Source organism: Glossina fuscipes, unplaced genomic scaffold (genome assembly GCF_014805625.2).
Source record: "Glossina fuscipes isolate IAEA_lab_2018 unplaced genomic scaffold, Yale_Gfus_2 61546, whole genome shotgun sequence".
In the NCBI taxonomy this organism is placed as follows: Eukaryota; Metazoa; Arthropoda; class Insecta; order Diptera; family Glossinidae; genus Glossina; species Glossina fuscipes.
The window spans coordinates 57052-129140 of NW_024003757.1; the positions used below are offsets into that span (position 1 = coordinate 57052).

A 72089-nucleotide genomic window follows, 5' to 3' on the forward strand; every position below is an offset into this window, starting at 1 on the left:
TATGATTGCCAAACGGACAATTTTATTACATTCGTTTAACAAGAAACTTAAATAGAGCACTGCTATCAATTACAATGCAGTTGGATGAAATGCAATACATTTTTATGCCGATCGTAAAAATTGTGAAACAGTATATGGTAAATATGCTGCGCTTGTTGCTCTGCGTGTAATCATACTATATAGTGAAATAGCAGACAATAAAATAGGTGTGCTTAGTTTTTTGGTCTATGTAAGTTAAATTAGTTATTATTTATTTTTTTTATAAAATTTGGTTGATCCTTCTGTATCAATTAAAACACAATTTTAATTTATTTAACAATTTTATGTTTTAGGTGTTGAATGATTGAAGTTGGTAAAGAACTGATTTAGTTTTTACAAACTACATTACAGGAAATCTTTGCGTTGTCCACTAATTGATATTCAGGACTTTTGTTGGAAATTGAATAATGTTTATGGCAGGATGCAATTGGGGGATGGTGAGAAGTGCTTACTGTAGTGTGCAATAGGAGAATGGTGAGAAGTGTTTACGATGCATTCGTATGACACTCGTAGTTTATGAAGTGCTACGTTTGCTTACTTTACTTTACAGCCGATAGCCTATGTTGCTAGTGCTCAATGTCTCTTTTTTTAGTCTAAGAATTCAATTCATTAGTCTAAAATTAAAATAATAATAATAATAATAATAATACTTTACTTATTAGAGAGGTTCGTGACTTTATACTTTTTGTTAAAATGATCCTTAACTCTTCCCCCCTTAAGAACTGATTGTCCTCAATCGAAATTAGAAATACGGAATGTCATTGAATTTTAATGGGGTTTTGCGAACTTTTTGTTCCTCTGTCCTCAAAGGTATATCGTCGGATCGTACTTCCTCCATTTCTGGATTATTCATTATTGTTTTATTGTTATTTCTCTTACCTTTACAGGCTAGGATTATGATCATTATTATGACCCCGATAACGAAACCCCAAGTTGAGTATTGGTGGATAGTGGACTCTGTCTGTAAGTATGATATTAATCTGGTATTGTTGATTTGTAGCTCGTCTAGCATATGCAGGGAGACGAGTCGTTTGCGCTCCTTTTCTTGAGACATTAACTGAAGTATGGAAAAGAGTGCCTTGTAGGTGGGCACCTCTTTAGACGCGTAGGTTTTTCCTTTAACACGAATCGTAACATTATGAAACCTTATTAAGAAAGTTCCGTTAAGGAATTGTTGTTCTGTTTCTACCTGGAGGGCACCGGAAAACCCGTTTAATAAAATAACACCGGGAGATATTTCATCTAGAATTAAAAGTGCTGGCTGTTTACAATATTGCAAATGGGTTTTTTAGTTTTTAAAAAGTTTGGAATACAAGAAGAATTCGTTATATTAATAAGGTTTTGCCTTTTACAAACAAATGAATTTTGGTACGATTTACATTTATTTAGTATCGTGAACATCTTGTTTTTGACTTTATGATGGTATCTGATTGAAGATGAGTTGCCCAGTTGTCATTTCTTTTTACGGCTTTTAAAAGAATAGTTTCGTGCACTTGTTCACTGGTTATTGGAATATTGATAATATAGAGGATTGAGATGGAATTAGTCAATATTTTTATTTCGGATAGGTTTAGTGCCTCTTCTGTCTTTCAATATTTTGCAATCTTAATTTTGCGAATTCTTCGGGGTCGATATTGAGTGTACACCCATGAAGAAATTCTATTGGTTTTTTCTTTGTAACGGAATCAAAGTTGTATTCATTTACAGCTCATTCCAGCAATTCTTCGAAGGTCCTTTTTTGTCCATCCGATCTGAGATATCTCATTATTTCGCACAAGGTAGAATGGAATCGTTTGATTTGTCCATTCACCTCGCTCCTTTATGGCAGTGTGCGCTATACCTTGATTTTCAGATCGTCTTTGAGCATAGACATAATGGAAGCAGATTACAGGGGCTTTTCATTATCAATTACGATCATTTTGGGAATAGCAAAATAGAACAAGGTGTCTTGTAAAGGACTCTTGATATGTTCAACAGCACGGGATTGGATCAGTTTCGTTATTGCGAATTTGGTAAGCTTGTTTATGGCGGTCAGTACCAGGTGTCTTTCGGCGGAAAAGATATCGATGTGTAGGGTGTGGCCCGTATGATTTGCAATAGATGTAGGTTGAATCTCTACGTTGTTGGGATGGCGATCTCAATTTTCCTTACATGTTTTGCAGTTGTTAACTATTTTCCTGATTTTGGCTTACATGTTTGAAATATTATTGCAGGATCTGTATGCGATTTTTTGTAGCGTTTCTATGGGCTCTACGATGTTCATGACAAATTATTTCTGTTTGCTGTTCTTCGATTTCTATATCCTTTACTATGGTTTGTGAGAATCGTGTGTGATAACCTTAAAACTTCTGTGGATAGAAACTTTGTATTATTCCCATTATTAGTTCTGTGGTGCACAGACCGTTGATAAGATTGGGATTGAGATACCTTTCTAATACCTTTATCAAAGCTTCTTCGGTGAATTCCTTCTGGGTTATTGTGTGTCTTCAGAAATTTTTAAAAATGGTTTCTAATTCGTAGTTGTCTTGATCGCCGTGCTTAATAATTAACTACTTTTGGAACACGTTTACAGGGACTTCCACTGATGGAGTTCAGTACTGTCCTGAGCTTTCGTCGCCTGTACTAGTTAAAGAGTTTATTTCCTTGTTCATTGGTGGTCTGGGCAGGCAGTCGGCTCCGATGTTTTCCCTGCCGGGTTTGTATTCCAACTGATTGTTATACTCTTCGAGGATTGCTTTCCATCTTTTGAGTTTCTGGTTTGTGTTTCTGGTACTCAGAGCATAAGTGAGAGGTTGATGATGTATGAATGTTGAATTTCTCTGATCCGTATAGGTAATTGCGCAGCGCTTTCAATGACCATATTATGGCTAGCATTTCCTTCTCTTTTGTGGCGTAGGCCTCTTCAGGATTACTCAGTGTACAAGATAAGAATGTTATTGGTTTCCTATCCTGGGATAAAATTGCTCCTATGGCGAAGCTGGATGTGTCTGTCGTAAGCTCGAAGGGTTTATCGAAGTTGGGATGAGTCAGTATGACTTCATTCGAGCTAAGAGAATTCTTTAGGTGATTGAAAGACTCCATATCTTCTTTTCCTAACCTTATTAATTCCTTCTTAGAGGCTTGTTTGGACACGCGTTCATCCTCCCTTTTTAAAAGGCTTCTCAGGGGCTTGGCAAGCTTAGCAAACCTCCTATAGCAGCCTGCCATTCCAAGAAATGCTCTTAGATCTTTGAATATATTAGGTGGCGGGAATTCCACGATTGCTTGTATTTTGTTGAGATTGAGTTTAATTCCATTTGTTCTTACTATGCACCCTAAAAGTCGACTTCACCTTTTAAGAATTCACATTTGTCTAACTGACCTTTCAGATTGACTTTCTCTAAGGTATTAAAGACTTCTTGTAAGTTGTTGAAGTGGTAATTTTCGTCTATTCCAAATATGATCGCGTCATCGATATAGACGTAGCACCGCTTGCCGATGTGTTCTTTCAAAACATCGTCGAGAGTTCTTTGGAATATTGACGGGGAATTTTTTAAACCAAATGGCAGTCGAACGAACTCATATTTGCCGTTGTTGACTGAGAAGACAGTTTTTTGGATGTCAGAATCCTTGAGCCTTGGTGAAAACTATTTTTAAATTGGACTGTGGAAAAAACTTTGTTTCTGCCAAGATTAGCTCCGGGATTGTATATTTATCGAGTATAGTGATTTCATTTAGTTTGCGGTAGTCCACTACCATTCTGTACTTTTTCTGGCCTGAAGAGTGCTTTTTTTTGGTATAATCCACACAGGTGTTGATCGGATGTTGTTCGGATTTCGGGTAAAACATTTGTTGCGAAGGTCAGTTTTTTATTGGGGTTTGCAAAGAAGTGTGGGCAGTTTCGAAATAGTGCTAGTAATCGATTGTTTTGTTTTTCGGACAAATGTGAGGTGCGTAGTAGATAATTCCTTATTTGCAGTAATGGTGGAGCTATATTTCTTCGAATTGTGGCTTGGCTGGTGTTGGCGTATTGCGTCCTGTAATTTACATTTTGAAGCTTTAAGCATAAATGCAATGCTTGTGGCACATCTGTTGGTTCCTTCACGCTCAATAGGCGAGGTAAATAGCCTGTAAGTCCTCTAATAAATGTGTCCAGTGCTTTCTTGCAGTATGCCTAAATCAAATTACTTAATGACTCAGTACCCATGTTCATACAACAGAGTTTATTTAAAATTAAAGAAAGATGCTGGTGAACATCTCTATAAAATTCCTGAACGCTTTTATTCTCTTGGATCAGCGTTATCATCTGATACACAAATACTCCTAAATACCTCTTGTCCGCGTAATCCAAGGTTAAGTACTTTGATATTTTATTCCATTTTAATGGTGTATTGTAGGATTCAAGAGCTATATCCGCTTGTCTTACTATTTTGTTCGCTATTACATTCAATATGCCATAGTATTTAGGGTTGCCTTTCAGATGTTTATAAATCCCTAATATCCTGTCAACACTTTTTCTCCATGAGCTAAATTCTTCTGGTTTTCCCGATAATTCCCTTAGGCTTTTATTATTATTATTATTGCAAATTTAGACAGAGAATAAATTCTAAGACTAAAGTCCTAAAGGTACTAGCATCTAAGGCTTTCGGCTTTATTAAAAACTCTACCGCACTTGAGATTTAAACCCACGACCACTGAGTTGCTAGTCGAGACTCTTGCCTTAGGCTTTTACCTACGTCTGCTATTGGGTTAAGTTCGTTTAAGTTAACTTCCATTGAGGTATCAATTGTTTGGTTAGTATTGTCATCTTCTAAGTCTCGATTAATTATTTCCTGTAGTATCCGTCTTCCTTCGTCCCCCATCACTTCTAATACTAATTCTTTTATCTTTTCTTGTATATCGGACATTTAAATTTACAACGGACGATCTTGTGCCTGTAGTTTGACTTGCACTTAGGATGGATAGTCTGATTTAATTTTCAGTGCTCATTTTGATATTTCAGTAGTTTGGTTTTATAGAAAGCAAAAAACATAATTTTATTTAACATTGTAGTATTAATATTTTAATATTCCAATAACCCGCAAAAGAAACAAAAAAAAATTTTCCAGATTTCGATATCCTGATATTTGTCGAAAAATTCTCAATTTTAATTTTGTAATTTTCGGACTTTGGTATTCCGATAATTTTTAATTTATCGCGAAAAGATTCTTAAATTTAATTCTATTTATTTGTTAAATTGTAGTGAAGTTTGAACTTTGCAAATTCTTTGCAATTTAATACTTATTTATTTTCGATTCAGATTTTTGTAGCAATTTGTTTTTTAATTGATTGCTACTATTTTCTTCTTTTATTTATCTTTAATTTATTTTGTCTTAAATTTTTCCGTTTTGCTTTTTTTTGATTTATATTTCCTTTTTTAAATAAATTTGTTTCTCTTTTCTTGTATTATTAGCTAAATTTCTCTTTTTTCTTATTTGTCTTTAAAAATTTTTTTAGATGGATTTCATAATTTTCACTCATTTTTTTTTTGTTTTCTCTTTTTTCTCTTATTTATTTTTAATTTTTGTTAATAATTTCTTTTTTTTAACATCTTTGTAATTCTTCATAACACCTCTATAAGTTGTTTATATTTTTGTTGTGTTCTTCTTATGTAGTAAAATATAAAGTTTACTTACATTTATACTATGGTTATTACCATAGTTGGTGAGTCCATTACCATCAATCTGTTTTGTTCCTATTCTTCCCAGTTGCTGCACTGCTTCCTTTTGTTCCTTCGGCTTGGCTGCTCCTCGGACTGGTGCTTCCTTTTGGTGATACCTACTTGAGGGCTTTGCCGCTTTCTGTGCTGCTTGAAGTTGACCGGAACTTACGGTGGATTTCTTTGCTATTGTTAACACAGTTTATTATAGCTTTTTTTTCACTTGTTAGAACTTTTACTTAACTTTTAGATTTCGTTTTATATTTTTATTAGTTCTTTCGTTTAGTTTTAATAAATTCCTTTTATTCTCTCTTTTCTTATTTATTTATTTTTTTTTTAATTGATTATTATTTTCACTTTTTTATTTTTCCTTTTGGAATAACAGGATTCCTTTGAATAATCCTTTTTGGGCAACGAAGCTTCTTTTACGACCGCAGTTCGTAGTATCTCGGTCCTTCCTTCCTGGAATATCTGCTCGGGCGCCAGTTAAATAAGTTATTATATTTTTTTTGTTTTATAAAATTTGGTTGATCCTTCTGCATCAATTAAAATACAATTTTAATTTATTTAACAATTTTATTTTTTAGTTGTTGAAATGATTGAAACCTTTTACAAACTACCTTGAAGGAAATCTTTGCGTTGTCCACTTATTGACATTCAGCACTTTTTTGGGAAATTGAATAATGTTTATGTCAGGATGCAATAGGAGAATGGCGAGAAGTGCTTATTGTAGTGTGCAATAGGCGAATGGTGAGAAGTGTTTACAATGCATTCGTATGACACTCGTTGTTTATGAATAGCTACGTTTGCTTACTTTACTTATTGGACGGTTCGTGACTTTATACCTTTTCTTAACTTATACTTTTGTTAAAATAGTGCTTAGCTTGTAGAAGCACGCTACAATATCGTGTTGATTAGTTCTTCTTTCCTTTTTTGTTTGTAAACGTCATTTGGTCAAACAAATCAAATTAATTTTATTTTAAATAATTTCATTTAATCTTCTCAATTTAATTTAATTTTTCGTTCCTTGTTGTTACAATGAAATTTTTTTAGTAAGTACAAATAACTAATACAAACAGCAAAATTTTAATCATATGATTATTTTTTATTTTCACGAAAATATATCAGTGTTTTTTTTGTCGACACAGGGACAAATTTTAAAAGTTTGCGAAATATTTGTGTTCACACACAACCCAACACAACAACATATATGCAAGAGCATGCCTATGCTATCGGTGTAAGTTTAATACACAATCAACTACAGTCCACGTGGGACGATTTACGTATTCCGGCGTTAATTTACCTCCCCACCATGTGCTCTCTCAGAGCTGTCAAAACTAAACGTTGTTCACACAGTATTTTTTTTAGAAACTTAGCAATCTTCAATTGATATAAGCACAGCGTTGAGAACATATTAGGTTTCTAATTACGTATTTTTCAGTTAACTAGCTTTCGTTTTAGCGACGTAACTTAGAAGGCATTTAATTTTGCAGTCTGCATGGCTTATGTCTTTCGACATATATTTCGAAAAAAGGAGGAGCTAGTTTGGTTTACAAACAACCAACGTGATACAATCAAAAATAAAACTAAGCAAACGTAAATAAAGTCAAAACTATATAAAATTATTATTAAGAGAAATAGCATTTTCTAGATTAAAAAAAAAATTGATAAATAAATGAATCCAAATAATAATTGTTAAGAAATTTTTCATTAAAACATTGCGCAAAATAAGTTAAAATAAAAACAAAATAAAATAAAAAATAAAATAAATGAATTAAGCATTATAACTATGCGTTTTCAAAACTCACAAAATTTATACTTACGTACAATCTTAAACATGGAAGAAAATTTTTTATGAAAATCATACACTCTCCTTACAAAATTAAATCTTGGAATAAAAGAAAGGAAGGAAGGAGTCAGTGTTCAAAGACTACTACTACTACGTTTTTGTCAAATTCCATAGAATTTAATTTTATCTACAAAAACTTAACTTTAATAAAAATAAAATTGCTTGTTATAAACTTTTGCCTAAACTACCGGGGAGTAACATATAAAAGTAATAGAATTGATTCTGTGAAGTGATATAAAATGCGAAGAGTACGTGCACAATAGTGCTATTGAGCAGACCTTGGCGGACAGACAACTGTATGAAAAGACTAACGGAGTATTGACAAAAAAGACAGAATTCAGACGATGCTATAAAAGCAGACAGAAGGTACCGCCGATTAACGGACTGATAGGGAATACAATGATGCTAATATAAACCTATATTTATTAGAGTATTTTAAGTAGGACTAATTCTTCACAAAAACTGTAAAATGAAACTAAGCTTTCACTATCCACAATTAGTACTTAGATTCCCTACGTTGTAATTTTAGCCTATTTTTTGGGCATACACATGTGTTTATATAATCGCGTACATACATTTAACAACACGGAAGTATGCACACATGCGATTCTTAACATTCGACACGGTGTATTACATTACAGTCTTGTGTCTATAATTTAGTTATAAGTAATTTAGCATACGTATTTGTTTGTGAATAACTTTATTTTTATGTGGTGACACTAAAAATACATGGTAACATATATTACTTACAAAATCATCATGTAGCAATTGTCGAACTTGTTAATGTTAACTATAAAGCTTAATCAACTGCATCATAGCTATGCGAAGAAAAATTAATTAATCAGTCTTCATGCATGGGGTGTACACAACCAACTTCAGCGTGTTACTCAATTGAAAGAAAGAAATAAAGAAAAGACTCAAACATAACCTAGAAAGCAAAAAAATCAAAAAATTTAGTAAAAAAGCATCATTATTTCATCATCACGTGAAATAATGAATATCAGCAATGGATTTCTATATAGTTACTGGATTATGGATCTAAATTTAAGTTAAAAGGTCCAATCCATATCAAATACAAAAAAAAAAAAAAAAAAAAAATTAATAAAAAAATTATCGAATTCTTCTTCTACATTATGCAGATGAAAAGTATAAAGGAGGCTGGAGGACGCTGAAGAATCGCCTCATGAAGAGCTTCAACATAAAGGCGATCTCACACAGTGCATACTCTAAAATCTTTACAGAAAAATTTTGGAGTAGTTTTTAGACCTTGAAACGATGGAGGAGTTGGTGGAAAGTGCAGCATTTCCTATCAACAAATCGCAAGAAGTGCAGATATTTTTAGAAGGAAATCTTGCTCTTCCAAAAAAAAAAAATAAATAAAAATTTCTAGGTTTTGTAAATTTATTAATCATGGCAGAAGTTAAAAATGAAATTGTTAAACTACAGAAACGAGAATGAAGGAAGAGTATATACATATTATATATATTTGTCAGATAAGTTGTGTATTAGGGATTATTGAATTAGAAAGGCATAGTGAATTTTTTTTTATATCACAAACTAGTACTTTATATTATTTAACTTACTTTATTGTTTTTCACAGATGAATACTTATTTAATTTTTACATTACATTGTAAAAGATAATTCGTATCTTTATTTATTCATTCTACTTTTTCCTTAAATAAATTTATATGGATTCACAATTTACGTGAAAATTGTTACATTAAATTGGGTTTTAGCTACAATAATTTTTTAAAATATCAGGAAGCGCTTCTGCTGTCGATACTTCGCAAAAAAATTTTCTTGCTTAACGCAGCGCAATACAATTTCTTGTTTTCGTATACGGTTGCGCTCTAAGAGAGAACATTTTTTTTAGGGAGTCGAATTTAGTGATCAATATAATCTCCACATTCATTCCAACTTTTTTCTAAGTTTTCGCTGCCTTTTTTGTAAAACAATTTTTCTTTGCTCTTAAAATAGGACTCCGTTTTGGCATTTACTCCTTCATTTGAGACAAATTTCTTCAGCGGGGTCCTCCTTTTATGCATCGGAATCACGGGTGCCATAACTTTGTCGGCGGACTTTTGAGTTGCTGCTCGGTTCGAACGATTTTCAACGGCTGCTGTTCACATAACTTGAAATATTTCTGATTTATCTATGCAATAGTTGATCCATGTTGCTTTCATTGTCGTGTACCAACGCAAGAAATATTATCTATCCCGCTTGAATAGTTCTAAAAAGTACTCTTGATTCTCGTCACGTTGGTGGTTTTGTCCGGTTTGCGCAAACGCGCCATTCACTTCCAGCAGAGCTTTTTTGTTGACAAAGTGGTAAATACTCTACATTCAGGAATTTTCAATTATTTCATGCAGCTTCACTTTTTTCCAAAACGATTCTGTACACTTTTTCAATGTTTTATGAAACAACTGCCGATTTTAGAAACCCGAGGGGAGTTTAGAATTATCGGTGTTTGTACGATTGAATGAAGAGTCTCCGTAACGCTTATCAAGTGAATGTTTGGCTTCAACAGTATTATTTCTCATTGAAAAAACTATGTTTCATCAATACACTAAGCTCCTTTCCACCACAACCTGCAAAATAATTATTAGAATGCTATGAAATTTTGACATATGTCGTTTGACAGAAATTATATGGGTCGTCAGAAATTATATGGGTGCACCATAAATGTGTCAGGCCGTAAGTTTATTGAGCGATATGTTAATGTTCGTTATTAAATCAATAAATTTTGATATATTTTTAAGTTGACTTTTTGAGAAAAAACCAAAATCAAACTGATTATAGTCATTGACTCCGAACAGAGAATGTTCGTACATGAATAACGCCAGTACAAATTAGTGATTCGAAAAAAGAAGACCAAGAAACAAGGCATTTTCAACAGGCATCAAAAGCGAACAGAATTAAAAATCGAAAATTGTGAACCTTCATTAAAAACATTTCACAAAATAGGGAAACACGAAAAAAAAATTGAAAGTAAATGAAGATCATTAAAATGAAGCAACAATATATTTTAGTTATATCAAAATTTAAAATTTAGAAAACTTTCAGAAGCAGAAAGTTTGCTTCATTTAAAAATGTTCGCTGTAAATTATATAAAAAGAAATAGTAAAGTTTTTAAAGTTATCAAAATGTCATCCTTGTCAAAAGAAGTAAATTATAACAAACAAAAACAAAATTCAACCTTTATTGTGCATGTTAATTTTAGTACAGTCAGATCATATAAATTTGTATGCCGAATAAGTGATTTAATAATTTTTACTAAATAAAGTTTTCGAAAAAAAATTAAATAAATAAAAATAAAAGAAATGGAGACACAGTTTCTCTGAAAGGAATAGTAAAATGGTATGTGTGAAAAAGTAGTTAAAAAAGTTGAAAAATTTCGATATGTTGTTGATCATCCCAACATTAATCGATGAATAAAATTGATATTGCATTAGTCGGTGTTCGATTACAACTGGATAGAAACTTTACTTTTGTATCTTGCTATTCTATCCCCCAGGCGTCTGATATTAGTATTTGCTGAAAGCGTTTTCATCTGTTCCATGAACTTCAATGTTAAGCAAGACTATTTTGATCTTATTTTCAGTTCTGGTTGTTATGACGAGGTGTTCGAGCTTGTATTTAAGTTATATTTGTGTGAATTGAATCATATTAGCAATTATTCAAAAAAATTATTTGAATTGAACTCTTCGCGTTCCTTCGTTTATTGTTCTAGTCTGATCTAGTGCAACTGCTTCGTTAAGAATTACAATTCACTTTCAGCTTTCATCAGAAACGCAAAGTTGCAATTTATCTTTCAGAAAACTACTTATGTCTGACTTTGTAGTGCCTTTTCTAATGTGTCTTATGATTTCGAATAAGATGACATTGCAGTTAGTTTGCCTATTTATTCGGTTCTATATTTTATCATTCTATCTATATCCGTCCAGACTGATTAAAAATATTATAAAAACTGACTTGCTAATTGGTTTTCCTTACTCTGGAGTAAAAAATAAGTTCAATGTTTTGAGTAACGGTGTAATGCATATATAAATAAAATAAAAAAACAGTCGAATCTGATATGTTTCTTCAAATTAATTAATTTAAGGCGGCTGGGTTTCCAGGTGGTGCAGATGGTATACCATTTTGCATTTTGAGTATTGTGGTAGTTTTCCATGCTCTTATTTAACTCCGGTCTTGGGAAACGATATTTCCTTGAGATGTGGAAAGAGTCCTTCCTGATTCTCCTTCGTGAGAACGGAGCAAGGAATAATGTCCAAAATTGTAGAAGATCGCTAAATTGATGACTCTTGCTGAATTATTTAAACATTTCTTAGGCGACAGATTTCTACCGTCGCATAGCGCTTATATTACTACCCACTCAACAATATTTTGTTAAAGGTAGGTTTATAATGGATCAACAAACTAATATTGTTCACACAGATTTCATTAAGCCTTTCGCTGAGTTTAATTAGAAACAAATTTTATATAAATTGTATTGTACCAATTTCCTAACTAATTTGGTTCCCTGGTTTAAGTCACATTTAATTGGCCGTACACAACGTATGTTGCTTAATTCTTATATTATGTCATATAAAAAGTCCTTGCGGTTTTCTCCGCGGGGTAGAGTTAATGCCTTTACATTGGGCAACACTCACCTGATTGTCTTAAGCGAACAAATACTTAAAATGTTACAATGCAGCTTACATTTTTCGTGAAGATAGTTTTCTAATTGTTTGGTCGTGTAAAAAGTTATATTGATTTGAAAATGGATAAAATATTTGAAGAAATATGCTATGTAATGATTTTTTACAATAAAAAAACATGAAAAACTTGCCGAAAAATTTATGAAATGTACGTGAGTGAACGAAGGACCCAAGATTTGCTCGATTCCGTTCCGAAAATTTTGCAAGTGCTGGAGCAAGACTGGCACGTAAGCTGGCTGTAATAAGGCAGGCACTAAACCTGAACCCCATGACAGTTTGGAAACATTTGAAAACAGCACGCTACAAAACGGAGCTCGAAACCGCCGAAAAAACCGCAAAGAGTTTTTATATGAGTCGTTACATCACGATCTACGCAAGTCACATCTTGTGTTCCGTAGGGCAGCAATTTGGATCCTCTACTCTTTGGTTATATGTTCACGACTTATAATCTTCTGTTTCCTCAATTTTCGAAAGCGCCAATCTTTGCATATGACGCCAAGTTATTTTACTCTTTTAACGTCTTTGAGGATGCTAGTATCTGTGTTTGACCTATGCAAGTTATATGTATGGTGTAAACATAATAACATGCCGTTTAGCTTGAAAAATAAAAACCAGTAATGTTTTGCAGAGGGTATAACGCATTAAAAAAAGCGTAAATTCCAACTGTCTGTTTGAACAAACGAATAATTAGAAACGGACTTCAACAATTTACTCAGGGCAACTAAACAGTGTCACTTCATTAAGATCAAAAGCTGAGTAGACGACAGTGCATGCCTTTGCTGAGCTAGCTGGTTCGGAAGATGTGGACGGGTTTGTTATTTTGTCTCTCACACACTCCTCTGTCGTTTACAACTGGAAGAATAGCATTCAAACTACCCTAGAGTAATTTTAATACATTCATCGTATAATCATGTTTTTTTGTAACATAAACCTTTATATAGAATTTAGGGTTAGCGTACCTTTGTATAATTTTTCGGTTGTTTATATATATATATGTATGAAGTGCTTTGCAATCAGTCACGGGTAGGGACGGTTATGATTATGATGATGTCCATATTGCTTATGTAACACAATATTTCATTTTAAAAATAAATAAAGTTATGCAATCAAAACTCAAATACCGACAATGACTGCAGCGCACTGAATTAAAAACAAGCGAGGAGAGAATATAAGGGTTGTTTGCTTATTGAATTGATATAAATTTACACCAAATTAAATGCAACATGCATTTCAAGCTTCGTTTTGTTAAAAATACCGATAACTTTCATTTTACTGGATATCGAAAATTTTTTTTCTATAGTTTCCATGACAAAGCAATAAAATATTTTTTTTTTTTTCGATTCCTTTTTTTTACACAAACCAATTACTACATGCTTTCTTCGATAATTATTCGGATTGTCTTAATTTTTCCATTTTGCACAAGTACAATTTTTACATGGTTAATAAAACTGGGCACTGGGAAAATATGTATAAATAATTTGTAACTTAATCATGGGTGATTCTTTAATGCATACTCTCTTTATTATTATTATTTTTTTTTTTCATAAAACTTCAGCAATTTCAGCAGATTATAAATTTTTATTGTTCTTATTTGTGCGAGCATGCATATTTTTGAAAGAATAAGGGTATTATATTGTTTATAAGAAAGCAATATATAAGATTGCACGATGCATTGATTTGTATTAATTACCTTTGACATTAATTGCCTTTGTATTAATTGTCTCAACACGGTTATTAATATGCTTGTATATATGTTTATTTGAAATTTATGGCACTTTTTCTCTTGTTTTTCTTGTTCAAATGCCCTTAGCAAACTATTAACATTTTATATTTTCTTTTTTTTTTCGACGTCCACGTCAATATGTTATACAATTAATATTTAAAAAAAGTTTTGTTTCATCAGGTGTTATGCTTGCTTTTGCTAAGAATTAAACCTTACTTATTTAACTCGATGATTCATCACAAAATTTATTGCCACCTACGTAAAAAAAAAGAAAATGCGCATGTTTTTTTACATTCAATTTCTTTACGTTTTCAATCAATTTTTTCTTTCTCATCCTTTGTTCTTCACGTCGAACTGTGCACGTCTTTCCGTTTCCATATGACGCACGGTTGCATTCTTAAGAAAAATTATTAAGCAGAAGCACACGTTACGGTGAGGATTTCATGGATTTGGGGGTTGCACTCGACCCTAAATTGAACTCTAATTTCCAGGTTCAATCGTCCGTTAATAAAACGCAAGCTCTACTGTGGTGTATTCAGGATTAGCCCAAATCTAATGACACTTACTTTGGCCATAGCCTAACAAATGGGCTAGCTGTGTATCTCACTTGTAAGGCCTACCTTGGAGGATTCAGTCATAGTATCGTCCCGAAACTGCCGGTGTTACGTTGGTGAAGCTGAGTGAGTGTAAAATTTTTTTGAAATTTGCTTTGCATAGCTTGGGATGAACCTTTATATTACCATTAACACCTTACGAGGGTCGTCTTAAGCTTGTACACATTCCAACTTTAAAAAGGAGTGTTATTCGCCATTTTTACTGGACGTGATAAATATTCGTATTCTGGCAGGCCGAAAAAAAAAGCGATACTTTAAATAATAAGTTTAGTTGTTCCTGCTGGTTGTAACTAAAGTTTGCTCTTCTTCTCGTTACAATTTGCTTTTCAGAGGTTGAATGGTTCCACGCTAGGAAAATGCATTGATTCATTTATAAACTGTGTCAAACAGTCCTCTAAGGCCGTAATCGCCTTCCGCGTGTGGATCGCATGGCCAAGCCACCGCTTGTTATGTATGTTGAAATCTCCAGTCACTTTGATGTCACTATGGGGCAATTTATATAGTAACATATAAAGATATTTAGTTAGATAGGGTATCAAAGCCGTTTGATGGCTAGTTAATTTTACCACTAGAGAAGTACATTTGGGATCCTGAATACTGTATTATTATGGAAAAAAATTCCATTGCATGTATACATCACAAGCCCTCTATATGATATGAAATTTGAGCCAAGTTGGACGTGTTGGACTTTGAAAGTACGTAGCTACAGAGGTTTGCTGGACCACCCACTATGTGCAGCCACAACGCGTGACTCACCGCGCAATTGGGGTTTAAATGAATTAGGGGAGAATTATTGGTTTCTTTTCGCTGTTATTATTATTGGTTTTGCTCCTCTAACTAGTGCTTGTGACGTCTTTAGGTCTTAAATAAATTTTTCTTCATCGTCCAGCCCAATACACATGCACAAACAAAATCCAATGAATGCTTTGTAACTAAGCACCTACATGGACGTATTGTGGGCATTGCATACCATGTCCGCCAGTTGACTTGTCACTTGTGTTGTGTGTTTCTATGTCACCCTCTCTTATTCATTATGTCGTTATCTGATCGCCTATATGCATCTAAACTTCATTTTGGCGTTACAAATCGTGCCTAGTCATATCGAAACAGTTACACTTATTTCTCTAAAACCATGTCATCTTCATTTTGTTTATTATTACAAAACAGTATTCAAAAGAAATGTGTCTACAAATAAAGACAATTAATTATCTTCTTTACGGAACTTCCGCGATAATAGATATAATAAGAATCAATAACAAATTTGAGTTTACCATTAGCGTTACCATTTTCTTAACATTTTTATTTTTAATATTTTTGTTGTTGAATGGATAAAAATCTCTGATAGGCCTGCCGTGGGGAATGCATTTCCTAGCTTACTAATAACATTTAATAGATACGCAAATATTCTAATTTCCTTTGCTTTAGTGAACTTTTATACATGGAAATATCATACAAGACCCCATTAAACAATTTTTCCCTTTATTAAAGCTATCCATAGTGCTCCAGCTGCAGACAACTATCAAGGATTAAAGACTCTTCTAAACCAAGGCAATTGCCTGACTGCGAGTTTGAAGCTGGACAGAGTTTTGTCTGATGCCGACTTGTGTGATCGCAAACCTTTGGGTTTTTGACCGAAAGCTTATCTGGGCAGATGCGATTTTACTTCTGACACTATTGAAAGATTTGGGGGGATCAATAAAAGTTTTCAGGGGGATGCTATTCCTATTAATATTTATTTAGAATGTGAAATAGTTGGTAGACTTGCAAAATGTTGGTAGATCTGAAACTAATTAGTAAAATTGTGTAGTAAAAATTTGAGTTTTTTACTAAAAATCAATTGCAATTGGTTACATTTGTGTTAGAGAATATTTTTATTATTGGGAGTGTTCAATGATCTAAAGACACCACATTAGTAACTACGACAACAAAATAAAAATCCACATGTTTTGCTTGAACTTAAAGCATATACTTCTTTCCTTGTTTGTGAACTATTTGGTCTTCATTAGCGTACTTATTAATCATTATCAAAAATGTCAAAATTTGAAGAAATAGTGAATTTCGGCTTCCCAAATAACATTTTAAGCAATATTCCACGTGTTACTGTAAAGAAAGGATCACGCGTTTGCTTTTGTCAATTGGGAACCCAATTTTTTACAGCTGGATTTACTTTTGGTATCACCAAATATGATACCCTAGTCAGTTCTGTTGAAAACGATGTTCTTAACGCAATAAGTCATTATTGAAAATCCAATGATTGAAAATTTATGCCAAGCTTTAAAACACGCATCATTAACACGTTCGCGGACATTTAAAATTTCAGGGGGCTGCGAAATTAGACAGGCAATTATTTTTGAAACTAGTTGTAATATCCAAAATCTGATTATACATATAATTGAAAATTGTAAATACACGGAGAAAAATAAAAAAAATAAGAATGTACTTAATGAATCAATTGGTCATTATCTTGAAATGTATATTAATTACAAAAACTTAAGGTTAAATGAAATTAAATGAACAAAAATTGCCTTTAAAATTTGAATGCTGTAGCATTCACGTCATTTTGCATCACTATGAAAATGAATGCTATAGCATTCACGTCCGCGAACGTGTTAAGGGATTTTGAATGTTCCGAAGAAGAACATCTGTAAAAATTACTAGAAAATGGTGATCTTGATGATAGAAGACCTTCAGCATTTTTACGTAAATTTCCTTAACCTATGTCATATGATCTGCTAAAATCTTTATGCTTTCAAAGCTTACCGTTAACGATTGATCATCTTGTCAATCAGCTCAGACAGCTTAAACAAAGTCGCGGTTATGGCAGACAACAATAACGACTAATTACATTGTCAGTAAGCACAGTGATCTCGCCAAATTCGCATGAAATGCGTTGTAATATCCAGGCCCAAATTACTGAGTTGTCCAAACGAACCTCCAAGACCGCATACAAAGTGGCTCGTGGCTGAAACGAAGGGACTTTTCGTTCACTGTAAACCGCGCAGATTACCTCCTGAAAAACTTTAAGTTGTCAAAGAGAATTTAGTTATGTTATGCAGTTGGGTGTATGTTGTCAAAAAGAAAAACAATAAAGCAAAAGTTTTTTGAATAGATCAATTAAGAAACGCGTTCGACGGTTGCAAAAAGCAACTTATCGACATTTCACTTCTACCATATTTGGTCGAAGGATCGCCGCTATCGCATTGGATTCGGTATGGGAGCAGTTTTACAACCATATGCCACCGAGTACCGAGTATCTTGCATATTTTGTCAAACCAAAACGCCAATTGGTAACGTAGAGATCCCTGAAGAACTTTCTAAACACATAAACATCGATATAATTCATCGATATTCCTTCTTCAAAACATTATAGGCATTGTCTTAAATGTATTGACAGATTCACAAGATGGCCGGAAACCATACGTTTGAAAGACTATTGCAGAGGTAGCAGCTAAGGATTTCTGTCATGGCTGCATTTCTAGTCTTGATGTATCCACCCAAATTATAACTGATCAAGGCGGATAGTTTCAATCAATTCTATTCCAAGAATTCGCCAAAGAGCTTGGTTCTAAATGCGTCCATAGAGCATCTTATCACCTTCAAAGAGAGGGCTGAAATGAAAGACCCATCGAACTTTAAAAAATGCGATTAAATGTCACATTGCAACAAAATGGACAGATGTTTTATCACTATTACTATTGGGACTTCGCAATCTAATAAACGCTGATACTGCTTTGGTGTGTCCCTCGAGCCATGACAACATGTTCCTATCTGCTTTGAACCACTGATTCCATGTTGAAGCCTTATACTCACTCTTACAAACTTATTAAACGGGCGGATAAAACGTTTGTAATTATAGTAAACGGCTCAGAAGAAACAGTATTGGCAAATAGATTAAAACCAGCGAAAATGGTCCAAAATCGTTCGTCTCATCCGCGGAAATACATGTTTTAAGCTAAGTTGAGATCGTAGAGAGGGTATTGTAATTGTATTAATAATATTTCTAACATTGATGCTAACCCTGTCAAGGCATGTTTAGAATGTAAATAAGTTGCTGGGCCTGCAAAATATTCGCATATCTGGAATTAATTAATAGGTTTTTGCAGCAAAAATTCGGATTTCTAACTAAAAATAAATTGCGATCCCTTACGTCCTTATTACGGAATATTTTTATCATAGTGATTGCTTGTGTATCAGCTTTAGACAAACAAGGACTTAACGACACCACAAGATTATAGTAAAAGAAATTGACTAAAAGTTTAAACGTCTCCTTTATTGATTCTAGTATCAAAATATAAAGAACTGATCAAAGTTGGGACGATATTTAGCAAGTATCGAATTTTTCAAATCCTGTTGCGTTAAACTCAACAAACGAGGGTGATGCGGCCATTCAAAACCTCTTTACTTCTGAAGCATTATTGTATAAAAGTATTATATGAAAGAAATTAACTCTTGAGGTCGGAAGCTTGAAAACGCAGCTGAATCAATGCTATTCTAGATTTAGATCTCGTTCCTACGATAGATCTTGATCAAAAAATAAGCCTACTTGGCTTTGCGTATACTACCATATTTTTGCAGGCAAAGCCAGAAAATGCAAACATGCCGTGTGGAAAGAACGCTTAGTTACGACGGTTATGAAACTATTAAGTATCCATAACGTTTTAGTATTTGACGGGGACAATAAGTAAAATTTTTTAAATGATAGTGTTGCAGAAGTTTCTGTTCTGCCATTATCCTCTTTTCCAAATAAAAAGAAATCGTCCCATATCATTTTAAAAGCAGCCAACAGCCCAATCACCAGCTTATTGCATCTTCGCCGCGAGCTTCCGTTCATTTTCTTGTTTTGATTATTGACATCTCCAAACCAATTATTGAGGTTGATTTCTGCAGCAATTGCGGTGTTCTAATTGATGCACAAGTGCTTAGTAGACCCACTAACTCAAATATTTGTTAACGCCATAGCGGCTGAATACAAAATATGTTAGACATAACATTGCTTTTAATAGAAAATAAATTTTTATGACTATTATGGAGCTACTTGAACTTAGCCGCAAAAATGGATTACACCAAGCCGGGAAAACATACGGCAATGCGTTTGCTAAGGACTGAAGATCCAGAGATTTCATACGATCTCGATTCTCGATCGATATGAAACTTTAAAAAAGCATGTCTTCCTAAATCATCAAATTTCGACGGATGAAAAGCACATTTGTAAAAATCTATCATAGCGCCATTCGGTATAATCGAATTCTCAAAAATACCTTTTCAGTTGCGGAATCCAGAGCAGGTGCTCCAGAGATTTGTCAATGGAGTGTTCAGAGGCCTAGGCTTAATTTCTGCATACATTGACATGTTCTGGTTGTAAAAAATTTAGAACATTTAACATTAATATACAATCGGCTTGATGAGTATGGCTTAAACATTAAACCTAATACGTCCACTTTCAGAGTTTGAAGCATGGATTTTCTCGGTCACAATACTTTCAAGCCTTTTAAGAACAAGATAGCTGCCATTAAGGAGGTTCAAAATTCATTAAAAGAGTTTAGAACTTTGTAGGAATGATCAATTTTGACCACGGATATATTCCTAAGTTAGCAGATCTGAATTATCCGATGCACGATATAATTAATAAGTATATATGGGATGAACAGGGCCTCAAATCTTTTGATCTTATTAAGGAGATATTCTACTGAAAATTTTGTTAAATCATTTAAGCAATGAGGTAGATTTATCTTTAGCGGTTAATGCTTCAAATATTGCAGTATATAGCGTACTGAAACATTCCGTGAATGAGATTATTGGGTTCCCATCTACATATGGTACATTTGATCACTTGCTGTGAGCGACCTTTGTTGGTGACAAAGGTTTCAGACATATTTTGGAACATAGAAAATTTTCCGGTTTTGCCGATCATGAATCGGTAACAACGGCTTCAAAATCTAAAAGAGATAGAAATCTCTGATAGGCCTGTCGAAGGGAATGCATTTCCTCGCTTACTAATAACATTTAATAGATACGCAGAGGCACCAATGTTGCGCCATATACATTTTCGCCAGCTTTTCAAGTCCATGGTCTAAAATGTGTGGTTTGAAATCTAAAAGTACTCTTTAATGAGCAAAATGTTGATAACATGGCTATTATTTCAAGGGAATCTCAAAAACGAGTGGCGTTGGCATTTCTAAATAATTACGATCCACGTTTTGAATTTTTCCTGAGGGAACTGACGAACGGGGAACACAGTTTTCGTTACAGTTATTCGGTAGTCACAGAATTAACATCTGCCCGTATCATGCACGGGCTGATGGCGTAGCAGAATGCTTTCTTAGGCGATTGAAAGGAGTACTACTACTAGGCATAATCCAACAAAATGGATTGACGAGCTTCCGATGGAATTTTTGGGGTTGAGATCTGTTAGCAAAGAAAATATACCAGCGAGACCCGTTAGCATAGCGCAATATTGGCTACAACATACCATACGAATAATTCAAAACCTTTGAGCAACATCAGCAAATATTTTCAAACCATTTAGTCGGGCATTATCCATCGTACAGATTCGGAAGCTAAAGTTTATTTTCCCAAGCCATGCAAAGATTGAAGGTTTGTTTTTGCCCTCCATACTAACATAAAGAGTCTTCAACAACTGTATGATAGCCCATTTACAATCATTTCAAAAGAACCTAAACTTGTTAAAGTTAAAATTGGCACTGCAATCAAACCTTTTGAAACAGGCTATGGTTAAAGAGCCAGTCGCACAAAATGCTCACACTAATACTAAACTAAAGAAATACGCCACTTTTAGCTTCTCCAATATTTCTACCGAAGATTTGTAGTGTAGGGTGTTACAGGTTGTTTGTTAGTTTTTTATATTCTGTAAACAATAATCTTATATGTTGTCCGTTATTAATTCATGCATTCATTAATTTGATTACAGTCACTGATTCCATAGAAAGCAGAATGTCCACGTTTTAAATAATACTGCTAAAGTATTCTCCCTCTGTGATCCAAATTTTACTTTTCCGTAAGATCTGGTGCGAAGTTCACCAAACTTATATAAAACAACGGCGGACTTTACCACCGATGCGTCCTTTTTGGGTTTTGCGTAAATATGCCTTTCAATAATATATTTGGTCACAAGTAATATATTTCATCTCGCTTTCTGTATATAGAAACACCGAGAATACCGGGTATATTCGGTTTGTCAAAACGTTTGCAACGCCCAGGAGGCTTCAGAGACCCGGCAAAGTATAAATATTTTTGATCAGCATCAAATTCTGAATCGATGTAATCATGTTCGTCTGTGTAACGTCTGCGTAATTGGCTTCAAATTTGTTTTTGTACGTAAGTTTATATTGGAAATGCACTACGTAAAGTAAGGACACCTCTGCTTTTCATTTTGTTTGCTCATTACTCATAAACTATAATAGATAAATCTACAAAAATTTAAATGTATACTCTATGGGCGATGTTTTAGTACCTCTACAAAAATGGGAAGATCTTTATAGTGCAGAGAAACAAGCTTCAGAAACCCTATTAAGTATATACATTCTTTGTCAGTTTCAAATTCAGAATGCACCTAAATATATCCGCTCTTCATCTGGCCATCTGTCCGTCTGCGTAACCATGTAGTGGTAAACATTCTTACAAAAACGAGGTTATCGCCTACAAACTGGCTGAAGAATTTGAAATGGGGTCAAGCTTTCGATGCCGTGATGGGTGTAAAAGATTCGGCCATGGCCAAATATAATTTTCTTACTTGTTTCTTATAAATCCAACCGTTTTTTTTCCGAATTGTATCGTTTATGGTTTCATTTTTTATTTCGTTTAATACGTCAAAACTTGTTACTATATTTTCTTTAAGAGGGGACTCAGAGTGCATCAGCTGTAAAAAAGTATTTACCAGGCTCGTATATGACATTTAAGGCATAACATTGTAAGAATAAAATAAATTTCTGCGATCTTGAAGGTATTTTATATAAAAGTTTGCCAAATGCAGTAACAAGTGGTTTATGATCTCTTTCCGCAAAAATTTTTTGGTTAAATATAGTGCAATCTGGCGAATAATTTTTTTTCATATGAGAACATAAGTTTGAAATAAATGATTCTAAAGAATTAACCACTCCTAAAGAGCATTGTAACTCTTTAGTATTGGCAAAAGTTCGCATTTGAAATACGGCTTTATATTTTTTCGAGTCCAGTCTTACGCCGTTGTCATTAAAAATGTATCCTAAAAATGATATCAACTTTTTAAACAACTTTGATTTGTTTTTATTGAATTTCAAACCGTTTTCCTTCGCATGTAGTAAGAGCAGTTCCAATATTTGTCATGTTGGATTTAATTACGCGCATGTCGTCTATATAAATTATTAATCGTTCTGTAAACTCAAAAATTTTAATAATTTTGGTATGAAATATCTCGGGCGCGATGTTAATGTAGATAGGTAATCTTAAGAACCGATATTTTCCGAAGAGTGTTTATACCCTCTATATTTAACAATGTATATACTTTAAAGGGGTAAGGGAACCAACCCAAACCCACTATTGATATCTGAAGAGCTTCGCATTACTTGGCTTTACAATTTTGTACGTTGGCAAATGGGTAGTGTTCTCTACATATTGCTTTATTTGGCGGCCAGGAATCCAAACACATATGTTATTGGTCATTAGTTTTTTCTACTAAAATTACAGAGTTGACCCAGTCGCTTCAATCTTCTATCGGTGTTATCATATATCCATTCTTTGTAACTCCATTTTTAGCTCTCCCTGCAAAAGAAATGGTATTTCACGAGGTGCTTCAACAACAATTCATACACTTGGTTTTAATATCAATGGACATTTGGTTTTTAAAAGTCCTATCCTAGTAAACACTTCTGAATATGCTTTAATAACTGTGTTGCGGTAGAGAGTATTTACGTGTTTAAAGAATTACATATTGATTGTTTCAAGACCGCAATCCAAGGAAAAAGCCATTTACAAAACTCCACGAAATAATTATATAAATTTTTGGAAAAATGTTATTTTTAGCGACGAGTCTGAGTTTAATATATTCGGAAACGATGATAAACAAAGAGTAAACAAGGAAGTATTTTGCCAACTGTAAAGCATGATGGAGCATCTGTCATGGTTTGGGGATGCATGTCTATGAATTGTTTTGAAAATCGTTGGCTCTTAAAACATATCAAAAAATATTGGTCGTAAGTTCAATCCTTACGTGCGGTAGTGTTTTCAACAAAGCTGACAGTCTTAGATGCTAGCGCTTTAAGACTTTAGTCATGGAATTTGCTTCTCTGGCTAAACTAATAATAATAATATTTTATTAATAACTTTATTATAACTCTTTTGACACCATTTTGAGTAGACGTAAAGAACAAGCTTATGGGAAAGTGATTATACAGCGGATGGACAATCAAAACGAGCTTTGCTAAAAAAGTTCATCGTACTAGAATAAGTGTTTTTTTTTATATTTATCATTTCCATTTTCGCGCTGTTAATTAACATGTCACAGGGCTGAGCGAAGTTAACAGGTTAAGTTGAAAAAATTTCGTAAATACTATCACAATTCCAACATTCTGATAACTCTCTTTATCTTGTCCAAGTATCGGATGATAAATGGAGGAAATGGTCAAAAATTAATGGATGAGTTCTTTCCTTTTGATTGTTTGAAAATTCTTGACTGCCTTTGGTTATTGAGTTTCTTTAACAAAAACAATACATTGACATAATTTATATTTCGATTTTCTATTTGCGAATAATAACAAAACTGCGTAACAATCAGTCTTAAGAATTATTGAACTATAGAGGTAAGCATTTACGAATAATAATTTTTAGAAAATATAAGGAAAACTAGTGTGCACAATATTATGTTGAGTAAACACTAGACATAAATCTGTTCAGAAGGAACTTGTGGGACGACGTCAAACTAGTTGCAACATCGGAATAGGGATATTTCGTCTCCCACAATATGTATATATATTGTGATGCAGGGTACACTAAATTTGTACGGACGTATGTAACATCTAGAAACGCTTAAGATAAACCGAACTTTTATTATACCGATCGATTCCGAGTCATTTTCTAATCCGATATAAATCTGTCTGTCCGTCTGTTCATGTTTTCTTCTGTTCAAGCTGCAAGTCGCAATTTTTGAGATATTTTGATGATCTTGACCTAAACACGAAAGCTGTTCAAAATGGCTTCGATCGGTCCACTTTTGCGGCCACTCCCCATGCAACATCCTATTCTGAAAAGTCGCCATTTGGAAAAAAATTGCAATCTTCAAAAATTTTCGGCAAAAGTGCAGTAGTGGTAACGGCATTGGTACGAATACTTTCGACCGGCTGGGACAATTTTTTGAACCGCCACTCATATAAGCGTTCCTACGAAAACTGAATCTTTATAGAGTAAAAATGTCAAATCTCCAACATTTTGAGGTGAAAATTGGCTCATTGACAAAGAAATATACCTTACCGAATTTGAACTATATAGGTCTATTTTTTGGTTGCCGCGGCATATAAAGATTCTGATGAAACTTAAACCCTTATATGTCAAAAAGGCCTCATTGTTAATTTTTGAAGAAAATTAGTTCATGACAATAAGGCAGTAAAAAAATTAAGTGGGCCTAATTTTAACAACATGGGTTTATTTCTATTTCCATATAAAATATCTCATGAGTAGTAGGCGCTTTGAAAAAAGGCTTAATTTTTAATATTTTATGATAACAATTAATTCATAGTAGCATTTCAGCAAAAAATTTAGCGGTAGGGAGTTCCGATCACAAATGTCTATTTTTTTGGACCCCAATATATATAGACGCTATCACGAAACGCCAACTGTTATATGGAGACAAAATCTAACAGTCGGCATTGCGGGACTATAATCTTCTTACTTGATTTGATACATAAAGGAGGGATCAGGTCCGTAAATTGTAAAACTTATATATATACCAGTAACGTTTAGAATTTTTGAAACAAATTCTTTAGAGCTTCAAGTTGATAATAGCGAAAAAGATGACAACAGAGAAAAATGATGATTATTATTGATTTATTAATGATTCAATGATGTTAACCTGTCTTGATTAGTAATTATTCAAGTTGTAATAGTCCATTCAGTACTGTCCGTGATGAAGTTAAGTCCCGCAGATAGATATCAGGCTATGCCTGTATAGGAATTATTGATTTTTGGATTCATAAAATTTGCGAAAATACTATTAAACAAGACAAAAAGTTTAAAGAAATATATCATACAGATTACTATACCGAAAATCTCAAACGAATGTCTAGTGTTGTTGAAGTTACTGCATCTAAAAACAGGATGCTCATCTGATTCTTTTGTGTGACGCTCATCACATATATCATATGACATCAGGCCAACAATATATGTTTACATGCACTAATTCGTAGCAATTCGTACAAGCACATGGATTTTCTTCGTCATTTTATATAAATAGATATTAAATTTTAAACCAATATCTGCTATGGATTGTTCAATATCTTTTTTCTTTTGTAGCCATTATTCCATTTGCGTCAAGATGGTTTTCGCTACTTCTTTTACTATCAGGCAGAGTATACTTCAAAATTCAACTATTTATCAAGTTTTTGCAACAGTGAATCCGTCCACAATGAACAAACGAAAAAGTGATGCTCGGGCAGGCGAAATGAAATCAACTAGTGTGATACGCCGATAAAAAAAATAATAACTTATCAATTTACTGGTGCGTACGTCGACTGCTACAAATGAAAGGGCAAAATCAAGCTGCTCTCTTTCTCCTACCTGAGTAAAAAATGCTGAATTTGTATATACTGCGGAGACCCATGCTGTTTTCACTCTGGTCTCACTTGCCAAATCCTCAGGGGTGCCCATGAAAAATTTGTATTTTTCACTTCTGATAAGCGACTAGTATTTCCGATAAAACGAGAGATTTGGTCAATATATTATGAGGGTTATAGGATAAAAACCGGATGTAAGGTATAAATAATTTGGCTTCCGTACACATTGATAAAGACCTAATAAGTTGTTGGTCGAGATCCTTTGCTTATTCAGCCACTCAGGCAGATAAAGACATATAATACAACATATATAAAAACAATAAGACAATATTTCTTGGTTTTGCATACTATTTTATTACGCTAGCTAAAATTCGTTAAACTTGTTATTTTGTTGGATATTATTTTGCCCTTTACGACTTCACTTAACGCTCTATTCACGTATAATAGATTTCGTCCGTCACACATATTTCCCGATGCGTTGAGTGCCAAAGAAAAAGGAGTAGATTTACATTAAGTGGACATGTTTTGATTTTTTTCATGGTTGGTCATTTCCATATCACCTTCGAAGCCTAGCGGTTTTCCTTAGTATTCGCATTTAAAGTGTTTTCATAAATTCATCCTAACCTTACTGTTTGACAGGTATTTTTTTATTTTAGAAAAGAAATCTATAACAATATTTGTGCAGAATAACTCAATATTTTTATGAATTCTTATCAACATATCAAATGTAGTTAGAATCTAACATTACAATTAAAAACAAATCATAATACAATGCATCTTTAAAATTAACAGTATCGTTAAATATCTGCGTTTCCATAAATCTGAAAATACTAAACATCTATTGGAATGTTATCTTCAGTGTCTTTATTATTAAGTATATTATTTTCTTCCGACGAGTTTGAATTGCTAGTCGATAAGTAATTCCATTTTTGAATTGTCGCTGTTCCGTAAATTTGATAAATACTATAGGTGACAATGGCTATTACTGATGATGTTCCAAATAGTATTCTCCACTCCTCAATAGAACCCTAAAATTAACCAAATATATGTGAATTCGAAAGTAAATATTGTAAAATTAATAACATTTTTTGTCAAACATCTACTTTTCGCTTATTTTCGTTATTGACTATCAAATGTGAGAACTCTTTGTGGCAAATTGACCTTTATAATAGAAAGGACGCACAAATTAACCTACGTGATTCAAATTTAGCAGTTACTTTTCTTTTTCATGGATATATTTATCATAACCTATTTTCGTCATCAATTATAAAAAATCAAAACGTTTTGCCGTGGAAGGGCTTAGTATTTATAAACTATACGCGGAGGTCCTAAAATGGACTTACATAATCTAAATTTAATATACCTACTTTTTTTTTCAAGAACTTCTTATTCTCCATATACATTCATCCTAAAGTACCAAAAATTATTCGTTGTTGGTGAGAATTAGTGCTTATCGCTTTGCTTTTACATTGTAAGGAAGCGTTTTTGCTTCCTTACGGAATACAAGTCCCTCCGCCTAAAACAATTACTCACAGCGAACCACCTGTCAGTCCGAGCGGTCCGTAAACGTCTGATTGAATTAAGTAAACATGAGCAACCTCCTCCAGCAAAATATATACACAACCGCATAAGTGCAAAATAGGTATAAGATCGCTAAAATGAAAAAAAACATGTATGAAATGGCTCCAAGGCATAGAATATGTAACACAGGCACGAGCAAAATAGGTATAAGATCGTTAGAATGAATAAAACTTGTATGAAACGGCTCTTAGGGATAGAACATGTAAAATCATATAACACAGGCACAAGTCGAACTTAGGTATAAAATCATATGAAATATGTAAAATATATAAACACCCGCACAAGTATAAAAATACTTTAAATCGTAGAAGCACACAAGAGAAACGCTTACATATTATGCATTACTATACAAACGCCATTAGGTCATATAAGCACGTAGAAACTCTTATGCTTCACAATGCATAAGCACACACGCTCATGCACACGCATAGACCAAAGAATCACACATAACACTGTGTATTACTGTTAGGCTACAGCAACAAGCAGAAATCTGTATACGTTAAACTGTATAAGCACAGCCTGTAGAAACGCGTACATATCATGCATTACTGTATGAACCCCGTTAGGGTATATAATCAGGTAGAAACCCTTATGCTCTACATACACGATCATGCAAAACGTATAGACGATAGAATCACACATAGCAATGCTTACCAATATACAGATACTCGTACGCGCAAAATGTACAAACACACACACAATATTACACAAAATGCATAAACGCCGTCAGGCCATATAAAACCTTTAACATGTATAGGCACATGCGATCAAAAAAAAAAAGAAGAAATATGAGAAAAAAAGAAGAAAAACAAAAAGCGCATAAAACTATAGAAGCAATGTATAAGCGTATTCTACTTAAATATAAAACCATAGAAACGTTCGCGAAGTATTGTACAGCTAAGATGAGAAGCATAAAGAAAGAAGAAGAGCCATGTTGTTAGTTAGCCGTAAGCTACGTATAAGTACGTTATGCAAGTCGTAACTAAGGCTGCGACAGCTACCAACCTAAATTAAGCATACCACAATAGACATGTAAATGCATACAGCCGACAGGTTGCAATGGAACAAGCGAGCGCGACGTCCGCTATAAAACAGCGACTCATCACACAGAATCTTTCAATTTGGTGCCATAGCTGCCTGAGGTAAGTGCCAGAGGACTATTTGACTCACTGACTCTTATTAATAGTTTGTAGTGACTTACGGATAGAGGATGTGACGGTTAGTATTAATCGCCATCCCTGAACAACAAATAGTACAGTGACTTACGGATAGGGCATGTGACGGTTAGTATTAATCGCCATTCCTGAATAACGAATAATACGATGACTTATGGATAGGGGATGGGACGGTTAGTATTAATCGCCATCCCTGAATGACCAATCAGTCCTCCCTTTCCCTGACCTAAGTTAACCAGAGACAGTGAGGGACAGGCTAGCGCACCAGAGAGCCAAGGCAGCTACGGCACTGGCAACGTTCCTGTTTCTTTTTCTGTAGCGCTCCGCGGTAATCCAAAGGACAAATAACAATAGATAACTCTCTCACCACGTATAAGCCACACCAGAAGTCGGGTCGCCTCCCTGGTTCCTTTTTCCTAGCCAGCCTCTACACAACGCTGTGCCCCGCTTAATATACCATAAAGGGAATTTTAAAGCATCCCACCGAAGGTTCAGAACATTTTGTTCTAAATAAAGATTCTTGCAACGAACCCCGGATTGACTGAGTTCCACCCCGGTTAAGAAGACTCGTTACAACGTTTAAGGGAGACGGCCTAAAAAATAGACCAATGTTTTTTATATAACGAAATGTTTAATGTAACAATCGTTCAAAATAAATCATTATATAATAGGTGATCGTAAAAATAATTCAATCAATACATTTTTCACAACATATGTCGTTGGATTAAAGCATGGCGGTACTTTATAATAAATCAAGCTCGCAACAATTGTACAAAAATTTTTTAAACAGTTTTTAATCATATAAACAGAAGTGAATTAAAAATTGTGCAAATTATAAAGCAAATCCGAAATCCCTTTACATGGTCATATACCCGCAAAAAAAAAAAACAAAAACGAATTCGTGAAAGCATTAAGAGAATACTTTATACGAAGGAAAAGTTCTGTGTAAGAGAGATCTCTGTAGGTTGAATGCAAAATAAGCACAGAACCTGCCATCAGAGTTAATACTGGAAGACTCCGAAAAAGAAAACCACCAACTAGAATGATAACAACAACAACATAACAAGAATAAGTATAACAATAACGGTGACAATCTCAACATCATCACCATTAATCATAACAACTACAATAGAAAACACAGCAACAGTAACAAGATTGAAATTGCAACAAATATAAGAGGGCAATGGGCAATGGTAACAATAATAATAACAGTGTTACCACTAACAGCATTACCAAAAACAACAAAGTAGAAGAACAAGCACATTGATGATGGCATCACAACTGCAGCAGTAACAACAACAACAAAAATCTAAGACTACGGGTACAATGACAATAGCAGTAATAAAAGTGTCACCACTATCAATGCGAGCTTCATAAGGAATAAATGTTACAACAACGGCAACAACAGTAGCAGCAACAAGAACGTTCCCAAACACGACAACAATAATAATGTTAACAGAATGTAATGTTTTGGTACATTAGTATAGGGATATTGTCAGCTGTGTTTACCATTGTCCATAACAAAAACGGACAATGACCTATAAGATAACGGATCACTACTAATCAAACCTCTATTTGTAATTCTCTTTCTTAGTTAGAAATTTTTAATAACTAAAAGAAAAGAATTATAAAAGCGGGAAATGTCTAAAGTCCGTCTGCATAACAAGGATGAGTTTTGCTTCAGGCAATATGCTTATTTATACATATACCATATCATATCATATCATTATTATCATATTATTTAAATCTCGAAAAGTGCTTATTGTAAAATGAATTGTAAAAAATCAAAAAGAATAGGAAAGGAAACAACTTTCCCAAAACAAAAAAAAGTTGAAGTTAAGGTAAAAACCACATTAAAAATTGGCTGCAAAATTAAGCTGAAATTATGTTAAGTTATAAAATATGTAAAAATTCAATTGGAATATAGCACTTAAAGATACATTTAAACCTACATAGTAACTAGTATTAAAAATATATTAAAATATATCCCAAACCTAGTGTCAAAAATAAGAATAAAATATTATTATAATATATTTAGCTACAAAAATAAGTTCTAAGAGTAAATCGGCAAGCACTAGCATCTAAAGGCTATTGGCTTTATTGAAACCTCAACCGCACTTGAGATTTGAATCCACGGCCCTTAAGTTGTTAGTCGAAATGCCTTGCCCACCCAGTCGCACTTTGATTTTAGATTTTGAATTTGAATGTACATTTTATACATATATATATATCTTATATATATATATACATTTTTTTTTCTTTAATATGACTGATCACTCAGGGGATGTCCTGCAGTCGGGGAACACAGTGAGGGACAGAAAGAAATAAAGAAAGATAAAAAAATAGGGAGACGGCCAGTATTATCTAGGAGGTAAGTATTATGCGTTTACTGAACATTCACTACAGCCGTAGCGACACTTTTCTTGCACTTTATGATAAAACTATTAACTTTTATAAGCTTAATTTAGATAATAAAATTCAACCCATACAATTCTCACCGTTTTCTTAACATTTTCATCCTTAATATTTCTGTTGTTGAATGGTTAATTGTTTTAGAAGTTTTATTTTTGAATTTTAAGATGCACCGCTTACATAGCAGTCCTTGTTCTGAAGTTGCTGCTACAACAAGTATACATTGCAAATATTATTTCTTATAATATGCACTTCTTCTCCAATTATAAAATGATTAACGCTGCAATTCATTTCTAAAAATGGCACATAAGACACCACCAAACGGAACATATGCCGGCTGCGATCAAACTGTCTCGTGATATACGCTCACACACGCACTTTGCAAAACTCAATAAATTCTTTAGCTAATTTAATTGGAAACATTGTTTTATAACCGACAACGTTAGCGTCACTGCACAAATGATGCAAAACACTATCATAAATGAAAAGCGGCCTCTCATTCCATTGAAGAAACTTTTGAATAAACCAAAAGGCGTTCGTTCGTTTAATAGGACTTGCAAAAATTCAGTCAAGTCTGAGGAAAAGCATTTAAAAGTTTGCGCTTCTATCCAAACGACCAAAGCAACTTGCTAAGTGCACAGCTTTTTCGCCGCGAAAAAGCAGTGCACATGCAGCAATTACCTGTCCAAGTTCTTGCCGCATCAAGAGGCAGCAACAGCTTTTGGTCGTTCGTTGAGAGTATTGTAATCTGATTTAAATGACCATGATGTAACTCATCAGAGTCGGTTGACAAAGTTTAAGTGATACCTAAAATGTTTACTTCGCATTCCTAGTACCCATGGAGCAATCAACCATTAGCACCTCTTGAAAGATTAAAATGCCCAATGGCTGCATTACTCTTTCGTCTTATAATAAAATTCCTCCGAAACGTTTGTGTATATGTGCATTCGTGTATATATGTTGTTGGCTTTGCAAAGAGCATACCTTTTGCTTAAGCAAAATCCTTCCTTGTTATACGAACGGACTTTGTACTTTTCTTTCTCCTTTCATAATAACTCTTTAATTTGAATTGTAATGTATGGAGAATTATGAAAAGGACTTACTGTTAACGAAAATCCGTTGTTATATGAAATATTGCTCTCTTGTGAAGATTAACGGAAACCATCCTAGACCTATATATGCGGACGTTACATATGTACTCATGTAATCTGACTATATTAATATAAAAATGCACCAAAAATGCTTCATTTTGTTCTTTATCTGTTAACGTCCTAAACAACGTTACTATTTTTTTTCTTGAAAATTTACACAAAAAAATTTTTTTTTATTTATTTTGTCAATAAGATTTGAACACGAGGCCTTCGCCAAATCAGGCAAATGTTTTGTCTTTGTGGTATGACCACAATTTTAAGGTTTCATTAATTTGTTATATTTCTGAACCTGCAATAACCGCCACTTTTGTGAGACAATAGCCACCCCATGTAACTTTAAAGATCTTTCTGGGTGTAAATATTCTTACACTTCTCCACGAAGTCTTATACCCTGTTTTACTTTCACGGTACTGGATGACGTACCGCCGATGCACCTCATGCGCTCTTGGAAATTGCTGTGGCGCTTCCATTTCTCATCGCTTAAGTTTGTTATTACTTCTTATTCTCGAATTGTCCTTTCATCTATGTTCTGAAAGGTAATGGCATTGTGAAAATTTTGCGACGATTGTCTTTGGCAATTTTCTGATAACATTATACTATTTTGATCAGGTGATGATAACTTATTTATAGCAGGAACTTCGAAAACGCGTCCACCATATGGCCGTTGTATTTATATATATACTGGTTGTATTTAGTGGATCTAAGTGCAACGTATGTATAGAATTTAGAAAGTTTTTTTGTTTTTCTGGTTATTTATTGTGCATTATGCATTCCCAATACAATTGCAGAAAAATTAATTTACTTCTTTTTCTATGCGTTGTTGTTGTGCTGCTGTTTCAAGGCATGAAGAATTTTGTAGCCCAAGTGTCTTTAGTTATGTACATTTCCTATAACTTTCCATGTATTCATAAACCCCCTCTTTTATATAGCTCTCATGTAACTCTATTTTTAAGATTTATTTGATAGCTTTTATGTATTCTTCTTCTTCTTGACCGTTTGCAGTTATGAAAATTATTACTAAGTATATTGTCAGAATAGCGGCTTAGCGTCAACGTGTTATATTCCCTGCTCTGATCCTTTTCATATTCTATTCGGTAAACGCATGCAGGCTGTTCTTCTTTGCTATTACATATTTGAATGCACTACAATCTGCGATTAACTTAAAATCGACATCCAACAAATAATATCTACATTTGTCTACTGCATAACACATTGTTTCAGCTTTCAACATACAACTGCGGAAGCGTTCCTCTTGAGCAAATAGTCTCACTTATTGCATAACGTACATTGGGTATCTAGCACCCACAAAGACTTAAGATTTACCCACCTTTCATTATATCGACTTAAGCTTGTCTGCTGATTTCAGCATTCTAAATACTTTGGACATATATTGTGGACTTTTTTTTTCATCTTAGACAATTTATTGACCCCATTTCAATACGATAGTTCATCATAATATGGTAAAAAGGCGTCATGTTTATTATTTCATTTTGAAAATTGTTCTATTTTTAGTAACTCGATGTAAAAATTAACTCTACTGAATTTGAAACATCTAAAGCTACTTTGTGGATCCCACCCTATAAAAGAATGAATGAATAAACCAAATTGCTCCCCCTTGTTGGAAAAGGGATTTTAAACTGTGTTTTTTACCAGCTGTTGTTATATATTCTTATGGTTTGTTTACTCATGGTGTTACTTCAGGAACATCCTCTAATACAACCAAAGCGTGCTCTAAACAGTCTATGGACGCATGAGTAATTTGCCGCCGATGTTAATCTTTAAATATTTTTCTTTTCATTCAACAATGGGTCCTTCGTAAAATATCTACAGAGATCGCCATGTTGTTAGAGCCTAAAATAATTTTGATTGAATAAATAGTGATTCTTTAGCAGGCGTTGATATTACAGCACGTATATGGGTTTGATGCCTTTGAATAAAATTTTCTTCATTCTTACTGTCTGTTTTCACTGTATGTAGGAATTCCCAAGAAACTCTGGTAAGGGTGTTGAAAGCTAGTTTTAGCGCCGTTGTCTTCATGTCTCTTCTGTAACTAGGGTTGGAGTCAAGAAGTATCAACAGTAACGCATCGCTTTTTGGTTCGATAATACTATGGCTGTTTTAAGAGTGTTGTGTGCTTTCTCCGTATAAAGCCAATTGAAGAGGGATAATAAACAGTTATTTTAAAGTGGGTGATACCAAGAATCTCGTTAAATTTAGAGTAAAATTAGCGTTAAATTTATCTTCCCCTGTCATTTGTAAAGGAGTGCCCAAGCGAGCAATCCAGTTACTTCAAAAAATAAAACCTACATTTTCAGCTGCTATGTTCTCGAGGGAGTAAGCTTCGACACATTCCAAAAGCGGTTGATACGAGTTAAGCAATAGCGATAACCTCTGCTTGGCGGAAGCGGCTCTATAATATCCACGTTGGCATGTTCGAAAGGTTGACTAGCTAGATTGTAGGCTGCAATTGGTGCGTATTTATGCCGAGATATTTTTACTTTTTGGCATAATAAACATGACCTTATCAGTTGTTGCAATCATTGCTGTTCATTTGGCCTTATAAATCTACATCTGGCTAAGTTTTTTTTTGCGCATACCGTTGTGATATGTATTATAAATGGCGTTGAATGCAATTTTGCGAAATCTCGGTGTAAGGTATGATCGTGCTGATGACTCATATTACTTAGGCTATCGAATCGGGTGCATTTTGAATTTAAGTTTAGTATTGCTACTTTTTTTTGTTGTAACTCGCTGTCGCTTTTTTGATCTTCTGACAATTGTCTGTGGTCGACTTCAAGACAAGCGAAATGCGTCGATTCGTGAAAGTGCGTCTGCAACAGGATTTTGTTTTCTAAGTAAATGTCGGACGTCGGTACTAAATTGGCTTAGAAAATCTAAATGATAAATTTGGAGAAGTGATTTTTCTGTTCTTTTTGCAAATGCGAATTGTTATGGTTTGCGTTCCATACTTATACAAGATATTCGAACTTTCAGCATGTGTCGACTGTTGCTAATTTGGCAACTGTTCTGTGATACCAGTACAATCGGATTTGACTTGGGACTTTTTGTCAGTGTCTAGATACTGATATTGTTTGAAATATTGTTTCTTATAATTCGCTGATTTGTAGAGCCAAATTGACTTGGTTAAGTGATATTGCTATGACAACGTGCACTTCTGATGTTTCATTGACTTTCATTACCTTGTCCGCCATTATAGCGATTTTATCGAAAGGCTCGAAGCGTCCGTTTTGGCAAAGTTTATTTAGCCATGTATACTTCAATAGATTGCCGCACATCTCATCGTTTATACCTTCAAGTAATTTTTTAGTACGCTGTTGCTCCGATTTTGAGAATCCTCTTTTTAGCATAGAGTATATTTCTTCAAGTGTATTCATCACTAACCTTTACTAAAACATTGCTCTCCTAACGTTGCCGCGATGGGGCGATCCTGTCTTTTTGTCGGCAGTAATGGCTCTGGCGGTAAACTAAGGCTCGCATTCGGCGTATAACAATGGTATGCCAGAACGGCGGAATTTTAATTACGATTCTTGCAACTTCTCCTTGTTTATGGCTTGGCACTTGAACGCTATAGCCTTGACCCCTGCCAATCATATTCTTTCTTTATTGAATTTGTCGTCGTGATCAATAACATGTGGAGATTATATAATAAACTAGGTATCTATTTTTTGGACTCCACCGCATATCACGGTTCTCCTTAACAATACATCCTTATAATAATAATATAAACATTTTCGTTTAAATTCGTTGAAGTATGTGGCAAAAACAAAATTTAAATTCTTCAACGTGAAATAAACGACGACAAGAAAAAAAACTTCTTCTAAATAAGTACATACTCCTCGACTTTTTTTCGTATATACGCCCTTATATGTATGTTAAGTTAAGATGGACTAAGCAACTATGTATAACATAGCATGTATTTATTTAAAAACACAGAACTCTAGTTTGTAAACGTTTCAGAGAATGTGACGTCATATTAGGAAACTAATAACAATTATTTTGCCAACAAATTAACACTGGTAAATACTATTATTATTGATAACAGAAATGCAAAAAGTCCATGAGATTTGCATAGTTTGATTTTTTAACTATATGTTGAAACATATATATATATTTTTTTTTTTTTTTTGGTATGTTGAATGGAGATGGACTATCTGTTGAAACATAATGTCATTTATTTTTCTTTTACACTATTAGTAAGCTTTCGTCTATTTTCTTTAATACAATTACAATTATAACTTTGTTGTTAAAGTGGATCTTTTCGTAAAAATAAGAAAATAAGCAACAGGGTATTCAACTAAAAATAAAACTCAAAAACGCGCCAAACCAACTTTTTATTCACAAAAGTATTTTTTAAAAATATATTGCATAAGGAAGCATTACTAAGCAAAATATTTTTGCATGATAAACCAGAAAGAATGCTTTATGCATTCGGTTTAAAGTAGTCCTATCTTCTATCTTGTTCCTGTTCTTCACATCAATGCAATAAGTATTTCTTTATTTATTCGCATTAATATTAATAGATGGTGTCTTAACGAGTCACGTTAGTTTAAATACATACCGTATGGGCAAGGCATAAGTTAGGAGTTTCACAATATTAAATAGTTCATAATTAAATTAACATTGACTAAGATTTTGTGAAGAAAGTGTTTAGAAAGACGAGCGGGAACACGGAAGTTTAATAAAACCAACGGATAAACATGGCTATTGATTAATTTTACCACGAAGAAAATGTGTAGGATAAACTTGCGTGTCTGAAGTAACAGAAAAGCTACAAGTAATATCGTTTTCACAAAGTGGCATTGAAATTAGCGTATCCCAATTTAAATTCCGGAAAGCAAAAATAAATGATTTCGGAGCAGATTTGCTTGCTTCAGCATGGCAACGATAAGACAAAAAATCTACAGATATATATTCCAGTACTGGGGTAAGCGTGTATAGTCTTTTTGTAAAGTATGGGTCATAAAGCTCAGCTTAGATTTATTTACAGACAAAATATGCAAGTTGAAACGAAGTGTATTACCAAATCAAACACCTATATCGAAAAACGAGTTAATATTAGTGTGAATCAGGTACTAACTTGCAAATGAATTCTTGTTAAAAGTTGACGTTTTTCGGATTTTGATAAATTGAATGCCACGAAGTTACAAAACGATAAAAAAAAATTTTAATGGACCGACATATGACGAAAGTTTCAATCAACTTAGAAAATAATAACACATCGGCAGGTATAACCGGAAGTCCTCTTGGGTATTATGTACGACCGCGCAAATTTAATCTACCCTCTACCGCAAGTGGTGTAAGATGTAAGTAGATATAAATCGTTTCGCGTTTAACCACCATTCGCAAAACATAAAAAAGTGCACACAATCAGCTATAACTACAGATACAAAAAAAAAAAAGTTTTTCAGGAAAGCAAACACTTTGTATTGCAAATTTATAATATACATTTTTCAAGCCAATTGCAAAGAATATTGTGTGCGTTTTGGTGGATTATTTTCCTTTTTCAAGTTAAGGGATAAATTCCCAAGAAAATTACAAAAGACAAAATAAATACGAAAGCATCCTATAACATCCTATGCTACATCAATGGCAACTGATACACATATATTTTGGGCAGGATTCAGTTAGTAGATTTTTATTTCCTGGATTTTTATTTCGTGGAAGCTGCATTAGATGAGGACAAAATGAAGGTGTCAAAGTTAGTAAAAGGTGTTGAAAAATAGGTGTATGTAATTTGTGAAACTAACCTCGTTCTGTTAAGTGATAATTCAATTTTTGTTTTCAATTAAGTGCTTAATAATTTAAATAAGTCTGTACAAGACGTACATAGACGTTTCACGAAGGTTTTCAATAATGATTTAGTTTTATAAACAATGTGTTCGATGGGTGCTTGATGAAGATTCATAAATGTTTTGTGCGTAGAATACGCACTTGGATGTTTTTAAGGGAACAATTGAAAACCTGTTAACAAGGTATTCTAAATATAGCTGATTATTTAAATCACATTATTACTACTTGTTGCAATTTGGGGGATCACGTCGAAACGGCTGAATTAGAACTAACGAAGGTTGATTTAGCCAAATTGCTGCTCAATGGTGGGAAACGTAAATTTTGAAGTATCCTATTTGGCGCCCAACATTGGGCACAACAGTTTGAGTGTGTATACTGACAGGATTTCTCTTGTCTTAGTAGCTGTTGCTAAAGTTACATCGTTCGTAGGAATGTTTAATTATTATTCAAGATTTGTTGCTAACGCTGCAAATAAAATAGCTGCTCTCTGTAAGCTATGCAGAAATATTGAAGTGGTCAAATATATGTCGAAGTGATTTTGAATCGCTAAAGAGTTTAGTTCGGATAAAGTAGCGGTTCATTTTAATTCTAGTGAACTGATTGTGTTGTCAACGATGCCGTTGCAATTTTATCTTATGTGCGTGCTGGTGAATCTCGCTGGTGAAGTTCGTATCTTTTTTTAAAGGTACTTTAAAGAAACCGAAGAATATTGTAGCACCATGCTAATGACAGCTTTAACAATTATGTTTAGTGAAACATAATTAAATCAATATTTGGTAGGGATTGACTTTACTTTATAATTAGATTACAAACCACTTGGTTTAAATATGCTATGAATTATGTTAAGGGTGCAGGAAACTCTGAAAACCATTTACCTCATTTTGTCCAAAGCAGTATAATCGAAGATAACGATGGTAATTGTTTGATTGAACGATTGAAATTAAATTTCAAATTAAAATACATTTATAGAAAAGTAGGTAAGAAAAAGAAAATTTTGATAACGATAAGCGATACTAGATGATTCAAGTAATCAAGATTCTTCAGAACCAAGCGCCTCAATATTTAAGGAGAAAGGAATCTTCCTTCAGAAGGCACATCTAGTACGTCACGTCGGAATTACACAAACTAATTTTGTATTTCATATTTTTTATGTAAATTTTATAAATAAAAGCAAGCGAATAATTGAATTCCAAACTTGTAATACTATGTAATATAATTTTTTTGAACCAATATACAATAACTCAGTAGTTTCAGAGCAGGGTGAACGCTATATAATAGTTTGTAAATTTGAATTATGCTTATTTACACAACACAAGTTACATTTCTATGTGTGGATTTTGCGAAACTGGTATTGTTTTATAAATATTACCTAACTTGGAGTGAGAGTTGTGGAACGGATCCATTTAAATGTGATGCTCTGTAGCCAAAGGATATACCGGTGTAATTAACGTGTTTGTTTATTAAAAGTAGTAAAAAAGTAAGCGAAATACATGGTTAAATAACGATAATTACAGTAACTTGAGATTACATGACATGACAGATCAATGATTGAACTAAACGAACACAGTAGCATAACGAACCATCATTCTAATTTAATTCATTCCAACATATACACTTTATATATTTAAGCTTACTAATTAGTTAAGAACCGTCATCAAAATTAAAAAAAAATTAAAATAAATCACTTTTGATTTAATCACCAATCGCAAAACTTCGTAATAAGGTTTATTGGCACTATCACCCCGCACGTTGCAGGTAATCAAATGTTTTTGTTATCTGGTTATTGATCATATATTGGCAGCGCCATTAGTTCATAATGTTAACGAAGACATTTTGCAATCTACGTTGAGAGCGTATTTGTGAAGGTAATCTAATCCTAAGGAAACGCTTATATTCACGACTTGTATTTCATGGTTTATTATTTGTTGTTTATCTATATTACATTCAAATTTTATGCCGTCAAATTTATAGTTTCATTCAGTTTCTCTACATATTGGAACATTGAATAAATTCTTAATATTTTTCGAAAGTGGCCGTAATTAATATTATAGGACTTTTGCATTTGAATATACTATCTTGAAGCTTTACGCAATAGCACAAGTTATCTCAGGAAGTTTACAGGCCACAATTTTTGGGATGTTTGAGCAGCTCGAGCTGTGTGTCGAATGTCGTAACTTCTACTGTTTAGTTTGAAGGATACCATTCCTGAATCTTTACGGTTGATGAAAAATGCATGCAGCCTAGGTGAACCAATAATGTCGCCAATGAAGACGAATATCCGTAGGGATTCCATTTGAAAGTTTGCCTAGGTGTATCATGGTTTCTTCCAACCAAATGAAACCGTCTCTAGGGAACATTGTCAACAACAACTAATTAAATTAACGGTTCTAGAAGCGAAGTTAGGCTCTTAAGCGGAACTGAAGTTAATCAGGTGAAATCTCTTCGATTTCTTTGTAGAATTTTGAAAGTCATCCTGAGTTTTCCTGGGCATTATGATAAAGCCGTCAAAGATTATCAATCTGTATGCAATACCATTATACTTGTGACTAAAAATCAGCCAGGTTTGTCTCCAAGAAAAGCTTCGACTGTGTACAAAGCTATAGTGAGGCTCAAAATTGAATTCTTACATTCTACATCTTCAAATTTTCCAAAATATCTTGAGAAAGCTATACAAACATTTGAAAATAGAATGTTAAAACGTTGTACTGGACTGACCCCCTCAACTCCTCAACATATCCTCAATGCCATTTCTGGTGAAAGGCCCGTTTCCGAAAGAGCTCTCTTTTGTACTGCTAAGTAGTTAACTAAGGTCAAGATAATGAATTTTTTCTTTCCGCAGAAAGTTATGTCTCTCAGCTACAGCTACTAGTTGTCTCTTGAAGCTACACATTTTATCAAAAACTCCATCATATTTTTGACAAGATAAATTCAATCTCTCTCTGAATTTTTGTTCCCAATAAATGTAGAGCCATCATGAACATCTTTGAATTGACTTAAGCTATCATGGTTTTTATACCCACCATTCTAAGATGGAGGTATACTTATTCTGTGTTTTTACCAAAAAGAAGCTTCAAAGACCCTCTAAAGTATATGTATTCTTGATCAACGTGAAATTCTAACTTGATTTAGCCATGCCCATCCGTCTGTGTGTCTGTGTGTTGTTGGCACTCTCCTGGTCGCAAAAATGAAGATATCGACTTTAAATTTGGTAGAAACATTGGAAGATTCTGCACACATTGATATTGAAAATGGGCTAAATTGGTCAGAGCGGAAGCGTGCAGTGAAGCGAAAACTGAACGCAAATCCGTTTTTTTAACAAAAATTTTTAGCTGTTTGTTCTTCGGAAATTATAAAAGTTAGAAGACTGAAATTTTCCACATGTACTTTACGAAGCACTCTCCTCCTTACGTTCAAAAATGGAAAGCATCTGCCGTGCCCACATAAAGTTACAAGTGATTAAATTCTGTTCTTTTCACTTTTTTGAGGTTTTATGCTTATTTATCATAAGGCAAACAAGACCAAATGCTTACAATCATTTTGTACACTCCTTAAATGAAGATACATAATCTGCTTAAGAATGGGTTAATTTTAAAATGAATATGACAGACACCGTGATTACTTTTTTTTAATAATACAAGCAACATGGTTATCAAATAAAAGAACCTAGAGAGTAGAATGCGAAAAACATAGTGGTGGGTACGCGAGATTTGGTCCCCGCCGAATAAAACTTTCTTACTTGTTTCTTTCGTGTTTTATATGCATTATTTGTTAGTAATTAATGCTGTTTACTATCTGAACATATAAGCCACAAATTCGATTGTCTTGGTCCATCTTAACTCAACATCCAAAACAAAAAACAGAAAAAGTCAATGAATGTTATTATTGATTTTTTTTATTTTTTTTGGCTCTACTCCTTTAGCAAATGATGCTTTTTTGCTTTAGTATATTGGTTTTTTATCCTCCAATTGTTGTTCAGACTGTCATGTTAGTGTCTCAAACAAGACGCTTTCTAATCTTGATATGTTTGACAGTATTGCTCTTTTGGTCAACTTTAATCGATTTTTTATAATTACTTCCCTTCAATATTGTCGTTGATTTTTCTGAGGCTTTATCCTTACTCATTTTAGGTCTTCTACGTTGAATATCTTGAGTATCACAGAGCTCTTACTTAAGCGTTATTTGAAGGAATTCAAGCATATTGTATTAGTTCGAGTTAGTTGGGTGTTAACCTCAAATAAAATTAGACAGATTGCCTAATTCGCTTGCTTTGCTTGTCAATTCACAGAGCTTAAACTACAATAACTTTTTGCTGACACTATAAAAATGATTTATTTTGTGTGTATTCATTTTATAAAACAGGTGGACAAGCCATTTTAAGTTTTGGAAAGAGAAAAATAATGCAAAATGTTTCCTTTTCTCTACTCTCTGGAGATATTCGGGAAAATTTTTAGTTAATTCAATCCGTTATTTTTAAAATTCATGAAGTAAAAGTATATATGTATATATATATAACCTATATATATATAGCACGTGTGGCTCGCGTCTAATCCTAAACTTCATCTAGAATTATCCACGCTAAATGCTTGTTTGTAACCTTTTTATGTAACCTTATCGTCATAAAAAAAAAAGGCCGACAGACGTACTTGCCTGAGTCAAGTGGAAATTTTATGACAATCAATAATGTACTTACTAAATACCTATCGTATGATCAAATAAATGGTAAAAGCAAATAAGGTGAAAATGATTTTTCTAAACTAATTTGATGGGGAATTTCAGATATCTAAACCCTAACCAAAATCTTTGAAAATTACGATGTCTTATAATTCAGGAAGTATGGGCGACTTGATTGCATTCAAATTTACATCATAGGAACGTAAATTTAAGGTGAAAGCCTTATTCGCTGGATTTGAAATTTTTCTAAAAGAAATATGCACTGGTCGCAACAGATTGGCAACTTTCCCCATATCGACGAGAAACGCTGAACAAATGCTCGGTTTTGGAAATATAGAAAGGGCCGTGTTTCCTGTACGGATGCTTTGGTCATTGAGAGCGCAGCTTTGATTGTTGGCACACTCTACAACATATTTAACGCCACTCCATTTTGTTCAATTCGATTAAGTTAACTTTAATTCATTTATGGTGCGAACATTAATTAGCAATATCATATTCCTGAAGTACCCACGTGTATCCATTTTCCCAGGGGACTAATTATCACTTCTTTTACATTTAATTCTCGTTCTGGGCACTATTTTTACCGGACTTGGAAATTGTGCGTTTCGATCATGGTACATACGTTTCTGTTGATTACCCGTCCTATAATAAATTGTTTGCTCTCACAAGAGCTGTAAGTTTGACTATCAAAAGACGGCATTGCTAGTTTTCAGTCGAAAATGTAGCGTTTGAATCTTACGTCAAACTTTATACAATGTCACTAATTTACATCTATCATAAAACTAGCTTAGCACCCCATTTAGATGAAAGGCCACAGAATGAGTAACAATTTTTAATCTGCGCATTTGTTGCAAATGTTTCTAAACTAATAATAATTTATAGAATTTAAAAATGTGTGCCAAATTCTACTTTTTTTTCGATTAGTCATGTTAAGAATACTGATAATCAGTTCGAAATAAACTGAAATAATCAAAAGTGTATATACTTTAAAAGTTCATACATATATACTTCGCAATACTCAAAGATTGCTTAAAGACTTAAACCTGTTTCCGGTAATATGCTCTCCTTTGTCTGTGGTGGACGCAAACACAAAAATTTAAGTTTTTATTGCATAACGCTAGAAAGACAGATTTCTACATAAAAAGCAGAGCCAAAGCTCGTTTACATTAACATGCAAAATCTCATATTAAACTTACCTCTGAAGTGACTATAAAACCGCCAGCCAAAGGCGATAAAAAAGATGCAGACATATGAATTGTTTGACAAAACGCCAAGACTTGGCCGGCTAAGTTGGGAGCAATGTCCACAATGTTAGCCATAGCACCAGCATATGATGCAGTTATGTATGTTACTGCAATAAACCATATAATCAATAGCACTACTATGTTGTTAATATAACCAATACTGAAAATTAAAATGCCAGGAATTATTTGTGAAAATGCTGTAAAAAGCTTGCGAATATTTGTTAAGCTCATGACTTCTTTTAGAACCATTTTATCAGCTATGCAGCAAAATACTACCGACGATAAATAAGAACATATGAATGGCATGCCAGAGAGAAAACCATTTGCTTGAAAAGGAAATTTTAAGATATTTGTCATGAAACTTGGACCATAGAAAATAAAAACGTAATGGATCCATATGCGCCCAAATGTCGTTATGCTAATAGCCCAGACCGGCAGCGATGTAAATATACATTTCCATGGCACTTTCATACCCACAGACTCTTTAACTTCGACACCAATATTCATTTCGATATATTCGAGCTCTTCATCCGTAATGCGCGGGTGTTCATGTGGTGTATTGTATGCCAGCATATACCACAAAAAACACCAGAGCATTCCTAGGGAGCCAGTCGTAAAAAAAGCATAGCGCCAACTGAAATTATCGATTATGAATCCACAAATCACGTACGTCAGCCCTATGCCAATGCTAAATCCTTGGAAACTCGACATGAACCGGGAACGCTCGGACAGGGGTATCCAATAACCGACTACTGCGTACATAGCAGGCCATGTCAAGCCCGAAGCAAATCCTTGTATACACCGTATTGCTATAACGACGCTATAATGTAAGTCGGCCGCAAATGGAATGCATAAACTTCCGAATGCAGTGGCAAACTGGGACCATCCAAAAACGTGTTTTGTACCAAAATGCTGAGCTGCAACACCGCCTACAACCTGAGATAGTACATAGCAAACAAAAAAGGAGCCTCCGATCACAGATTTAACAGTTGGCGACCAATCAAATGTATCCTGAAAAAATTCAACATTAATCATCGGTTATTTAAGCGAAAAAACCCGTTGTTAGCTGCACTTTTCAAACATAAGTATACGGGCTTTGACGAACATTCCTTTGTTTTACGTGTTTGCTAACAACGACTTTTCTAGCGAGAGTACAATGGTGGGTAGGAAATAGACTTACCCCACTAGCTAATGCAGATGAGAGCGTAGCGCTTTCATTTGTTTGGAATATTTCAGTTAGCCGCGTTGAATTCTTGGCTGTCATAGCAACTAATGCTATGTTTATATCGTTACGCATCATAAACGAGACCAAAAATCCTGAACATGATAGAAAATATAAAACAAACCGCGCAGGCACTTTGGCTACAAAAAACGAAACCAACAGAAAGTTATGAAACAAATCTATAAGATGTTAATGACATCACTTAATTTAGTTAAGGAAATTCAGCTGTGGCTAAAACACCTTCAGTCGAAGTACCACGTAAAAAAAGAAATAAGGGGCAAACTTTTTAAAATAGATTTACAACAGAACTATGCAAATCATAATAGTTTCATATATTTCTTATTTTTAATTCAAATAATAAAATACTTTAGACAAGGTTAGCAATAATCGAGAATACTCCCTGATTTACAAGTTTGATTTTCCTTTGTTCTCAAGGAGCATTCCTCTCTCTCAAATGCCCAACAATTGCTGTCGTTTTTTAGTCTGGTAAACACCCAAATGCTTTTCTATATTCATTATGAAGCAACTAATGTTATAAGTGTCATATCTCTCATATAACAAACACTAATCTGCTACGGAGCGAATAAATTTTACTGCCCGTTCTGATAAATTTTTTTTACTACATATGCTCTGCGAATGGCTGTAGAACCATGCAAAGTATAATCAACTTCCTTGTCCGAAGCTGTATCAACTTGTAGCTACTGCCACAGCGTTTATAGACCGCTGATGTCCGCCTTCTCTTCATACTTTGAAAATATTTTTATGGAAACATGGTCATATTTTTGCAATTCTTCTCGACTTGAGAAGATGCAGTTTATTAAATTTGTTCATTTTCTCACTAAATTAAACTTTGCGTGCACATACAAAAGTTTAACATCGTTCGTTTACTATAATCACATAAATTGACTTTGATTGAACGAACTGAATAAATAAAATGTATTTAAGAGTGGATGATAAAAGTCCGTCTGCTGCAAATACGCGGCTTTGTTGACATTCGTGCACACGACATGTCTCATGAAGATCTACAAAGCTTTTAGACCAAAATTTTAAATGATTTGTTATGGTAAATTTCGACGCCACAAAATCATGTGGCCGCTGAGAAACTATGAAATTGATTAGCCTAACGTTAATTTGCATAGCTATAACGAGTTTGGCCGTTGTACAGGAATTATCAGTGCAATGTCTACTGATCCTCTTGTAAAGCAGTAAGACAACCTATTTTTTCAAATCAGTTACAATTAAGCATTAATCCGATAACATCAAATTTATGTCAAAACGAGTAACCTAAAAGTATGAAATTTCGACCTATATTTTCTATTAACTTGCTAAACCACTGAGTTTAAAGTTCGTAGCGTGCCGTGCAATTGCTCAAAAAGACTTGATTATCCAATCCTTCTGTTTGGAGAGTCATCCTAAGTGAAAAACAACAAAGTTTAGCTTTTGAAATAAGCAAACCCTATGCCGTCTTTTGATTTACTTAACCGAATCTATCTTTTTTTGTTTCCTCATAAAGATGTATAGCCGATGTTGTTTATAATCACAAAATGTTTATCTTATATCTAATTTCAATTTCAAAGCCTACCGTTAAATTTGTGAAAAAGATTGGATTGTTGGATTTCTTCCGAAAAGCCTTCCTGAGTTACCAAATATTTTACATCGGTCGATCGGCTTTTTGCTGAATCATTCGCATTAGACATTTTTGGTTAATTCAATCGAATACGCAACTATCTTTGGCGAAGATTGATTAATGTATTTTTTTAACTTTTTTCTTTGCTACTGAAATATACTTGCATTGGCCTTTGTATTACGTCTTGATAGGCTCATTTTACAAATATCTGCAAATAAAAATCAAACAAAAGCTGTTATAACATGTAAATTTTAGAATGGGAAAAGGAGATTGAGATTTATTATGTTCACATTAGTATTATTAATTCATATTAGTATTATTTGTTTTGAGCCTTAGCCCACACATTGACTTTCTGTTGCATTTTCTAATTTATAAATTTTGGATTAATATCTGTTGACTTGTAAACTATATTTAGCAGCGAATATAATCCTCTATATATCAAACTACTTCGTTTTTCGTCGTTTCCTATGAAATAATTTTCAGTTCGTTTTGCTTACTTTTCATCTTATTCAATGTTGATTTTTGAAAGCTCATACGTTCAAGAAAAGAAAATAAAAATCAACCTTCAACAGATTATGGTTCAAGGAGCTAATTCGTGGTAGAAGAATTGAGTAGTGTAATTTCAATTGTGAGTGAAGTGAAGTGTTGCGAGGTGAAATTCATCAGAATTTCGAATGCGGAATAAGTTAATAAAGGTTCTGCTGAGAATTACTTCGACGCAAGTTTCAAGGTAAGAGTTACAAAAATACATATCGTGCAGAAAGCAAAAGCAACGAATATCTGCATAGCACAAGTATCAACAACAAAAGTGCAAATCAACGTTCAAATATGAGACGTGGTCTGGAGGGTGACTTTGCGGCACAATGAGTGAAGCGGCGGTGAAAGGAAAGGGTTAGCAGAATATCAATTACTTTAAAAATAGTTTGCAGCAAAAAACGAGAACGTTGTATCGTCAGTTAGTAGCTGTGGCGACAGCGGTGCGTCATCTAACGAGAGAAGAGAACGAAGAATATGAAGAGACAATTGTCGTTACAGGACATCAGAAAACGGTTATCAAGGGGAAAATTAGAGCAGTCATCATGGCGGAGCTATTTTGGGTGTAATGAAGGTCAATGATTTTCTTTTGTTTAAGGTGACAGCTGAACGGCATACAGGGAAAAAAATTGAATATTTCAAAACGGTACGGAGTTTGTCAACAAACTGTTTCATGGTTACTTGGAGCAAAGTAGAATTTCGCTGTAGTTCACAGTAATATATACGCCACGCCAATGGTGTATCAAAACCTTTCAATCGCATGCTAATTGCGATGACAGGGTAGATGCTGCTTATTGTTTGCATAGATCACATACCCAGCCAAGGAAATCATTTATATCAAGGAGTTGCAGAATAATTTCCTTGGCTTTTCATGAAACAGTTGCGATAACCGGAACAATGTAAATGCGGTAAGCCTTCTAAAAAAAACCAATCTACCAATGCGCGAGGCAAGCATATTTATTTAAACGAGCTGAGATTCGTCTAAGATACTACGGAGTTTGGAACATGGTTGCTGAAATTTCTTAGAAAAACCCCTACAAGCGTACTTCATGATAAGTTTATGAATTTGTGTTAGGCTAGTTATATTATCATATTAATAAGTTCCTTCAGAGGGAGTGTTGACTTGTACAACGAACATAATTGTTTACACGCCATATTATTTCTTTTCTGTTTTTCACTTGAAGACCCTTTTTAATTGTTTTCTTCGTTGAAACATTTATATTTAATAGAAGAAAAAATAAAGCTACATCCAAGAATATCCAAAAATGGATTTCGAATAAGACTTCTACTTTGTTTAGAACATTCGCACTGCATTTCGAAACTTATTTCATGCAACATAGTATTGAACATGCGGTATTCTAAGAAATCTTAAATATTTCATATCAGTACTATACATACATATATACATGTATGACCCACACTCAGTGCAACATAACCAGAAAATAAAATATATGTGCATATATTAAATAATAAACCGTAAACGTAAGATAATTAAGACCTTAAAGAACTCATATCTCATCAGATATAATGTCATAATGTTGATGATGATAGAAATTGTCGCAAAAACATCTTATAGAGGTAAGTCGATTGCAAAATATTGTTAAATATCTAAAGAAAAGATCACTGCCTTGCGAAAGAGAGGCAAGGTCTGGCTTAATGTCAATGATAGTTTTTTTTTTTTTATTTCCAAACGATATATTTGGCAAATTCACTTACGGTTGTGAATATAGAAGTATCTGAGGTGTGCCTATCACATACTCGGAATCATCCAGAATTTTCATACCTTTTTTTTTGTAGAGGAAGTATTTTCTAGAAGTAAAGTAAGAGTAACTGGGAAGAAGATATCTTAAGATAATAGAAGGTAAGTTCATAAAAATCCATGTCAGATTATAGCAGGTAAGATTTCATAATGTTTAACAATGGCTCGGCGTCCGAAAAACGGCAAGCAGGATCGAAAGCGAATACTTCATCAATTTACAATCACATTACTAAAGAAAGCAGCAGGTAGAAATCTAAAACTTCTGCAAAGGCTTTGTCTCCGCAAAAGGTATAAGCACATAGAGAACATCAGCAAATGTTGCGAAAATATGAGATATATTTACATTACATATAATATTGCAATCTTCTCAAGAATACTTGCAAAATCAATGCGTCATGCAATGCATAATACAAAAATTATTCCATTCATTGACCGATGGTACCATTTTGTCTAATAAGATGTAAAATGTTCTCAACAAAGTTTTTCTGATTAATCACATATTTTATAAAATCCTCTATCCAAATGATTCAAGATTTTATGTCTAAAGAAGCCATTTGTTTCAACTACAAGTTCTAGATTTATATTGATTTTGCCTGTCATTCAATTAAAAAGATAAGTTATGTATATTGGACTCACCAAGTTTTCTGATTTTTAATTTTTTTTTGCACCAATTTCACCTTTTTATTCGGTACGCTTGTTAAGTGTAAGTACATAGAACTTTTACAACTAATAATTCTACAGAAAAATAATTAGCGTAATTGATAGAGCGCAATAAGAACCGGTTTATTAGCCAAACATTTGCTTGCATAGTTCGACCCTGCAACCGTTTGAATGTTCATACCGTCATCGCCTTCTACTTCTACTTCCACTTACAATGTATAAGTATAAAACAATATCAGCTAGTACATGGACTTTGGCTAGTCAAGTAATTGTGGTTCATATTTTTGTAACAACCTCACCTCAACGGCGATGCGAAATACAATCTTTGTAATATATACTAAATTTACGCGGTTCACATAACATTTATCCTTCTTATGGGTAAACGAAAATGGAAAAAAAAATTGGACTTCACCTTAAAATTAATTTAAGGAAAAAGTATTATAACTTCTAAACACAGTTCAATCCACTTTAACGCGTTTATTGCCGGCATAGGTTGTTCTATTGAATCGCTATTTCGAAGAAATACTCTTTTATCTTAAACGTCAGAAAATCTATTTCACGCGCATCGGAGGATGTTATACTTATAGTTTAGTAAATGCTAATAAATACGCTACAAAAATTCGCAGTGTTGTTTTTTATTAATATTTTAACATCTGTTACAAATCAGGGTGTTATCACATATCTGAAAGTCAAGTTTCGTACGCGACCAATCCGATAATTGATAAACGTTGTGGTTCCGATCGCGTAAGGCTTTCGTCTCAATTACGTCTATATGTAAATAAAAAGCAGAAAAAGAATTAAACTTTTCTTTATATTTAATTGTGGCTGTCAAAATCCGAAAAAAACAACTGGTTCTTCTTTTTGACAAATAAATGAATGAACCAACAGTTAACGGACGGATATTTTTGAATAAATTGGAAAAAAAGAAAATATTGATCTTCAAAATTGATTATATGCTCACCACTCATATATTTTATACGAAATGAAAAATAAGTGAAATATGCCTGAACCTGTATAAGGAAGAAATTTGTCAATACATTGATAAATTTCCGGTGGCAACATTTAAAAATTTGCGACCTGAAAATCTAACTGTGGTTATGATTAAATCGAAGACATAATGTAATTGATAGAAAACGCTTTAAATGAAAGTTTGTCGACAAGGTTTTATGCCATTTTATTATGGCTTCAACAGTTCTTTATGTTCTAGTTGTGAAGCTTTATTTAAGTTGCTATTATTTTTAGTTTAGCTAATTATGGGGAAAATAAGTGGTAAAGATAAACAATAAATGTGCTTTAAAATATAACAGGTTTATTGGTATGATTGTCATTATTTAATAAAGAAAATAATATTAAATAATAGATATACAATAAAGGAACATATGTAAGTATTTTTTAATTTGTTTGTATTAATTGTTTTCAATGGTCATTGGTTGTGATTGCAGGTCACATTCCAATGAATAAATGATTGAACTGCAGCCTTCTATTGGGGACCATAGCGAAGAAGGGTACCGAAATTCGGAGTTTAGATTCAAGATTTGAATAGTGATACAATTTGCTCCGCTGATAGGGTTGCGCAATGAATATAACTTTAATGTGCAATTTACCATTTGTTTTAATTAATTGTTTTTTATATGTATAGAAGCTCTCTGAGAACGATATGTCAAGTACAACTAAAAAGCTGGAGTGATATGTGATTTACTATACAAAGAGTTTACCATTTGTTTTCTCTTTGTTAAGTCCAACTGGCAAAATGATGGTCAAGAAAAAAAGGCGTTACCTGACACACGCGATTTGCTACACAAGCAAATCGATAATGAAAGACGCTTTCAAGAGGTAGTCCAAGAATTATTAAGGAAGAAATTCGACAACTTGTGTAAAATTTTTGGTAAAACGAAATGAAGCGAAATAATTTCATATAAATTGTCTAATTTCATATTGTAATTTCTTAAGAAAATTTTGAATTATGAACTTGAACTTTAAATTTTACAAAGTGTACAATCTTTTGAAATAAATTGTAAGCTAGTTCTCGTTTTGTATTAAATAAGTAAATCCAACTTTTTAATTATCACATCTTAAAGCGGATTTATTCTTCATACTTTTGTTTCAGTAGAATTCAATTTGAAAACACAGAGGATATGTTACTTCTTATTTCCTTACCTATTCGTCTCAGCTTGAAGGCCTTTAGCCCAACATGGACACCATCTTCGAAATAGCTCCCCTGGACTCAGAAAATCAAGGTTTACTGCCGCAATTGTTACTTGGTCGCAAACCTCAGGAAAAAGATACGTGCATGTATGTAGATTAATTCACCACCATTCAGCCTATGATAGCCTTTTCGGTTTATGTAACGGTCTTCATTCCATGCGTTCCATGCATTCCACAGTAACCCGAAGGATAATTACGTACGTGTGTTAGCGTTTTCGCTTTTGGGTATGTTTGCATTTTCTGTATGTTAACCGCTGTTTGACATCAACTTTCGTTTTTTTCGTGGATTATTTATAGACAACAGAGCTGCGTTATAAGAAAAACCAGATGTAGTAGAAAAATGAGAACAAAAACATATTTTTCGTCCATTTGGTATACAAATAGCCGGAAGAATAAAGACGTAAGTTATTTTGCTAAAAAACTTAGAACTTAAACTTTTGTTGGCTTTGTGCAAATTATAGCTAATCGGGACTTATAACCTATATCTCATTGATGTCGTTCATATCTCCTAAAAACAAAATAACTTATTTACAAATCAAAGTAAAACAAAACAGAAAATTATTAATCAAAAGGATTGAATCTGATCTGAAAGATAAATTATATATTGTTAAACGTCGTTTATGGTTATTCAATATATAAATATTAGGCAGAATGTTTCCCCACCTGAGTTCAATAGAGGCCATTCTGACTTTTATTTCGTTACTGCTTACAATTAAAATTTAATCATTTCCACTCGCATAGTGGATGTTTGTTTTATGGCGATGACAAATAGAACATTATAGTTTTGTGCTTCTATTATGTAATATCATGTACTTCTATTAAATAATAACAATAATACCGGTAAGTTTACAATGTGTAACGTCCGCGTACAAATATAGTGTAGAGGTTCTGTCGGCTGCTTTGACCACTACTTTAGCACAATAGAGTAAGTAAGATCGTAATAACGGCCTGTCGTTATTCGAAAGCACATTTTTCAAGAATAGCGTTATGCAAAGAGAAAAGCAGAGAGATCGATCTGGAAATGATTTTTGACGCTTTTGCTAAGTAACATCTGCAGCGCAAAGTTTGGTTAAATAAGAAGAGAAAAGATTTTTTTGAGCGATAAGTGAATAATGTAGAAAGTTATTGGAAAAAGATGACATTTTTTTTGTAAAACAAATGGTAATGAAGTATGTAATAAAGTATTATGAAAAGTTTTAGCAAAAAAAAAAATGTTTTATAATAAAAAAAAAGAAAAATAGAAAAGATTTATTAAAAAATGACACAAATATAATAACTTGACAAAGTATACGCTATAGAAGTAAAGAAAAGAACAAAAAAACTACAAGGGTAAAGAATTGTGTTTAGAAGAGAAATTAAGTAAATAAAATAAAGAATTTGTGAAAATTATTTATAAAAACTCAAGAAGTTGCTAACAAAAAGCTTTCGAATTAGAAATTTAATTATGTACGGCTAAAATTGTTCAGATTTTCACATTACAACTACAACTACTTTGTTGATATAATAATGTCTGTTTAATAAGAACAAAAAGAGAAAGAAAGCAAAAAAAAGGAAATGGTATTAAAGAAAAAACTAGCGATGAGAAAAATTATAATATAACAAATATACTGTATCAGAAATATATATTGTATCATAACATGAAATAAACTGATTTGATTGAAAGAAGTTTTAATTACTACAAGGAAACTCCAGAAAAAAATCTTCAAGCATTTTTCGATGTGAATTCAGCTTTAGTCAAATTAGATAATCTAATTAGACCTGCTGCGTTCCAACCGGTTGGAAATACATCAGCCGACAAACTATTCAGTGCTGCTATTATTCCATCAAAATCAAATATTTTTCAACAACAGCAACCTTCCGAACTATCCATAAGTCAACTAAAACCGTAACATGAGCCCAGATCCGTGGGCACCTATCGTTAACTCAAATTTAGAAGCCGCCCAGAATAATAGCAATATACCGTGGGTAAAGACATAGTGGCATCGAGTTCATTCTTGTCATTAATATATAAATGGTAAGCTAAATTTAAGAACTTAGCTTTGGATATCCATTGTAACTTTTTTAAAAATTTTCATTTACAAATCGAGCAATGTATAAATAAAACAATTCCTAATTGAATACTTTCATACATTTTTTCAAACCCATAAATCGAACAAAGAGAATAAGGAAAAGTCTAGACAATAATGAAAAGACATTTGTAGCAAATAAATAATGTAATCAGTTAAGACGACAAAAAAGACAAAAATTAAAATTAAAAATGCCTGGCTAAAATTGCTTGGCTAAGCGGTATACCCTACCACTGAAGCGGGGTATGGGTGGGTATGCGTACGAGTGAGGGTAAGGAGACAGGGAATGTACACTGACGGACTAAGAAAGGACCAACGAACAGCGAACAGTACAGACAACAGTCCTCATCGACGAACTTAACCCGTGAGCCCGGTCACACTGTGAAAATTCCTTAAGGGTTTGGTTAGACTCTTCTTCTTTGTTTCTTGTTTTCATTTAAATTTTTTTTTTTGTCACGCGGCACAGTATGCCGAATATTTAGTAAACGCTTTACCGCAAAAGGAGCTTTGTCGCGACAAATGTTTTAAAGTACATTTACTAGTAATGTTTTATCGATTATTTCTACCATAATTAATTAAACTAAGAGACAAAGGTTTACACTAAAAAAAAAGGGATTTAAACGAAGACGAATAATTTTATTTATTTAACTAGAACAAACAAAGTAAATGTGTACCGTTTAGGCCAAACTTTTCAAAACAAAAGATCTTCTTCAGGAGTGTATACTTATCGCCTGAATATCAACTAGATCCATAATTGTTAGTATTATGGCTGATGTGCATATCATTTTAGTACTAAATGCGAAACAACAAGGGTCTAAGAAAACACAAACACACGAAAAATGTTGCTTGCGGTATATGATTTTTTTCATCTAGCGCTTTACTTGTAGTTGCCGCTGCTTCGGTTGGTGTTAGTTTGCGACCTTTTACAGCTTTTATAATAACTCTGGCTACTACTTCAGTAGTTTTTTGACAAATTTTAGCTTTAATTCTTCACAACAAATTTCACTTTTTTTTTGTTCGCTCGTTTATTTTATCAGAGACATGAATTAACGGTTACTTTTGGATCTTGACAGCCGTAAGTAAATATAAAGATAAATTTTTCTTTTTTACTTTTTAGTTGGCGCGAAGGATAGCAATGGACGTGGTGAAAAAACCTTAGGTAGAGCATGCAAAACGAATATGAACACGTCGCGCACGCATGTTAATTAAGAGATATGCGATTATTATCTTGGTTAAAAACACTTTTTAGATACAGAGATATGGAAAACTGGGATTTTTTTATGGCAGTCGACTTCGAATACAACACAACGGTTGTGAAATTAGCTCTCTTATATCTATGAAAAGAGACGAAAAAAAGTAACTCAAATGTTTGCGTTGGCATTGGTTTTTTAGAGCCAGTATTGTTTGTTTAGAGTTGCACTGATAAAAAAAACAGCTGTAAATAAGTTGAAAAACAATTTAAATTCCAAACAAACCTTTTTACTTATAAAGCTGTGAAGCAGAACAAAAAATTTTAAATTTGTGAATGGTAAGTAAGTAGCCTTTTTTGCTTTTTAGTCCAGTTGTCAAATTAATGCTCTTAATCAGTTAAATCTTGTAACCAACCCTGTATCAACAATCTTACCGTATATCGTCATATATTGGGGACGTCATTTATAAATCGTAAAGGATCAACAATTATATATTAACGTTAGGTACCATATATTAATCTCATCGTCAACAGACCTCATTCGTTTTTTTTTAGCAAACAAAAAGTAATTGCAATATTTAGAAAACATTAGTAAATTATTTTAGTCAATGATTTATGTGCCCCCATAATGGCATTTGGCGCAACAAGAGAATCGAGATTCACGCAAAAGAATTTTTATGAGGCGGAAAAAGGACATGTGCTTTCTATCCATTTACGTTACGTGAAAATGTGTAAATACTCTGTTTTATATATATGTGAAATATATATAAATTCCTTTATATACTTATAAATATATCGTCTCATTATATATGTTAAATATTTTGTTTATTTTTTATAATTTTTTTTTTTTGTTTTATGTATGTATATATTGCATATATATATTTTATATATATATATTTCGTATATATTTTGCATTATTATATATTCGTATTTTGTATATATTATGTAATATGTATAATTATATATTTTACAGGGTAGCGAATTGCACAGGTTTAAGTTCTGCAGCATCTGCTTATGTAGGTGGCGGTGGAGAAGTTAAGGAGAACCACTAAAGAAGTAAGTAATATATCAACTTCAATAAAGATTTTTATTTCTCAGCATCTTGAAATTCATACTAACATATAAAATCAAACAAATAAAAAGCAGATTCGGTAGTAGAAACTTTGCATTTATTTTAGCTTACGTTTTTTGGATATAGAGTTCAAATGCGCAAACAATTTTCTGTATTACATTATAATTTTAACCTGCATACAGTTTTCCTCTTTTTTTAATAGAAATGGATTGGACCTTAATTAATATCCACAAAATTGTGTGCTTATTTATTTCTGTGTGATATTGTCGTTGTATACATAATATTCTTCTTCCGCTCTTATTCAGCAAATCAACAATCAACATTTCGCTAAGATCTGTAAAAAACGCCCAATATGAACACAAAGTTCTTTGTTTAGGCCTTAATGAAGTTACGGTTACTTTTGGAATATAATTGTTATTATTTGTTTTATTGTTGTTTTCATATTTCGTAATAAAACTATATATAATTAATGTCTAGTTAATTTTGCGTGTTATACGTTCGCCATGTTTTTTTCCCGTTTTCTATTAATTTTTGCATATTACTAATTCGCCACGTAAGATAGAACAGCGTAGAGTAAATTTCGTATTGTAAGAAGTAATGCAGTACATGTGTATGAAGTGTCATATGAAAGAATTGAAAAGTGCGAAGTTGAGAAGAGTGTGAAATGGAGTAGTTTAATAATTTAGAAATGAAAATTTATATATCATGTTGAGAAGTTTTAGAAGAATATATGATTGCGAAATAAGAAGCTAAGTTATGTGAGCGCGATAAGGCAAAAATACTGCGACCATGAAGACCACATATAAACAATTTGCGAAGTTCGGAATAGTGAATAGAAATGGCAATATTCAGAAAATAGAATACGATCAGGAGATTACCATATTCCATATATACATAAAGCTCAATTCACTACGTTAATTTTGAATAGGTTATCATTATATCTCATGTGATTAAACATCAGTCTGTTAATAAGGCAAATAAATAATGTCTCGTCTGACCCCGTCATTGATAAAACAAACAGCTTTATTTATTTATGGAAATAAGAGATATGAGTGACAACGATAAGGCGAGTTATTCCATCGCTGTTGCCAAGAAAAAACTGAATATTTCCTTTCGATTGTCCTCAAATCAGCAGAAATAAGAGTACGATCATTAAAATGTAGTAGTCTGGAAAATGCAGTATTATCTGCAGTGGTGTTGCCAAGGATGCCCATGTGACCTGGCACCCAGAGAAAATGCATCACATTTGAGACTATATAGTAAGGATCTGATTTCTAATACACAAGGGTGAGTTTTACCGGAAAGAAGCGTTTGCAAAGCAGACAAGATAGATTTGCTGTCTGACATAATAAGGAAGTTCTTTTGGAGTTAAGTACTCGCCAAGTCGATGGCTTTTAGGATCGCAAAATGTTCAGCATGAAATATAGTGCTGTATGGATGATTTGAGAAATAAGCTTCTATGTTATCATTTTAAAACCAAAAGTCGCTGCCTACAACATAGGTGTTCGATCCATCAGTAAAGATGAGTGAAAAATGCGTTCATGTAGTATCAACCAAGTTCGAGTAATGGTGATGCCCTTCTACAAGAGTAACCGTATATTTTTTCACTGATAAGAACTTAATTACTGGCTGATAATAATGAGAATCAAAAAAAATTTTGAATAAGCTATGTACATTAGTTCTTACAATGTTGAAGTTATTAAATTTGCAGCAAAAATTTTAAAAAAAGTAAGAAGAGGAATGGAGTGATAGGTGATCGGATATAAAAGCTACGGCCGGATAATTTTCATTGGAGAGAATTTTACTAGATCAAAAATTGGCACATAAACGAAATCCTTCTTTTTTTGTCTGGTTTCAGAAGCTCCTCATTTGTAACGGTCAATAAGAGCGGACAAGCGTATTCTAATTTCAGTACGTTAATGAGGTGGAGACAGTGTTTGGTAATTTTGTTAATGGGAGCAGCAGGAAAAAGTTTCTAGTGTAGAACAAAACTAAAAAAGTCGAACGTTTTGACAAACGGGATAGTAGACTCATACATGAGAAAAGTAGTGACTGTAGGCTCTCTCCTTCTTTTTTAAATAAAGTGTGAGATAGAAATAAATAAGAAAAAATGATAATGATACAAAATGCAGAAAAAAATAAATTGTCTTTCTTTCGTAGTCAAAGCGACCGATGGTTAATGATAAGAGTGGAATATGGTAGTCACGTATCTGAAAGTTAAGTTTCGTCCACGACCAAGTCGATAATTCATAGGCGTTTTGGTTGCCATCACGTAAAACTTTCGGGTTAATATCATCATCATCATTCATCCCTGTGTGAAAAACGATAAAAAGACGCAAATTTTTGCTTATATTTAATGATGGTTGTCAAAATCCGAATAACAGTTGGTTCTCCTCTTTGATAAATAAATAAACCAAAAAGAAAAAATAAATTTTAGAAAATCAATTATACGCTTACTCTACGCGTATATTTTATATGGTTTTTGCAAAATGGAAAAAAGTCAAATTTATATAAAATGGCAAAACGTGCATAAGAAACGAATTTATTAATTAATTATAAAAAAAGCGTGTACCTAAAATAGTTATTAGTGCATTTTTTAAATTGACGAAACTAACAATTGCATTATTGCTTAAAACAGTGGATCTACGCATTTGTGCGTTTGCTTACGTTTAATTCGACGCCGTACTGACGATAACGATTCTTCTAACTAATTACATACATTGATTATTTATGTTCCGGTGGCCACATATAAAAATTTGCAAAACGTAATGATGGTTATAATTGAAACGACAATTTAATCTCATTGAGAGAGAGGACTTAAATTCAAGTTTGTTGACAAGGTTCTGTGTCATTCTATTTCGGCTTCTACAGTTCTCTAGGTTCTAGTTGTTAAGCTTTGCTTAAGTTGCTATTGTTTCCAGTTTAGCTAATTATTGAAAACATAATCAGTAGACATGAATAATAAACTTCCTTTAAAACGTAACAGATTTGCTGGTATCATTGTTACTATTAAATAAAGGAAATGACATATAATAGATAATTAATAAAGCAGCAAATGTAAGTATTATTTAATTCGTTTGCATTCTTCTTTTTAATATTCAATGGTTTTGATTGCAAGTCACAGTCAAATGAATAATTGAGTGAACTGCCTCTAGTAGGGACCGCATCGAAGAAGGGTACTGAAATTCGGCGCTTTCTATCTATTCTATTCACTATCTTTGTGTGATGCATTTCCCGCCAACTAGTTCGATAGCGCAGAGAATAAACTTTTGATTTGCAATTTTCAGTTTGTCTTACTTAATTGTTTCTTATGTGCTTAGAAGCCCCAGTGTAGTAGATATATCGTCTGAAGATAATTTGCTGACTACAGTTAAGAAGCTAAGACGTAAGCACATGCGTGTGATTTATTATTTAAAAGGTTTAGTATTTGTTTTCTTATTGGTAGGAAAAAGCTGGCAAAATGAGGGCTAAGAAAGGAAGGCGTCATGTGGCGCCGAGAGACGCCGAGCAATTATTAAGGAAGTAAAACTAGTAATGAAGATAGTAAACCCAATCATTAAAGGGGAAAAACAAGAACGATAGAGCGTTAAATATCAAGGAACTGAAGCTGAAAAAGAAAACCGTCGACTTTCTTTTTCGCCAAATTCCAAGTGATTTTGAGGATGGTAATGAGGAATTTAGTTAAATCTTTTATGTTTCTGCTCTGATTTGTTCTAAAAGAAGATAATTTTCAATATATAGTATGAATGAGATGAATTAATGGTTCCGTGGTTAGGAAACCGTAATATCAGTAATATCAGTAGTACGTTGGTTTGGGTTCGTAAATAGAAACAGTTTTGTGGAAGGAGATTGAGCCCGACGAGCATACGCTTGGCCAAAGAAGAACACCTCATAAGTGGTGCCTGAGTGGTGACCGATTGCGAAACGTACTTTGGCGGTTAAGTGCTTTTTTTAAATGTATATATTACAAAAAAATGACACAATCCATAAAATACGTACAATAATATGAAAAAAAGAGATACTTAGCAACACATAAGAACAAGTCACGTCAAAAACGGCCATAAGGGCAGATGTCTCTAGATGTTTAACGTGGATAACTGCTGTGAAGACTTAACCTTACGTTGCCCAATGGCACACGAAGTGCAGGAACGCACATTGAGCGCATCGAGAATAACCTCGAGGCCAGTGTGCGTATGTCCATATATGCGGGACCATGTTCATGGTCTTCGGACAGACCACCACATCGGCTTTCCTTAGTCTCAAAACTGAAAAGTGCATTCAGAGATTCGTAGCCCGTATGCAGATACACGAGTTGTAATCCAAAGCTACATCCCGGGTGATTTTCTATATAGTAAAGTTGAAGTTATCCTAATGTGAGCACCGTTAGGTACGGACACGTTCCTTTAATAGCGGTTCACGTTCCCTAGAATTTAGTCCCTCTACATGCTGCACTCTAAGACGTAAAATCTCAAGGTCCGGAGGGGAGAGAGTACGAGAGCGTCAATCGAGACCGATTTACAAACGGGCAGACACGCTAACAATACGACACGTCGGCAGCGCAAAGTCTTATTTAGCCTCACAAGAGACATGAGGTCTGGGCACCATACGGGAGCTCCATTTGTTGCACAGGCAACAAAGTGGCCGTCGTATACAACTCGGACGGCACGCATACTAAGGACTCATTCGAATTATCCTTAACCTCATCAAGGTGTCGAATACACTTACCCCTATCATTCATAACAATACCTAGGTATTTGACTTCTGTCTCGTGCTTAAGACTAACCCTATTCACTCTGACTAGGAGGAGGTCTGCCGGACCAGAGGCTACCTTTCAGTAGAATCATCACAGTTTTCTCCAATGAAACAGCAACACCTGCACTATGTCCCTATGCGCTTATCACTCTCATAACGCTTTCGCCTTTCTCCGCTTATGTCTTCTAGCTGCCTTAATAAACGACGTATCATAATGTTCTATATAAAAGGTCGACTGGTGGATCCTTGTGGGAAACTTCTAACCACAATGTCATTTTTGCCGGCAACACCATTGACACATGTCTGCACATGTTCCCAGGCATCTTCCGTACAGAGACCCTTGCGGAAGCTGAACTGTCTATCAGATAGGCTAAGAATACAAATCATCTGAAGCCTCACTATCATTACCCTCTCCAGAATTTTTCCAAGCACTAGGAGGAGATTGATAGCTTGATAGGGCGAAGGAACCTCCTTATCTTATCAGGTGACTTCACAAAAACTACGACGTTTGCTATTTTCCATTAGTGGAACATAACCTTTAGATAGACGCAGGGAATAAGTCGTATAAAGGTAGTCAGGAATAACCTTCCAGGTAGATATAGCTATGTCTCCGGTTCTTCCGTCAATGCCTGAGGATCCTTTTGAAGTCACTTTCGAAAGTGCATACTTAACTTCTTACTTCTCCAAGGGAGAGGGAGAAGGCATCAACCCAATATTAGGAAGCACCACATCACCAGCCCAGGAAAAAATGTTGCTAATAATGCGTCCAAATACTCGCTCCAAGTGGACAGCACTCTATTTGAAGTACGAATACCATGTAACTCTAAGGGTTTTCTTCATTTGATAAAAAGGTAGATTTGACCCCAAGGATCATCCCGATTTCGGGAGCCAAATTTTTCCAGTCATCGTCTTTAGTTTCCATAAGCATGCACTTGTACTCTTCGAGGAATTGCCTCAATTTAGCTGAATGGCATTCGCGGCATTAAACTTTCTCGCGCGTGAACGCACAGACTACACGTGCACCATTTAGCCCCTATTTGATTTGGTTTGCGGCATCTCCCGAGGAGCAAGTCGTTGCCGTTCCAGACCGATTCAGTTACGTGGTCTACGTGTTCACCTGAAGGTTTCTCTTAAAAGTCCCCCAAAGTCACCTCGGTGACCGCATAGTACCAGTTTATCCCAGAAGTACGCCAACGTTTTGACGTCAACTTCGACGAACGCGGCCGGGTGGAGCTCATTATCGCTTCGATTAAGCTATACCCACCTTTCAACAATCATGAAAATTCAAACAAGCCCATACCTGTCCTATTGGCAATAGTGACATCAATATCAACTAGCTCCAACTGGGCCATGAAGAGTGAGCCATTCACATTTAATACCTAGACACTTCCAGTTATACACACAATCAGACAACACTTCACCTTTTATTTGGCTGTATAAGAGAGAAGCCCGTTCTGGCATTTTGCTAAACCATAAGTGTGAGAAAGCGGTGGCATGCAGCCCCAGGATCAATGAGGTGTCACCAGCAAGCAGCAACACTAGATCCATATATCTAATACAGTCATCTAGCTCTTGATTGAACTTACAATACAGGCTTGCACAAAACAACCTCCGTCCCGGCCTTCGACGGACACACAGACACCGTGACTTCTGCCCAGTGCAAATATGGCTTGCACATTCACAGAGCAGACTGGCTACTGCTGTCCAGAAACATACGCACATCCCCTGACAAGCCCTGGAGCGTACCATCTTATACGCACGGCGCCAGCACCAGCGCCATCTCACTGCCTAACTCATGTATATATTGACCGAACGCGCACAACGCATTATAACTAAGATTGCAGTTGTATTGCAGTATGAGCAAGGCCATTTTACTGGCGAACTGCCACCCGCGCAACCATCGTGTTATACTCAGGATAGGTGGAAGTCATCATAAGATGACCCGCCGAAAGCCCCCTAAACTTGCAGTTTCTACAGTATGCGTATATGCACTGTATCTGTTGCCACTTTGACCACAGTGTCGACAAACTATTCCCCTCATCTTGAGGGCTTTGACCATATGGTTAAAGCATACCGGGAACGACATTCACTCAGCAAATACCCTACCAGACAATTCATGGCCGTGTTACTGCTCTTGCTGTCAGCATCTGCCCATGGTTCCGCCACAAGGCCGGCTTTCTCGTCAAATTAATGGCGGCTAGAAAATAAAGCTTTCAGGTTTATCTCGTACAACTTATCCATAAAAACAGATGGACTTAGCTTCTCATGGACTCAAAACTCTAGGGCCTAATTTGTTCACTACAGAAACTTCAAGCCCAACTTCCCCAAACTTTACGTTGGCCTCTCCGCAACGGATGGCGTACGGACTACAGCCCCACTGCCACGGGTAGGTTTAATACCATGAACGCTAACGCCCACCGTCGGCCCAACCTGTTCTACGACCACAAGGACAGTCAGCTTGTATGAAACCCATAAAAATTTTTCATGATGATCTATTTGCTTTTCATTTGATATTTGCATGGTGCTCGACATTTGTTACCCTTAACACCATACTTAAAGTAATACCAACGCAATCGTGATGATGACGTAAATAATGCTCTTTTATTCCGGAGGCGACTTCTGCTTGTATTTCGTATGCGTTGTTGGAGCTTAATTTTATCGATGCGTTTGCACAGTTCAGTGATTTGGGTCTCAATATTACAATTGCGAGTTCGTTGAGATTGCTGTGCTTACTGAAGCAGAATCTAATTGGTCATTAATTTTGTCTACTATAACCACGTTCAAGCCGTCTGAGCTCACAAAAAGTACAAAAAGGTTTGAATCCTTGACGGCGAGCGTTGATACCATGAAGATTTTAGCAGATCATATGACAGCCTTCCGAAATATAGTTCAGGTATTTCACGTAAAATGCTCAAGACCTTTTGTCACCAAGATGACCTTTCCTAACAATTTTTGCAGACTTTTTTTCAGAAATTTGAAATTAGCTTAATAATGCTTTTTTTTAGAGCTTTGTATAAGTTTGGACTCGTTGGGTTTTCAATGGTGTGACTTACACTGTTACAGACATCGCTTTTAATAATTGCGACTAAGGCACGATATTAGATGGTATCCGAAGTAACTCCAGCTTTAAAGAATGGTCTCTCCAAATGAGTAAGCTAAAGGCGAGGGTTAGCCTTTCAAAAAGATGGTACTTTCACAGAAGCACGTGAAATGCTGTTTTGTTGCTGCCGTAGGTCGCTTATTTCTTCATATCCTTGCATTTTTTAAGATAATTAATAAGTGAACCACTAAGTAACAGTAGGTAATATATGTATGTGCAGGGGCACTATGCAATTTTTGCGAAAAACAGGGGGAGGATAAAAATAATGCCGGTAATAGTGACTTTTGAGATGCCCTACATTGAAAAAAATGTATGTGGGATGAGTCACGCCTTCTTTGCATTTTAGGTAAAAAAACGTTGTTCCTTCTACCCGAAGGGCTGAGTCACGCCATTTTGGATGTTTGCGCCCATCCGAAGGCGCCCGAATGTGACCCGAATGCCATTCGTGTGAGTTTTTTTAGAGCCGGGGTTTAGAAATGGGTGTTCGTGTTGGGGTTTTCGAGCGTGTTGTTGCGGAGGTATTGCAAAACTATGTTGAAAACTAAATATAGCATACCGGCGCATGTAGTTACTGGTGTTGTGTCTTGTGCTTTGTACATTTTTTGTGGCTTTTGCGGTTTTTTTAATTTATTCACTGACCTATTTTAACACTACTAATGGATGACCTATATTTATTTTTTAGCCGCGAAAAGACCTTAGTATGAGTGCGTTTGTTTACGTATATTCTTGAAAATCATTTGGTCGATATTCAACAGATTTGAAAAGGTATTCCTCAATTATTTGAAATCGTTCTTCAGTCTTATTCTCATTATACAAATACGCTTTTAACATCTTTTTCAAGGTTATTTGTTAAACCACCTCTTGTACTATGCAATTGTTTACCATATATTTCTTATTCTTGCAATTGTTCCATTCCGTTCTTCAATTTTATCGAATGACTATAGAAACAAAAACAAATCTGAAAACAAATTGTACCATTGTATTAATACCTATTGTATTAATACCTATGCATGGGAACATTATGAAATAAAGAAAATTGGTAATTAAAAAAACAAAAAAACATTTTTTCTTATTTATTTATTTATTTATATATTTATATATTTTGAAAAGGATTTCAAATATAAATGATCACAATTAAAACTGTTACATTTTTGTTTTCGTTTCTAATTGTATTGGATGGGTTGTTTTAAGTAATTAACTATTTCAATTGGCGGTTGTAGATTTTCAAAAGACTATTAAAATATTCTTTATATTTGTATAACATCTTTAAAAACCTGAAATGTGATAAAGAAAGAAAAAATAAATAAAAAGACAGTTTTTTTGTTCTGATTTTTTTTGAAAAAATCATATTTTAATTTTGTTAATTACAATTAATTAACAGAACTAATTTTTTAAAATAAAAAAAAAATTATATATATTTTTATATTCTAAAAATAGCAATCTTATTCTTCCGTGCCTCCATGAATCCATAGCGGTGCGTTCTATTATTTGTATATATCTGCACTTCGTATTGCATATAATAATGGTTTATATTTAATTCTCTTAATTAAAGATTAACTTAAAGTCTGGAAGTAAATCCCAGTTTCTCAGAAGATCCTTCATTATATAGATTGCAACTTGTTCATCCAAACATTTCTGCATTAGGTTAATTATGTTGGTATCGCAGTGCAATAAAAATATATGTTGAAGCAACTCGGTCTCAATGCCGCCTATTTGATCATTTCGTCCAGTATCAAAAAACCCTATTGACAGAGTGTTATCGATTTGATTTAAATTCATTTTTTACTTGATTTTGATTTGCTTTTAAAATTACTTGTAATGTTAGATTTCTTTTGGCTCGGTATTTATACCATTTTCTTCACTCCTTAATTTATGAAGATATGTCGCTGAATTTTTGTGGTTAAAAAAAATGCGGTTATACAAATTAAAAAGCTTCTGGGCTAATTTATATCGTTCGTAAAATAGTTTGCAGGCAAAAGTATTTTTAGTTTTTATACAATTTGTCCATGAATCATATCTATGTATGCCGTATATTGATGATGATATAAATGATGAAGCGGATAAATTGTTACATATCCTTAATTCATCAATCATTTTTAGGAAAAAAACTCCTGTGATCCTCATCAATACAACAATCGTATGCTTTCAATAGGTTTTTCAAATCTCTTAATGAAACCATTGTTTTTGCTATCGCGAAATATAATAAACGGATGAATTTGTAGAAACAAGTGATGAGTATGCTACTATTTTGATGTTATTATATTCTCTATCTATCTATCTATTTTTTTTTTTTAATTAAGTTTTTTTTTCAAACATTCTCAATATTCTCTTTATTTATTAAATTGAACTTAACAAAATTTCCTAATAATTCAGTTTGGCAACTCTGCGCGTGTCTTGTAGTCGCGTTTTTATTCTGTCAACAAATATATCAATTTTTTTAGTTGTATTTCTTAACTTTTTGCTTTATTCGTGTTTAAATTTAAAAAATTCTCTAAAAGAATAAAGTGTGAATTTATTGTATATGAATTTATTAACCATTTATGTGAAAAAATCATTTTGGTTTATTGTAAGCAACTATTGAGCTCTTGGTAAAAGTCTCTCTTTTTGCCTTTTAATCTGTGTTTACAGTTTCCGTTAGTTTTCGCTCTATATTTACAGTGGGCAGGGAAGTGAGAAATTTACTTTAATATTCCTGAAAATTTGTGCCGGGGAAAAATTATTTTTTTTTGTTTTTCTTTTTCGTTTTTTTTTTCCTTCTTAAGCTACTTTTTTTGTTTTCAATGGACATGGATTGTTTATTTACTCCATGTCGTGCGAAAACTGGCCCTGAATCTGAACGATTCATTTCTTGCTGGTTGTGTGATCGTTTTGGACATGCAAAGTGTGCTGGTATTACCGGCCGTGCTGCTGATGCAGTCCTTGACCCTTCTAAAGGTTTACGATGGTCATGTCCTGACTGTAGAAAGCGGGATATTGATTTCTACAAGCTCTTCACGGAGACGAGAAATTGTTTCTCAGATTTGAGCAAAAATCTCGGCTCTTTGTGGGAGAAGTTTGAATTAATCAAGACTAGGTTTGATGAATGTCGGTATATTGCGCAGTCATCTTCCTCTCCAGCTAACATAGTCTCAACGCGTAGCGTAGCGTGTGGTTCGTCACCTCCTAAGTCCGTTTCGTTGGTGCAAGTTAGGGATTCCCTAAAGGCTACAAATAATGTTAGTGTTTCTGCTACGGCTGAGTCGGTTGGTAACATAGATGTTACAAATAGTCCGAGAAGTCCTTCTGGCTTGAGCTATGCTGAAGTGGCAAGGGTATCTCCTCCCATAGATGTCACTCAATCTTCTCAGGCGTCATCGCCCAAAACTAATAAGGGTAATAGTAAATCGTCCTCTCCTCCTCGCTGTTCGGGTGTAAATGCTGGTCGCCAAACTGAGCAAGCTGCTCGTGCAAGTGTGGTTACCCCCTCTATATTTTCCCCAACTCATAACTCCCCATCCGTTAACCCTGCTGCTCCCAGTACTGATGACATATGCTTGAAGGCAGTTCCTCCCAGAAAGGCCATATTTGTGTCAAGACTGGCACCAGATACATCTGTTGAAAACATAAGGGGTTATCTGGCTGCGAAAGCCCCTTCTGTCAATTTAAAGCGAGTTAGTATTTTCAAACTGGGTCCTTCTCAATCTAGAGCTATCTCATCTTTTAAAATTCTAGTTCCGAACGAAAATATGGATTTGATTTTAAATAAAACTTTGTGGCCGGTTGGATCATTAATTAAGGAATTTATCCCTCGGGACCGACCCCGTAATGCGAATGCATTAGCTCTTTCCCCTTCAAAAAACTAAATACTTCTTCAGCCTCATTTTCTCTCATTTATCAAAATGTTAGGGGCCTAAACTCAAAAATTCGTTCTACCTTCCTAAATTCAGTGAGTACGGAGTTTTCCTGTCTGGTCTTCACTGAAACATGGCTGAAGCCAGTTCTACATTCGTCGGAACTTTTCCATAATTCGTTTCAAGTTTTCAGAAACGATCGTTTGTATCGCAATGGTGGTGGTGTTTTAATTGCTATTTCTACGGCACTCCCCACCTATTCGTTTGAATTTCCAACTACTCCCGATGTTGAATTTATCGCCATTCGAGTGAAATTTCCTAACAAACACTTATATGTGACCTGCTTCTATATTCCCCCAAATTCGGATATCTCTGTATATAAGAAACAGGCCGCCCTCATTTGTGAAGTGGCCAAGCAATCTAAATCTACCGATATAGTCCTTGCGTTGGGTGACTTCAACTTGCCTCAAGTCAATTGGTTTTACAGTGATAGTTCTGGCTGTTTGATTCCTTCCTCAACATCTGATAAAGCCGTTGTGTTCTTCAATGAATTATTTGATAATAATTTAGTTCAATACAATGGTACCCCTAATTGTAATGGGAGATTTCTTGATCTCTGCTTTGCAAATTTTCCTGAGGTTTGCGTTAATCGTTGTCTTCCGTTTAGTTTACCTGAGGATCCATATCATCCAGCATTGGGTGTTTCCTTTCATTACAAGTCTGTTGGTTCGTTGAACCTCTATAACGTTCCAAATTCAAATTTTTCATATCAACCATCCATAAAATCAATGTTTCCATACTAAAATCTCATCTTTCTCATGTTGTGCTCGATTTCTCAGAGGGAAGCATTGATAGCTTACTGTCGTCGTTCTACAATGTATTAAATCAAGCTATTTCTGCATCCGTTCCGATCAAGCAGTCCCGTCCTCGAAGTAAGAATCCCCCGTGGTTTAATAAGACAATTAAATACTACAAGAATAGGAAAAACAAGTTGTTCAAAAAATTTTCGAAAAGTGGTTCTTCTTTCGTCTATTTCGCTTACTCTGTTGCAAGGCATAAATTTAATTCCCTCAACCGCCAATACTACTGCAGATACCTTCAGTTTGTTAAATCATCCTTGTTTGCTAACCCTAAATACTTTTTTAAGTTCGTTAATTCCAAAAGAAAAATCTCCATAAACCCGTCGTTTGTGTCTTTTAATGGCTCCGAGTCCTCGGATGATTTTGAATCCTCAAATCTCTTTGCGGAATACTTCCGACAGAACTTTTCAACTGCCAATTTTGATTTATCGGAAAATTATCCGTATTTGATTTCTAATTCGGTTTCAATTCCTAACGTTGTTATATCGGAAAATGACGTTTTTGAAGGATTGAACTCTCTGAAATATAATTGTTCGCCTGGACCCGATGGCATCCCCTCATGTGTACTTATATCGTGTGCTGGCGAGCTTTGTGATGTTATCTCAAAAATTTTTAATAAGTCTTTGAATTTAGGTGTTTTCCCTTTGTGTTGGAAGACTTCTTTCCTTATTCCTATTCACAAAAGTGGTAGTAGGCAACTTGTAGAGAACTACAGAGGCATCGCCAAGTTGAGTGTCTTACCTAAACTGTTCGAGCGAATTGTGGCTCAGCATATAGCCTTTTCCATGAAATTGTATATTTCTCCTTTCCAGCATGGTTTTCGAAAGGGAAGATCTACGGTGACCAATCTGTTGGAGTTTACTTCTCATGTTTTCAAGGCTTTTTCTAGTGGTTCTCGCACTGATGTCATTTACACTGACTTTAGCAAGGCGTTTGATATGGTTAATCATAGACTTCTTAGATTTAAAATCCAGACCTCTGGCTTTCCTCTCTTCTTAGTTGAATGGTTAAGCTCTTATCTGTATGGTAGATCATTCAGGGTTTTGTTTAACCTCATTACCTCGGATGAATTTCCCGTGACGTCTGGCGTACCTCAAGGTAGCCACTTGGGTCCTATTTTATTTAATCTTTACATCAATGATTTGCCCTCCGTGATTAAATTCAGTAAGATTTTAATGTATGCTGATGATGTGAAACTGTTTACTTCTTTTTCCGTAGAATCGCAATCACATCATCTTCAAAGTGATTTGAACAATTTGGTTGCATGGTGCTCCCTCAATCTTCTGAAGCTAAATCTAAATAAATGTAAGAAGCTTTCTTTCTTAAGAAGGAAGTCGTTTAGTACCCAATACTTCATTGATTCGCACAGGTTGGAAGACGTCGATTCGTTCATTGATTTAGGCGTTCTATTCGATTATAAGTTACGTTTCAATTTGCATACTGAGTCCTCGTTAAGCAAAGCTAGGTCCGCTCTTGGTTTTATAAAGAGGTGGTCCAAAGAGCTTGATGATCCTTATATTACTAAAAGGCTTTACACGTGTTTGGTTAGACCTATTCTTGAGTATGCCTCTGTTGTGTGGTCTCCTTCATATAGCTGCTACGTTGGTTCAATTGAATCTATACAAAAGCAATTCTTGCTGTTTGCACTTAGGAATTTGGGTTGGGACCCGATTTCCCCTCTTCCACCCTATGAAAATAGGTTGCTTCTGTTATCCTTACCGTCACTCGAGAAACGTAGATTTGTTCTTGGGGTTTCCTTCCTAATCAAATTAATAAATGGTGCAATTGATTCGCCCGCGTTACTTCGTGAGATTTGCTTTAATGTCCCTAACCGCTTCTCTAGGTACTTTATGTTGATAAAGCTTAGTCAATGCAAATATAACTTTGAACTGTTTAACCCGCTCAGAGTTGTTTACAAGAACCTAAATGATGTCTATCATCTATTCTCATTAACGAACTCTTTAAAGTCCATTAAAGCAATATTGCTCAACAAGCGCGATGTACCTATGTCGTACTTAAACTGATTTAACCTTAGATTTTGTCATTATGAGTCGAAAATTAATTTGTTGTTAACAATTATCGGTTGCCAAGCTTATGCATGTTTGCGATGGCTTAGGGGTTCACTTGCAATTTGGTCCTGTATCGGTTGTGGGCGTGGCTCTATGCTAATTGTGTACATGCTTTTTTTTTTTTTTTTCTTTTTTTTTCCTCCTTATTTGTTTTATTGTACTTATACTAAGTTTTATTATTAAATAATTTTAAGATTTACTTTAGAGTCAATTGAACTCGACTGCCATTTTGTTTTAGTTGAGTTTCTTGTATAAGTGGAATAAATAAATAAATAAATAAATAAATATACATTTTTCAGAGCAGATCTATATTTACAAGGATGGTAATTACATAAATTTGTATTTGTATCTGTTTTATATATATTCGAACAATTGAAGTCATCTAAATTAAGTATGCAAATTTCCTCTCTAATTAGCGTCTTCACCCATTTCAATTTTTCAAGTCCTTTAACATATACAGTTGGATTTTGTGTGTTTTTGATAGACATCTTTAGATATTCTTCAACATCTGTTAACGTTGAATTACCATCCTCCCATCGTAATCCATGAAAATGATTATACAACTAGTTGTTTGTAGCCCATTAACTTTGAATGTCTAAATGGAGATTGAATTATGAAATTTTTGATTTGTGAATCATAGTCGGAGATGCAAACTTGTGTTGGAATAAGTTTGTTTGCACTATAGAAACCTTGTACATCAATAATGATTATTTTGTTTTGTTATAAGGTAATGTGCT

The 72089-nt window shown here is 34.1% G+C and overlaps 1 protein-coding gene across 14 annotated transcripts; it reads right to left on the minus strand.

Annotated features, from left to right (window-relative positions):
- Positions 1-9181: 9181 nt before the first annotated feature.
- On the minus strand, positions 9182-50704 carry LOC119643724 (vesicular glutamate transporter 1). Of its 14 annotated transcripts, none has more exons than XM_038043163.1 (7): positions 50186-50583; positions 47212-47464; positions 45588-45769; positions 44360-45418; positions 44207-44296; positions 17364-18211; positions 9182-10154 (listed from the first exon to the last, which is right to left on the minus strand). In XM_038043163.1, the coding sequence occupies exons 2-6, from the start codon at positions 47324-47326 to the stop codon at positions 18200-18202; spliced, it is 1458 nt and encodes a 485-aa protein (XP_037899091.1). In that variant the 5' UTR covers positions 47327-47464; positions 50186-50583; the 3' UTR covers positions 9182-10154; positions 17364-18199. The 14 variants fall into 14 exon arrangements, with proteins under 14 accessions (XP_037899091.1, XP_037899087.1, XP_037899089.1 ...); XM_038043159.1 differs by lacking the exon at positions 44207-44296 and having other exon boundaries at positions 17364-27390; positions 47212-47353; positions 47417-47464; positions 50186-50580; XM_038043161.1 differs by lacking the exon at positions 44207-44296 and having other exon boundaries at positions 17364-27390; positions 47212-47357; positions 47417-47464; positions 50186-50580.
- Between the last annotated feature and the right edge of the window lie 21385 nt (positions 50705-72089).

Bases quoted from the DNA above. Each gene is read 5' to 3' on its own strand.
- LOC119643724 (XM_038043155.1), bottom strand. From the start codon at position 47,326: ATGTCTAATGCGAATGATTCAGCAAAAAGCCGATCGACCGATGTAAAA. The intron at 45,770-47,211 runs GTAGGCTTTGAA...CGTTTTTTGTAG, and splicing joins TCTTTTTCACAAATTTAACG to CCAAAGTGCCTGCGCGGTTT. The intron at 45,419-45,587 runs GTAAGTCTATTT...GAATTTTTTCAG, and splicing joins CATCTGCATTAGCTAGTGGG to GATACATTTGATTGGTCGCC.